At 40.4% G+C, this 72,089-nt stretch overlaps 1 pseudogene; it reads left to right on the top strand.

Moving 5' to 3' along the window:
* The first annotated feature begins 13,122 nt into the window (after nt 1-13,122).
* On the top strand, nt 13,123-58,410 carry LOC102917641 (MHC class I-like protein MILL1; annotated as a pseudogene).
* Nucleotides 58,411-72,089: the final 13,679 nt, after the last annotated feature.

Below are 72,089 nucleotides of genomic sequence, written 5' to 3'. Positions count from 1 at the left end.
TATAAATTTTATATCAAAATTTACAAGATTAATAAATACATATACATTTTAAACTTTGTTAAGATAGGAATGGTCATATAGAGTACTAACTAATTCTAGAAAAAAGGCTTCAATTAGCTGCATATATATGTCTTTGTGTTCGAGTCTCTTATCAGTTTTCTGCAGGAAATCACGGCCAGGCCTAACATCAACTGAAGTCTCCGGAAAGAAGATGGGGCCCCACAACAACAACAACAACAACAATTCCACGTGGACAATAATAATATCACTAAGCTGACAAACACCATCTACAGATCAGCTTTGAACTACAAGGTGCTCAGAACAATTTTGAGATGACTAGCTGAGATGATCCAGTCTCAAAGACTACTTGAATAAGGACTTGAGATAAACCCTGAACTTTGGCTTTATACACAGACTGGATAATAATGAAGGATATAGTTACCTTTCCTAGAATTTGACAATTAACCTAAATTTTTCTTTCAGGATAAAGATAACTTCGCCCATACCCAGCAGCAAGCAATTTTAAGAATACGACGCCCACATTCCCAAAGAGGTGGTGTGGGGCGGGTAGTTTTTTTGGTTCTTTTTAACGGGTTTTGGGTCTGGGATAATTTTCATTATTTAGGGGGGTAGGTTACAAGTTGTTGTCAAGGGTTAAGAAAAAGGCTAAGCAAAGGAGATTAGATTTAAGGTTTTTGTTTAAAAAAAAAAAAAAAAAAGAAAAGAAAAAGACAATTACTAGTTTTAAATACTTTACATTATTACCAACTATTAGGATATAAAGAAATGAAAGTTAGTAGTTAGATATTACAATAGAAATTGTAGTCATATTAGATATGTTTTAAAAATTGAGCAGATGTATTTTAGACAGGTCATCTTCAAACCCTTCAGAGATCTACAGAATATGGCATTTAAAATGTTTTAATAACTTAGAAATTTTTCTTTTTTGAGACATGTCGGCTCCTGGCAGTACCAATCTACTTCAGAGAAAATATGGGCATTGAAGAAACTGCATATGGAGTTAATTTTCATTGTGGCAAAAGTTAGCCACTGGACAACAAAGTATCCTCGTATCAACAAGAAAAAATGGACAGACAGAACGTGAAACAAAGGACTACCAATTCCTGCCAAAACAAGTGTGGTTATGGCTTTATCAAAAGGCATCTTCTGAGGCCAGGACAATATGGCACCATCCCTGAAGTGGCCTTCACAATCTGGAAAAGGTACAGTGCCCTTTTCTTTGAAGGCAGCTGAACAGGCAGTGGGCCGATGGCTTCTGTTGTGCAATGGAACAGCAACTGAAAGCTCATGCCTCTCAATAGTAGACTGGCATTTAATAGAGGGATGTGGAGAAGGGCATGCTTAGATGAAGCCATATATACACAGCCAAGAAGAATGGACAGCTGAATTCAAAAACCATCAACAATTTCCAGAATTTAAAATCCTGAATCATGACATGACACTAGTGGAATTCAGGTGTTTCTGATACATGGACTGCTCTCACCCAGTGTGAGGTTGAACTGTTGACCTTGTGTACAACCTACTTCACAAATGAGTCTGTCAGATACGCTAAGCCTATAGGCTGAAGATGATGCCCCAACACTGCGGAGAAACTTCAGGTGACTGCCCAGGCAGCTGGCTGTTTCTGTCAACTCACAAAAATTTTTTGGAAGTTGCTTGCATGCACTTCCTGTTTTTATTTTTGTTAGCTAATATTATTTCCTTCTTGGGTCTCTGAGGGAGTTGAAGATTAGTTAGTTATAGTTGAAGATTAATTAGGATAGAAAGTGAATTAGATACATTTTGGACTTACTAAAATAGGATAGATAAGGGAATTATTTTCTCTGATTTGTCAAATACAAATGGACTAGACATCGTTTAGGTATTTGTTACTTGTATATATTGTATATAGTTACTGTACTTTTGTATATAGTTTTTCTTTTGTTAGTTATAACCTTTTGCCTTTTTTCTTTTTATTAAAATAGAAAAGGGGAAATGTGGTGATATTTTATTTGTATTGAAATGTTATTTTAATTTTATGTTAATAAATAAAGTTGCCCTGGGGTCAGAGCTATTAGAGCCATAGTAAGAGCGTGGTGGTTAGAAGAGCTAGGTAGATTTCTGTGTGTTCAGGGATACAGCCAGTATTGGAGACATACGCCTTTAAGACCTGGAGGGCGGTACTTACAGGCAGTGATGAGGCAGTCATGTGGTTGGGTTTACAACCAATGAGAAGGCAGAACAGAAAGATTATTTAAACAGGGACACAGGAAGTACCTCCCTCTCTCGGGGAAGCTAGGAGCACTGCAGGAGGTAAGATTTTATCTCTGAGCTCTGACCTCTCGGCTTTTCTCTTTTACCTTGGCTCTGTGTTTCTTATTTTAATAATACGATTGGTTACATCTACATTTCCTCTCTCTGCTGATGGACTCTTTGTCTCAGGGAGCAGCTCTTAGTCCAATTTGCACTGGTGGGCTCTGTCTCAGGGAGTAGCTGCAGTCTCAGGGGGTGGGTTGGTTTGGGAGGGGTGGGGCTTGTGGGTTGCAGACTCTGGTGGGGTATGGTGGTAGTCCTACCTGTCTGCAGGAGGTCTGCCTACTGGCCTAAAATGGGGACTGTAATGGGTGGTAGTGTGAGGGGGCAGGGTTGTGTCTCTGGGCCCAAAGCCTAGAGGCTGGGGTATTTAGGTATGAGGACAAAGACTCTCTTTTTAGTCCAGTCAGTGCTGGCAGGCTCTATCTGCAGCTGGATATATTTTTAAAAATTGCTGTATGCTGTGTTAAGCCATGAAAAAGATGGCTCTGGAATTGGATTATGATCCTTCCTCTACAGACCTGAGTACACTTATTTAAAAGCTTCCTCCAAAATCTCTGTCCTAAGTCAAGTAGACCACCTGACTGTGAGAGGAAGAAGCAGAGAAAAGTAAAATCATCCCAGGAAAAAGCACTGTGTGCTTTAAAGCAGCTGAAAAGTAAGCTGTTCTCAGTAGGCACCACTATTGCTTATCTTGTGTTCCTCTTCTTGACTTTATTTAACCTTCTAAAAACTCTCCCCTCATATCTTTAAAACTTTTGCTAAAATATGAACTTTATCTCAAGATTTGTAAGACTGTTGTGTAAATTCTATCTCAGGATTTTAAAAGCTGTTGTGTGTGGTTTAAAAATCTGTAAAATATGTGACAAGTTAGCTTAAAACTTGAAACAAAATGTTGGTAGCTTTAAAAATCTATACATAGGTGTGGTGGCTTGAATGAGAATGGCCCCCCTAGGCTCATAGATTTGAATGGTTTGTCACCAGGAAATGACACTATTTGAAAGGATTAGGAAGTATGGCCTTACTGGAGGAAGTGTGTCACTGTAGGGTGGGCTTTGAGGTTTCAAAAGCTCAAGCCAGGCCCATTGACTCTCCCCCTTTCTACTGCCTGTGGGTCTGGATGTAGAACTCGCAACTTCTCCAGAACCATGTCAGCCTGATTCATGCCATGCTTCTCACTATGATGATAATGAACTAAACCTCTGAAACTGTAAGCAAGTCTCAATCAAATGCTTTCCTTTATAAGGGTTGTCATGGTCATGATGTCCTTCAGTGCAATAAATCACTGAATATGTCAGTATGTAATCATAATTTGCTTCCAGATGCTTGTATGTAACTAGTATTCAACTCTTGTTTTGGAAATAGATCTACTACAAGATACTATATGTGTAACTTGGATTCAACTTCTGTTTAGTATATGACTTTATGCTGTGCTGTATAACAGCTGAAAACTGATGACTTCTACTTCCAATAAAGCTAATGAGGTCACCATGGAGGAGCCTAGGGTAATTGTCTAGTTAGCAGGTTAGCCTCTGTCATTATAATTGATACAGAGTCCATTTGGATTCTACTTCCTGGTCAAATTTGTTCTTCTCAGATCTCTGATGCTGCTGATGACTAACTGTAGCTTTATTAGTCTAACAACAGCAAGCAGCCAGCTCCTCCCCAAAGGCTGCAGCTGCCTGGTCAGCCCATTTCAGATGTAAAAATTAGGCGTTATTTTTTTTCTAGAGCTACCAGGTCTCCCATCAAGAAAGGCAGACTCACAGAATTGCCTTGCTGAGGAGCTTCACATTGAAAGAGATAAACTCACAAAACAAGTTTCAATGTAAAATCAAACACAAACTATCATGCTACTGCTACTAACTAAAAGTTTACCTTTTCTTATTCCTCTATTTTAAAGAGCTTCTTTTCAATTACTGCTTTTGGTAGTCAACCCTTATGCCTCATAGTAAATGTTTGGATGGAAGTTTATATAGCTTGTGAGAGTCTATAAAAGTGATTTAAATTATGTGAAAAATGAGACTTAAAGATGTTGCATGATATGAAGACTTCAAAAGTTAATCAATAGAGTCCTTATAAGTTATTATTTAGCTAGGGTAAAGCACTGGCTACCATTATAGTAATAGGCTCAAAATTTTAAATTTCCTTTGGTTCCTTTCTAAATATAGAATTAAAAGTGCTTTTCATTGTGGTGAAAACATCTCAGACAGTAGTAGTGCAAATGCATCTATAATTTTTATCTCTTTTTTTGTACATTTTAAAAAATTCATGTAACAGCCAGGCAATAGTGGTGCATGCCTTTAATCCCAGCACTTGGGAGGCAGAGCCAGGCAGATCTCTGTGGGTTCAAGGCCAGCCTGGTCTACAGAGCAAGATCCAGGAAAGGCAACAAAACTACACAGAGAAACCCTGTCTTGAAAACCCAAGGCAAAAAAAGGAAAAAAGAAAAAAGAAATTCATGTAACTTCAGGGAGTCACAATGTGAACCCATCTATCACAGGTCAAAGGGACTCAGATACATACTCTTGTTAGTCAACAGGATAAGCTCTCCTGCCTACTGCTTATCCCTAAGGCTGGGTTCTCAACTTCCCCTGGTGTTGAAATTCATTCTACCTCCCCAACTATCAGGGCCATAGGTCTGGAAGTTTCAAAGGTACACCCAAGATACAGATTTTCCCTAAGCTGCTGAACTTACCCTTCTGTCCCAGCAGATGTCCACTCAGCTGGCAGACACAATCCACAAGGCACCCTGGAAGATAAACTGCTCCAAAACAGCCTTCAACATGCCAGCTTCAGGTGGTACTGCAAAACCAGTGAGCTCTGGACTTGCTAAAAGCCCATGTAAACCAGATGAAAGAATTCTTCTGATGTAATTTCCTCAGGTCTCCTACCATCATCTACTGGTTTGAGGCCCTGCTTTGGGCCAGCATTCCAGACTGCTCCAAAGTAGCCTCAACTTTGATATCCCCAGCTGATCCTGCAGATCCTGGGCAGCAAAGTAGATGTTCCCTGTCCCCCTTTAAGTCTTTGACTGGCATTCCAACTTTCCTGGACCCTGACAATGATGCCCTAGTTTCATCTGAGAAGCAATTACAGAAAAGATCATGTTGACCATTATCAGAGGGTGAGGAACCTGCCTGACTCCAATTTGAAGGCAGGCATCATTATGCTGTACTTAAAAAACAAACAAACAAACAAAAAAACAAAAAACAAAAACCCTTCTATTTACTGTTAAAGTTGAATTGCTCTGTTTCCTGAAATCTCACCTTCCCCAACTTGATTGTTTTTGATGATACATGACCCTCCCTGACCCTCCTAATCACATAGTGGGTGACCACATGATTTTTTTATGTTTTTTTATTTCCTTATTGCCCCATTGTCTCCCTTTTATAAAACCACTCATTATTTTACTTCTTAAAATCCAAGAAGTGGATTAAGGGCTGCTGTCTTGTGCAACGCAATAAAAATTAAGCTTTTTTCAAATTTAGCTCAAATTGTGGTGGTGGTCATATTCTCACTCTTGAGATTAACAAGGGGTGGAGAAAGAGTTACCACCCAAGTCTCTCTAAGGAATGCTATCAGCTCAATTTTAACTTTTACCTTGTATGAAAGTTATTGTTTATTAGGCTGTTTTGTTCTCTTTTTCCCTGTCATAGAGTCATGTGGTGATACACTGTGTCCCCCAGTATATTGTGCACCCTGCTGTGGGATGTTCTGTGTTGCTGGAGGGCTTCTCTCCAGGCTCCACCAAGCCCTGAAGTCCCACAATCCACGTATAAAATAATTACTCAGACACTTATATTACTGATAAACTGTGGCAGGCTTCTTGCTAACTGTTCTTATATCTTAAATTAACCCATTTTTATAAATCTATACCTTGCCACATGGCTGGTGGCTTACCGGTGTCTTTACATGCTGCTTGTCCTGGCGGTGGGTGGCTGCAGTGTCTCTCCCTCCTTCTTCCTGTTTCCCCAATTCTCTTCTCTCCTTGTCCTGCCTATACTTCCTGCCTGGTCACTGGCCATCAGTGTTTTATTTATATAGAGTGATATCCACAGCACTTCCCCTTTTCTTCTTTTTTTAAAAAGGAAGGTTTTAACTTTAACATAGTAAAATTACATATAACAAAACAATTATCAAGCAAGAATTATAGTTACAATATTAAAGAAGATGTCCTATCTCTCTTATATTTGTGAGTTTAAGGTTTTATAGCTAACTTATCTTTTACCATAACTGAGGAAATTACAACTATCTAGTCTTTAACCACATCAAAGACCTGAGAAGGAATATAATGGTACCTGAGAAATGGTAGATGGATGCAAGCAACTTTTGGGAATCTTGCAAAAGTAGACCAAGACAGCTGGCAGCCTGGACAGTCACCTAATGTTTCTCAGCATTGTTGGTGCATTCAAATTGGCTACAGGCCTAGAGTATCTGACAGACCATTTTCAGAGGCAGGAATTCTGAAAGACCCTCTTACCCTGTCTTGGCAGAGTACAATGGTCGCTTTCCTTGTGTCCTGCTTGTCCAGAAAGGACAGCATTGCATTTGTACTGTCAGCCATCAAGGCAAGGGCAGTTCTTTGCCCAGTAGGCCATTTTGTGTCAAAAAGACAAACTTCCAAATGGAAATTTCTTAGAAACCCAACATTCTCTCGGGATCAATTGTTGCAGCCAGGAGCAATTGTGTCTCATGTTAACAGAATTCAAAGTTATTTAAATGCCATATTCTCTAGGTCTATGAAGTGTTTGAAGATTACCTATCTATCTGAAATATATCTATGTATACCTAGAAGACTTAACTAACATGGCTACAGATATGATTATCATAGATGACTAATTATTAATCTATTTTTAATTAACCATTACAATTTTAAATGAGTTACATAAACATAATATCTCAAACAAGAATAGAAATATACATATATATATATATACAGTATAACAAAATTAACTTCAAGTTTGTATCAATAAACTAAAATTTATACCAATGTAAAACATTTTAATCATAAACTAAAATCTATACCAATGTAAAACATTTTAAACAAGTTGTTCTTTAAAAGTAGGTTCATTAATCTACCCTTTTATCTTATCATCTCTATATCCTCCTATATATCTATATCATATCCCCTTTTCTTTTTTAGAAAGAGATCACATTTATAATCAACCTGTTTTAAATAAAAATATTGGTTTTTCTCTGTCCTACACCAGAGGGCTCTTCTGATTTGGGACAGAAGAATCTCTTAACCATTTTTTTTAAAGAAATATGTCTGGGTTTAGAGGGGGAGTGAACCAATTCCACCTCTAAAGCCAGCTTGGTATATTTGGGAATTTGGGCGTAGCATCTCTTACTACTTCCTGCTGGAGGGGGCGCTGTATCTTATGGGGAGGCAAAGAAAGTTTTAGGCCTATGGGGTAGTCTTTGAGGCTGTATTGTGTGAACCAGTTGCCTTGAAACCATTCTGGATGTTGGATCATCTGGGCCATGGTGTCATCAGAGATCTTTCAGGGGGTCTTGGCTGGTGAAACCTGATGTATCTTAATCTGGAACAAATCCATAGCCTCTGGCTTTCTGTGGAAACAAAAGCAGAACCTCTTTTCCAAAGCAACATATCCTTAAATCCAAATTTTGAAGTTAAGGTACCTTTAAAATATACATATTGGTTTAATTGAACATCTTTTTCTATCAAATGTTTTCTGCAGTTAAAAATCCCAAAGACAACACAATCCAGATTGTCTGTGTAATATTCATCTTTACGTGTTTTTTTATATTAATTTATCTATTTTTTGCCTCTTTCAAGCCTACATATTGTGAATCTATTGCTTTAAACTGTAGTATTCTAAGATTGAAATGGTGCTGTGGCTGCTGGCTCCGCCCATTTCAGCTTCCCAACATGGCGGTGGTACATTTTCCGCCAGTTTTGTGTGTCATCAAGTCTCAGAAATAGTGGGTCTACGCTTTTATTAAAGCAGCGTGTAGCCCAGAAATCTTTTTTCTTTTTTCTTTAATACTAGTAAAGACTAAATCTACCACACAGCATAATGTGCCGCTGGCAGACAACTCATTCCCGCCATACTGCCGGTCAAACGCACATGCCAGGAACCTGCCAGTGTTCAAACCTGCATTTTGTGGCATCTAGCTGCCAGTATGAGACAAGAAGCAGGAACCTGGATTTGGCTCTGTTTAGAATTGGTTATTAAATATTCTCAGGTTTAAGGTGGAAACTTGAGCCGTTGGGTGCCATTTGTTGCTGGAGGGCTTCTCTCCAGGCTCCACCAAGCCCTGCAGTCTCACAATCCACGTATAAAATAATCACTCAGACACTTATATTACTGACAAACTGTATGGCCGTGGCAGGCTTCTTACTAACTGTTCTTATATCTTAAATTAACCCATTTTTATAAATCTATACCTTGCCACATGGCTGGTGGCTTACCGGTGTCTTTACATGCTGCTTATCCTGGTGGTGGGTGGCTGCAGTGTCTCTCCCTCCTTCTTGCTGTTTCCCCAATTCTCTTCTCTCTTTGTCCCGCCTATACTTCCTGTCTGGTCACTGGCCATCTGTGTTTTATTTATATAGAGTGATATCACCCAAGTCTCTCTAAGGAATGCTATCAGCTCTATTTTAACTTTTACCTTGTATGAAAGTTGTGGTGGTAATCTAATTGTACTGAATTATTATTTTGATTGTATGTTAATAAATAAAGTTGTCTGGGAGTCAGAGCTATTAGAGCCATAGCAAGAGTGTGGCGGTGGTGGCACACGCCTTTAATCCCATAAGATCTCTGTGTGTTCAGGGATACAGTCAGCATTGGAGACATATGCCTTTAAGACCTAGGGGGCTGTACATTCAGACAGTGACGAGGCAGTCATGTGTTTGGGTTTACAACCAATGAGAAGGCAGAACAACATACTATAAAAAAAACGAACCGACAGGAAGTAGGTCTCTTTTCGCGAAGCTGGGACAGCAGGAGGAAGGGTGAGATTTTAGCTCTGAGCTCTGACTTCTCGGCTCTCTCTTTTACATTGTTTCTGTGTTTCTTATTTAATAAGACGGTTGGTTACATCAACAGAAAGTTATTGTTTATTAGGCTGTTTTATTCTCTTTTTCCCTGTCAGAGTCATGTGGTGATACACTGTGTCCCCCAATATATTGTGCACCCTGCTGTGGGATGTTCTGTATGGCAAATGTGTTAATAAATAAAACACTGATTGGCCAGTAGCCAGACAGAAAGTATAGGTGGGACTAACAGAAAAGATAATTAAGGAAATAGAAAAGAAAGGGAGAGACTGCCTGCAGCTGCAGCTAGGGCAAGAAAGATGTAAGGTACCAGTAAGCCACAAGCCACGTGGCAAAATATAGGTTAATAAAAATGGACTAAATATAAGAGTAAGAGCTAGACAATGATAGGCCTGAGCTAATGGCCAAACAGTTTAAATAATATAAGCATCTGTATGTTTATTTTATAAGTGGACTGAGGAACTGCTGGGGATTGGTGGGACCCAGAGAGAAAACTCCAGCTACAGCACCCTAATAAAGTTTATCTGAGAATCAGAGGAAAAAGACAGCCACTATATTAATCATAGAAGTCAGGCAATGGTAGCACATGCATTTAATCCTAGCATTCGAGAGGCATCTCTGTGAGTTCAAGGCCACACTGGGGAACAGAGCCAGGCATAGTGACACAGGCCTTTAATCCCAACACTAACCATGGAGGTCTGGAAGTCTGTACAGACAGAAGGGAAGTGATGTAGCTGGGTGGAGAGATGAAGCGAGATGCAGAACAGAAAGGCATATAGGTATGGGTATACAAGAAGCATGTCTCTTTGGAAGCTGAGGAGTTGATGAGGTGGCTATGGCTTATCTTAGTCCTCTGATCTCTCAGTTTTTCACCTCAATATCTGACTCCGGGTTTTTTATTAATATGACTCTTTAGCAATTTGTCTTACAGAGCCAGAGGGCCTGTCAGGAAAGAGGTTAAGCACAGACCAACTAAAGGCGTGCTTGAATCTTAAGTGGGAGAGCCAAACCCCACACTTGGTGTCAGCATCTCAGCCCAAACTTAATCAAATCAAATCAAATCAAATAGGACAACCCGCCATGAAACAGCAGCCACTCTGTTTTCACATAGACGGGTCATTAGCCTAATTACTATCCAAGTTAGAGGTGATAAAACATGATGTGTGGAAAGTTACCTGTGTTAGCTTGAGATTTCAGGGCAGGGTGGAGGACCTGCACCAGGAGCCTGGAGTCTGCACAGCCACAGCTGCCATGTTTTGACTGAGTCCGTCGTTTTCTCCACTCTCCAATCACCTGCAGGCTTTTTTGTTCAAAATGCTTCATCCTGGGGCTCAAATAAAGGACAGAAATCTTTAACAGGATACTTAATGATCCTCTGTGTGATGAAAGCGGAGGGCCTCTTGGCTCCATTAGAGGAGTAGGAGCCATTTCAGGTGATTTTAAAATTGCATCATTAAAAGGAAACTTCCTCATCCTCTGAGGCACCATGAAGCAAAAATGGTTCAATAATTGACACTGCTTTCTTGTTCTCAAGACTTTTATTGTGATTATTTTTTATTTTTATCTTTTGTTCCTGTGTCTGTTTTGAAGTAAACCAACCATATTTACTACAATTTAATCAACTTTATGCCATAGGTCTAAGCAATCTCCTACTAAACTCCACAGGGCAAACATATTGATTTCAAACTAACATTATTCTTGTAGGCATTATTCTGTCTTTAAACTTTCACCTGCACCTTACCAGGTTTTTAAACTTATGGAACCTTCTTGAGTTGGTTTGAAAGAAAATCCTCCCCAAAGGGAGTGGCACTGTTATGAGGTGTGGCCTTATTGGAGGAAGTGTGTCACTGTGAGGGAGAGCTTTGAGGTCTCTTTTCTCAATCTTCATTCAGTGTGACAGTCAGTCAAGTTTCTGTTGCCTCTGAGTCAATATGTAGGGACTCTCAGCTTCAGCACCACATCTGCCTGCGTGCCGCAATGCTTTCTGCCATGATGATAATGGACTGAACCTCTGAAACTGTAAGTGAGCCACCCTAATTAAGCGCTTTCTTTATAAGAGTTGTCATGGTCATTGTGTCTCTTCATGGCAATAAAGAACCTCAGACGGGGGCCCCCAGCTGGATCAGGCCCTCAGAATAGGTGAGACAGTTGATTGGCTTGATCAGTTTGGGAGGCAACTAGGCAGTGGGACCAAGTCCTGTGCTCATTGCATGAGTTGGCTGTTTGAAACCTAGAGCTTATGCAGGGACACTTGGCTCAGTCTGGGAGGAAGGGACTGGATCTTCCTGGACTGAGTCTACCAGGTTGATCGCAGTCCTCAGGGGAGGATTTGCCCTGGAGGAGGTGGGAATGGGGGCTAAGCTGGGGGTAAGGGGAGGAGGTGGGAGGGGGAGAATAGGGGAACCCATGGCTGATATGTAGAACTGAATGATATTGTAAAATAAGATAAAGTAAAGAAAAAAAAAAGAACCTCAGACACTTCTTTGGGGAGCCAAGGGCAGATTTTTTTAAAGTGAAATTAAAGAACTTCTCTAAGCACTTTAGCAAAACAATAAAAAAAAACAAGATGCAGAAACAAACTGTTATGGAGTTTGAGACCATCAAGGGAAGACCATAGACTCAATAGAACTATAATTTAAAATATGTATTAATTAGCTTCTCCCAGGGCAACAATCTCTCAGCCAAATGAGGTTGCCATGAGAAAGGGGTGACAGGATTTTTAAAGGTGAAAACAGCAAGAAGACCTTGAGTAAAGCAAGCTAAGACTGCTCTACTCTGCCAAGATTAGGTAGTTAAGGCCACCTCAAGACAGTGCTTAAATGTAAGCAGGGAACAGAAGCCAAAAGAAGCTTGTCATAGCATAACAGGTAGATAGTCATGACTATACATTTCTGGGTGGGAATCACTGAGTCAGGGTTACTAGGAACATATCACCAGGGGTGGGATCAAGAGACAAATGGCTTGTGGACACAGCCTAGCACAAAATGGAGTATCTTTGGTGTGCTGGCTAGTGTTATGTTAACTTGACACAAGCTAGGGTTATCTAAAAGGAGGGAACACCAGATGGGAAAATGCCTCCATAAGATACAGCTGTAGGGAGTTTTCTTAACTAGTAGAGGGCCCAGCCCATTGTGAGTGGGACCATTTCAGAGCCAGTGCTCCAAGGTTCTATAAGAATGTAAGTCATGGGGATTAATTAATTTCTTTGACATTTTCATGTGGTCCCCCTGTTGCACTCTTTAATCTACACATTTATTGTGGCTCTACTCACTCTTGATGATATCACCCATACTCATGACCCACATCTGGACTCTACTTGAGCCAAACCTGCTGAAATAAGAGTCCCAAATGGCAAGGTTTCCAGTATGAGTACCTGAGATGAGAAATAGAGAAAATGCGATATAAATAAGACAAAAACAATAGCTGATGCCTTGTGCCAGTCAAGTTCCTTAAGAAGTACAGTGTCTTATACACTATTTGTAGGGTAAAAATGACAAAGGTTAGCAGAGAGCTAAGCCAGGAAATGTTGGAAAAAAGAACATGATACTGCAGACACAGCTGCCTTAGGACTGATAACCACTGCCCAGAGGGAAGAGTTGGGTCCCCAGAAACTGAAACCTTAACATCGAGGCACTGGTTCTAGGATCAGACCAGCCTTACCAAGCCCATTCCTGGACAAAGACACAGAACCTTAGTTCCCTTTGTCCTTTCATCAGGACCTCTAAGGAAGTCTTGGATCTATCTGGCTCTTCACAGTATTATAGTGGCCCTGTCTGTCTCCCACCATGGAGATGAAGGGGACTTATGGCAAGTGAAGGGACCAAGTGAATGGGGCAGTGTCGGGAGAGATGTGCACAGGAGAATCCAGGCAGGTGTAGGCAGAAGGCAGATGGAACTTAAGGGGGCAGCTGAATCATTCTGACGGGTCTTCCATGATCTGTGTTCTGCTAGAGTTTACATAAGATTGTTTAGATATTTGGAAAATTAAACGAATCAATACCAGAAACCAGTAAAGCACTTTTTAGTTGTCTCAGTGGCAAATTTTTGAGGTTTTACTTGAATGTCTCTGTCAATGTCTCATTCTGTGGAAGCCCTAGAGCCTGTCATCCTCCTGCTTCAGCCACTCAAGTACATGTACCACCACTCCCAACTGCAAGTTCATTTCTTTTAAATTTGTTAATGTATTTTTATGTGTCTGGATGCATTGTCTACATGCTTTTCTGTGTAACGCATACATGCAGTGCCCTCAGAGACCAGAAGAGGGTGTTGGAGTCCCTGGAACTGGATTTTTTTTTTAATTTTATTTTTCTTTATTAAGAAATTTTCTACTCACTACTCTTGCTATCCACAGACTCTCCTCCTCCTTCCTCCCACCCCCAGCCCTCTTTCCCAAGCCACCCCACATCCCCACATCCCCCAAATCGAGGTCTCCCATGGGAAGTCAGCAGAGCCCAGCTTACTGAGCCTAGGCAGGTCCAAGCCCCTTCCCACTGCACTAAGCCTGTGAAAGGCATCACACCACAGGCACTGGATTCCCAGAAGCCTGACCAAGCACCAGGGACAGATCCCGATCCCCCTGCCTGGGTGCCCCCCAAACAGTTCGAGCCAAACAACCATCTTCCGTGTCCAGAGGGCCTAGTCCAGTCCCATGGGGGCTCCACAGCCACCAGTCCACAGTTCATGGGCTTCCACGAGTGTGGCCAGTCATCTCTGCATGTCCTTCCATCATGATCTCGACGTCCCTTGCCTGCAGTATCTCTCCTCTCTCTCATCAATTAAATTCCCAGAACTCAGACTGGTGCCTGGCCATGGATCTCTGTATCTGCCTCCATCTGTCTCTTGATGGAACTGGAATTACAGATGGTTGTTAGCCATCATGTGGGTGCTGGGAACCAAATACCATTTCTCTTCTAGAGCTGTCAGTGTTCTTAACCACTGAGATATCTCTCCAGCCCTTTAATTAAAGACTTTAGAGATCTTGACAATTTTTTCAAGGGTGTGGCTAAGCTCATTGAACAATGGTGGTCCTTCCCTAACAGATACAAGAGCCTCACATTTTGGTGTGAGGATCGCAGGATGCACCCTATTGCCCTAATCCCCACTGGGAACTGAAGTCCAGGAACAAGAAGATGACAGGTTCCTATCTGATGTGGACCAGGCTTTCACACCCTCCAGGCAACCTTGGGCTGTGAGCTTCAGCGAAATTGGAGCAAAGGAGGTTTCTTGTACCTCAGCTGTAATGGACAGGATTCTCTCACCTTTGAACAGAAGACTGTCACATAGACTGGCTGTGACCCTCCATCCAGGAGATCAAGATCTTCTGGGAGACAAGTGCGGCCAGACTTGATCTAGTTAAAACTTTCTTGTAGGACATATGTTCTGTTCAGCTCCAGAGCCATCTGGCTTCCTTGAGGAACTTTCTGCTAGATACAGGTACTGAATGTCACCAGGGTTAGTTCCCAGCATCCAGGGTAACATTCCTGTGGCCAAGAGGCTCTTTCCATGGAATTTGTGGGGTCTTGGTCCTCCTTTGAGTGTACAATGGTGGTATAATCTAAGGTGACACCTGGAAGTTAGAGTATAGGGTCTCCTTTAGAGCCATTGCTGGATCTCTCAGATCGGAAAGGAGGGTTTTCTAGATGTTGCCTGGATCTCACACAAGGCCCCCACATGTAGAAGAAAGAGGCTTCCTCTTTCTATCAGCCCCCTTGTCTAAGGCAGAGGTTGGCTTGTAGGAGGAGAAAGAAGCAGGTGGGAATGGCTGGGTTCAGAGCCATCCTTATGGGAGCTAAAATAGAAGAGGATCCAAACCCAGAGCTGTGCTCCAGATTCTATTGCAACCTACCCAAGTCATATGACCTGCAAAAGGTCCTTTTACTGTTGCTCAGGTCTTACTTTTAGAAAGGTCAGGTTGGGGTCAGAGAGATGGCTCAGTGGGTAAGAGCACTGGTAGCTCTTGTAGAGGACACGGGTTGAATTCCCATACCCATGTGGCAGCTTAAAACCATTTTTAACTCCAGTTCTAGGGAATCCAATGTGCTCTGTTAACTTTTGTGAGCACTAGGTATATACATGGTAGAAATACATTCATGCAGGCAAAACAATACACATAAAATAAAGTATTTAATACATCTAAATATTAGAAAGGTCAAGCTTTCTATTTTTATTTGGCTTTCTCTTCTTTAAAAGCAGTCTCATAATGCCCCTTGCATCCACTCACCAACTTCCTGCCTCTACCTTCATAGCGCAATGATTATTGGCATGTATCACTTGCTTTGGGACCTGACACATAAAGTTTAAAACTTTGACTAAGTCTTGTGACAGACACAAATGGGTGTCCTGGGACATCTGTGGAGGAAGACACTTGTCATCAGTCTTGGGTCAACTCCAGGACTCCAAGAATAAGGGCCACAGTCAGCTGACTGTACTTGGAGAGTCCCTCACTTGTCCCCTAGAGACTGTGGAGCTGGCTTTGCCATAGGCACAGCCCACCCAGGTCGAATTTATAGCCCCTGTAACATTGAGTCTCTGTCCCCTTGGTGCCTGTTGTTCATTTATTCCCTGTGTTGGAAAGAGGAACTGCTGGCTTGTGACGGCAGGGACACCATGTCCTCTTATCATCAGCATGTAAATAAGGGATGGATCGTCAAGAGCATCAAGGGCCATTGGAGTTGAGCCCCAGCCTCCCACAGTCCTATAACCACTGGGAGTTGTGGCCACTAGGAAGGGGTGACTGGAGGTGAATAAGAACAGGGTGGTTCTGGACGACACTCCATGGGGAGATAGAGAGGTCCTCACTCTCACTGACTCTCCTCATCTTCTCCCAGGCCTCCAAGAGGTGAAGATGACCCACAGGAAGTACCCAGTAGACAGAATCACTCTGACATGTTGGGCTTTTAGTCTTTATCATTGTGTGGCCACCCTGGCCTGGCTTCAGGATGGGAGGCCAGTACAACAGCATAGCTTTGGGCCTGGGACCATCCTGCCCAGTGGGGATGGGACCTACCAGACCTGGGTGTCTATTTGGGTTCTTCCTGGATGAGAATCAGAGTTCACCTGCCGTCTGAGGCACCAAACCCACAACATTGAAGTCCCTGTTGTCCTTGGTGAGAAAACGGGACAACCATCCACCTCAGGGGGTAGAGTCAGAGAAAATGCTGGTGAAGTAGAATCACTACAGCTGTGGTTGTGGCCTCTAGGACAGCAAGTCAGGAAAACTGGTGGAAGCCACCAGTTCTGCTTCTGCCCTGGTGTCTTCTGCTTTTTCTGCCATGTTGGTATTTCCAGCCCATGCCTAGAGCAGCAAGGACACACAGGACAGCAAGAGACTAGGTGAGCATCCCCTGCAGGTTGTGGGAGAGGGTGGAAGGAATGATGGCAGGCCTTTTCTTCTCTTCTCTTTGTAAATTGTACAGCTGGAAAAGTAGTCACATAAGCACATTTGGCCCACTGGTGAATGGAAGAAGCCAAGGAGCCACCATCTGAGACCTGTTAATCTGCCTCACTGTTGGCAGGCAGCGCCCCCTGGTGGAAGTACAGTGCTGCTTCCTCTGTGTTCTTATATTATGAAACACAGGGACAGGAAAGCAGGCTGGACACTCACAGCCAAGTCCAGATTGTGGTAGACAACGTGTCCCCGTCTCTTCACCAAATCCACAGAAAACAAACAACCAAATAATAAAAGGGAGACTTGATAGCCCAAAAGATGATTAAGCATCCTTTTACCAGATGATGATGTCTATTCCAATATCATCTTGATTCAAACGTGGAAACTTCTCCTCAAAAGACATTCATGAATCATCTGGTTGAAGCAGTGTATGTGTACATAAATACAGACATTTAAAGATTTTGAAGGTATTTTAATCCCTGTGGTGTCTTTAAGTCCGTATTAATAATCAGATGGATCTTTGAAGATCCAATACAGGACTTCTGGTCTATCTTCTAGGTTGAACTACTCTCTTTCTCCCTTCAGCCATGCCAGCCTAAAACGATCATAGCAAAACCTGTTGAATGTTAATACTCCTTCACAATAAGTGAAGTGAACAGGTCCTCCCAACCGATTTTATTTTAAAAATAAAAAAGGGAGAGCTATCAATATTACTGTAATGAATTTTAAAATTAAAAATGTTACAAAGATAAAAAGATATAGTATTAAAATAATAGTGTTGTAAAAGATAATTATTTTAATAAATAAAAATTTATGTATAAAGGTTAAATGAATATACAGTTGCAGAATAAAAACTAAAAGGCTTTTGTAAGTTATGAATTTCTGAGTAATATATATATATATATATATATATATATATATATATATGGATAAGACTTAAAAATAAAATAATATATATGATATTAAAGTTTGTAAGGTCTAAAGTTAACAATTACAAAAAACTGACTAGAATGTAGGTCAAATCAGGGTTTATTTAAAAATATCTGGTTTTAAAAATACTACATGGTGGTTATAAGTATCAGAGTGAGGTAACTGGTATTCTTCAGTAGTTTTTCAGCCTACGGGTTGTGACTCCTTTGGGTTCACATACCAGACATCCTCCATATCAGATATTTATGTTAGGATATACATTAATAGCAGTAGCAAAATTATAATTATGATGTAGCAACAATATAATTTTCATCTGGGTGTCACCACAACATGAGAAACTGTATTAAATGGTTAAAGCATTAGGAAGGCTGAGAACCACTATTCTAGATGTTTCCCATATGGGGCCTGTACTGTTCCCTCTAATTATTGGATGTCATCCACAATTCCTGATTATAGTTGGTGGGTCATTATGGATGTGTCCTTCCAACCTGAGTGACCTGTTAGGCCTATGGCTTTGAGATCTACTAGGGGTTAGATATAGTGTTTCAGATATCAGTTCATTCGTCACTTGAGTTTTCCAATCTCTAATAATCCACAGGTTACTCCATTAGATAAACATTTCCCAGTATGCAGTGAGAGTCTGGTGACATGGTTTCAGAGTGGAATTCCCCCTTGGGTGGTGTGCTCCAGGATCTAAAGAACTCTGTGCCTCTGAGTGAACAATATGAGGCACTGGTCAACTGGTTGACTTGTCCTGAAAATCCTTATGGGATCTGGATGAAGACAACTTTCTAGGACCCCTGCATTGCCCACATCCTGTTATAGTGTCTCCTGAGGGAAAGGTTCAGCCAGAGCTCTGATTGTTAGCCACAGCCCCAGGCAGTGTGAGCGTTGATGGGATATATTGAGAAAATGAGAAATTATGACATGGACATCAATTGGAGTCACTGCCTGTGTTAACCTTTCATGTATGTTACTGACTGGGAATTTCTCTTTTTAAGAGTGTGATTGAACACTTCAAAATGAATTGCATGGAATTAAATGCATGCATCATCATACCTGTCCTTTTAATGTTATTTTAAAGTCAGCATGCAAAGGAACAGGTTTCATCATGGTATTTTCACATATGTATCATTGTAGACCGTTCTTCTTTGTTCCCTTCCCACTCCCCTCCCCTGTCTCTCCTGCACCTGCACTGATCCCCTCCCTTCTGTTATGCAGCCCTTCCATCTGCTTTCAGGTCACATGATTCCTTACAGCACTCCTTAGACCAGTGGTTCTCAGCCTTCCTAATGCTGCGACCCTTTAGTACAGTTCCTCATATTGCAGTGACCCCCAAAACCATAAAATTAGTTTTTGTTTCTACTTCATAACTGTAATTTTGCTACTGTTATGAACCATTATATAAATATTTGTTTTTTCTCATGGTCTTAGGTGACTCTTGTCAAAGTGTCCTTCAACCCCAAAAGGATTGCTACCCATAGGTTAAGAACCATTAATTTAGACATTAGCTCTTACCCTTTTCTCTCACGATCCCCTTTCTACTTTAAACACACACACACACACACACACACACACACACACACACACACACACACACACCATGCACATAAGTTTATATCTAGATATCTTAAATGAGAGGAAACATGCAGTTTTGTCTTTCTGAGATGGATTTTTGTGACATAATGGCCCAGAGCTTTCAGGAATACGGGTGTGTAACAGGGGACTGACAAAGTGCTTGACCATTTATAATCCAAAGTAGGCTCTTTGAATCCTCCAGAAAAAGCTGACATGTTCACCATAAGCCATGTTCTCTGGTCACATCATACACACTAAGAATCAGATAGAATGGATGTGTAGCAAAGGTTCTTTGTAAGCACATAAACATGAAACCACCACCCAAGTTATTTGGATATTACATTTTTAATACATCAAAAACATGCCTAGTGTGTGTGTGTGTGTGTGTGTGTGTGTGTGTGTGTGTGTTGTAATCACCAGTGTTCATACATGTGTGTACATGCACGTGGAGACCAAGGCCAACTTCAGGTGTTTCTGGGTTGCCTTCAACTTTATGTTTTGAGACTTTATCTTCCACTGAACTTAAAGATGTTCAAGTTGGCTAGACTGATGGGTAGTGACCCCCTCCAGGCTCTATCTACCTCTGCTTTCACCCTAGCACTGGAGTTACAGGCTCTTACTACTATGCCTAGCTTTTCCATGGATGATGGGGATCCAAACTCAGATCCTGTGTTTGTGCAGCAAACAAGTTACTTTCTGAGCCACATCCTCAGCCCCAAGATACTCCCAGTTCTTCAATGTAGATCCAAACTTACTATTTCAAACTGGCTGGCCTGCTCTACAGCCCCAAAGTGGATAACCTTTGAGTTGGATACTATGATGATTGTCATTATCAGAGTCTGTGTGACATTCTGTCAGGGATGGGAGAGCCCACATTATCATCACACTCTCCACTCGATCATAATCCAGGACAGGTCAGACTAGACTAGTAACCAAGAGCTTTCCCTCTTTAGTGTAGTTTGGGCTTCTGTGAAAACAGAGAACAGGACTTCCTTTAACAGAGCTGTGAGGGAAGAGGAGAGTACTGCTCCCCTGAGTAAGATTAAAAGCTCATAGTGTGTTATTATTGTTTGTGCAATCCAGATGGTGATATAATCTCGACTCTTCCTATGGTTGCAACCAATGATGACTAGTGATCTTAGGTATAAAGCTGGCTCTGAGACTCAGGCACTGCCTTCTGTTCTCACAGGTGGTTGATGCTGCTGATATCCTTGAACCTGAAGTTCCAGGCATGCTGGGTCCTGTGTTGGGGCATAGTTAAATGGAGACCAACACACCTTTCTGAAGTAGAGAAATGTGGCAATATGGGTGCATAGACAGGAAGTATGTATCTGGCCTCATCTAATAAGCCTCAAGCACAGAACAGGTGCTGTGCAGCAATTTGTCCTCCTTCTCTCCCCACAGTTTGAAAGAATCCTCTGTTCCACGCTTTAGAACACATGTCCTTGACACACTTGTTCAGGCTAGCTGTAAATTTTGGTGGTCCCTGAAGGAAGAAAAGTTAATTATCTAGATGCAATACCAATACTTCATAGATGATAGCATCCACTCAAGGAATAACCATTGATTTTATTTCTTCCCCCTAGGATTTGCCTGGTTGAAGCAGATGCACCCTACCTCCCAGTAGGACAAAGATCAGGGAATATAGTGGAAGAATGATAGCAATCTAAAAACAAAAGCCTGGACCAAGGACACTTTGGCTCTGGTTCCTCCATGGGTTGCAGAAAAGGGGTTATAAAGGTTAGAGATTCAGGGAATCTGCTATGAAACTGTGTCTTCTAGATATTTTAGTGAAGCTGCACCCATGAGAGTTTAACCATAGGGTCCCCAAACAAGACATGAACAAGGACCCCTCCAATGGACATTTTGACATGTGTGGAAAAAACTCACAGGGCCCAACCTGTAGAGGAAGAGCTATAAGCAATTGATGACTAGTGAGAGAGGGAGAATTAGCCTTTTCTCAGGGATGAGCCTCCTAGTTGGTTTTTCAATTCCAAGACATCAGCCATAGAAACACACAAGCAACACTAAACAGACCAAAACAGTTGTATTTATTTCTTTAAGTATATGTATGTATACAGAAATAGAGAGAATAATGGTAATGGAAAGGCTTAAGCAAAGGAGTAGAGAGATAAATAAGGGACCTGTGTGAGGTTAAGGAAGTACTAAAAAGCCATATGGTCAATCCACTAGGGGCTATATTTGTCAAGAATACTGACTCTCCCTCTCATAGCAACTCTGAATTGACAGTATCTTCTGAACTAGGGTGGGACTTCAAGCCTACCATCTATATGTTGGCATTTTGTCTGGCTGGAGCTTGTGCAGCTCTCATGCATGATGCCTTAACTGCTGTAAGTTTATTTGTGCAAGTGAACAGGCTGAGAACACAGGATCTTATAATTTATTAGTTTTAACCAATGCACCACTCAAATGGCCCATATCTCAAATGTCATCATAGAAAATCACCATATGAGCCAGGTGTGGTGATACATGATTACAATCAGGGTGCAGGAGAATTGCCACAAGTTTGAGGTTAGCCTGTGCTCCATAGGCAGAGTTGCCTCCACTATAAAACCACTTTGGAGCACTCCACCCTAACTGGGATGTTTCATCAAAATCCTCTCCCCAAGGCTTAGGGAGCCAAATGAAGAGGAGATGGAAAGATTGTAAGAGGCAGAAGTAGAAAATGATTCCAAGGAAACAGCAGCTTCCAAATACAACAGGGATGATAGCCATATGAACTGACAGACACCATGGCAGCATGCCGAAGACTTGAACAGGTTCAAGTCAGACAAAATCTTATTACTGAGAGAGTAAGTAGACAACAGTCCTGGCACTAATGAAGAAGGCATTTACAATTGATTCCCACTGGGAAAAGGAAAATCACTTTTCTTCAAAGGAGTGTTACCAACCATATCATTTACACCCCATAGTAGGCCCTATTCACAGAAGAGGTTGGCCAACAAAAAATGAACTCAATATTTTTGTGTATTAGTTTAGTTTGGTTTACTCTTGCTTTATCTTCTTTGGATTTTTTGAGATTTCCTTAATATTTTTATGTTGAATTATAATCTATTCTGAATTAAAAAAATCTATCTCAGAAAACACCCAATGGATATCAACCTTATTAGTAAAAACAATAAGCCATCCATGCCTAGCTATAATGTATTTACAATAAATTATTTTTATATACACTGACCAGATTATTACACAAACAAGGTAAAATACAGTATTTTACATACATTTAAAAAGAATAATATTTTCACATAAGTTTATAAAGCATGTAACCCAAAACCTGGCTTGATGTTGAATTCTGTTCTGGAAGAAACCTTAAGACATTTACAAACTAAAATTCACAGACCTGTTGATGTGTACTTCTTAAAGTATACCATTTGTATCAGACAGTACACAATCATTAACAAAAAAACAAAATCTGTGTTTGACATTGAAGAATACTGTATAGTCTCTATTCTGAGAACAGAGCAAGGGGAAGGAAATCCAAGATAAGCTATGAAAGGATTACCCACCGTCCCTACTAAGGTAGCATTGCACTGCACACTCCCAGTCTGTTAATAATGACACCCGAAGGTTCCAAAATTTCAGGTGAGCTAGACTATTCATCTTTAAAAGTCTTGAAAAGTTACAAAGGTATCAACACCTTCCCTCCTCTTCATCAATAAAAGTCAACAAGAAAACTAAGCTCAGTGCCAAATGTCTTATTGGCACTGACCTGTTTGGTGGCTTAAACTAAAGATGGAAGTGTGCCAGATTTGATCAGAATAAATAGAAGGTGAATATTCCAGTCTAAGTAATTATTCTCTAGATGGGTGCTAAAGGAGAAAACTACCTTGTCACCATTTATTGCTTTGAAACAGGCACACACACTTTCAATCCTGGCACAGATCTTTTGATTTCTAAATTGGAAAACACAGTGTCTGAGCCACTTGGAAGTCAATGAAGGTGTGCTCTTGATCACTAGGAGGGAACTGCTGAAACTCTCCCATCCACAATTCACATCCTTACAAGAGTCCTTAATTCCTCATTTGGTAAAACTATCCACGTCTGGGATGGCTGACAGCTCAGGGACACTGTGGTAGCTGTTGTGGAGGTTCTGCATTATGTGCCTTGAAACAACTTATTAGCTTCTTAAGATCAGATTTGTGACATCCCTGAGATGAATACTCAGTTAGGCATTTAGGAATGCATTGTCTCCAGCAAAGGTACTCAGTGTCATTGACCATCAAATGATTTTTTACAAGCAAGAGAACTTTGAACAATTCAACAGATTTTGTCTTTTCTATTTCCAAACTGAGAAAGCTTTGCCTTTGAAGAGCTTTTACCTGTTCCTTCCTGTATATCAAGACTCAATATTTTTATCCTTTCTGAAGTATGTCAAAATACAATATCATGGTACATGTTTCCATTTCACCTTCCTAAGAGCCAAGAATTTATTCAAAATATTGACAGCCAGAAGGAAAGTTCCACTGTAAGATGCAAAACAGTTAAACTTACATCTTTTACTGGCATTTCTCAACCTTGAACACAAACTCATCATTCTCTGGGGTAGCCTCGACCAATCAGCCATTTTTCACTAGGTTGGACTCTGTCCTTGATCCAAGAAGAAGTTCAAGGATCTGAGTAGCTGGACACCTTCACCACTTGCAGGATTTGGTACTGCAGCTGTGAGCGACCCATGCTTCCCAGAGATCAAGGACAAGTCTCTTCAGTGGTGCCTTGTACCTGCATCCAATCTCACTGCTACAGCTGTTCATCACAAAGACCATGCTGCATCATGCTCCTCGGTGGGGCCATCTCTAGCTCTACCTCAGTGTCCTCAGGTGACACTGTGGTAGCTTTGGTTTTTGCTTTTTTTTTTAACATTTGTTCATTTTTCTTTTTTTTATTAAGAAATTTTCTTTTCGTTTTACATACCAACCACAGATCTCCCTCCCCTCCTTCTTCCCATCCTTCTAGTTCTCCCCCCAGCCACTTCCTGTTGCCACCTTCTCCAAAGCAAGGTCTCTCATGGGGAGTCAGCAGAGCTCAACACACTCAGTTGGGGCTGGCCCAAGCCCCTCCCCCTGCATCAAGGCTGTAAAAGATGTTCTACCATTGGCAGTGGGTTCCAAAAAGCTCACTCATGCACCAGGGATGGATCCTGATGTAAGACGAATTGCTAAATGTATTATTAATAAAAAACCCAGAGCCAGATATTGGGGTGAAAACTGAGAAATCAGAGAGCAAGCTAGCCATGTCTTACCTGTAGGAATTCCTCAGCCCAAGAGAAAGCTACTTTCTGTATACTCACACCTATATCCCTTTTTGTTCCTGTCCTTATTTCCTCTCTCTGCCCAGCTACATCATTTTCCTCTTTCCTCCTAGCTCTATTACTTCCTGTCTCTCTGTACAGACCTCCAGACCTCTATGGTTAACTAGCACTGGGATTAAAGGCATGTGCCACCATGCCTGGCTCTGTTCCCAGTGTGGCCTTGAACTCACAGAGATCTGGACAAATCTCTGCCTCCCAAATGCTAGGATTAAAGGCATGCGCTACCACTGCCTGGCCTCTATGTTTAATATAGTGGCTGGAATTTTTTTGTTGTATCTCCATGCAAGTTTTATTTATTAGAACACAAATAAAATATTACCACATCCTGATCCCACTGCCAAGGAGTCCCTTAAGCAGATCATGCTACACAACTGTCTCATGTATGCAGAGGTCTTAGTCTAGTCCAGTCCTATGGAGGCTCCAGAGATATTGGTCCACAGTTCATGAATTCTTGCTAGTTTGGTCTGGTTGTCTCTGTACATTTCCCCATCATGATCTTGATGCCCCTTGCTCATATAATCCCTCTTGTCTCTCTCTGAATGGATTCCCAGAGCTCATCCTGGTGCTTGGCTGTGGATCTCTTCATCTGCTTCCATCAGTTACTGGATAAAGGCTCTATGATGACAGTTAGTGTATTCACCAATCTGATTACTGTGGTAGACCAGTTCAGGCAACCTTTCCACTATTTCTAGTATTCTAAGGTGGGGTCATCCTTAAGGATTCCTGGGAACTTCCCTAGCACCTGTTTTCTCTCTATCCTCACAATGTCTCCCTCTATCAAGGTATCTTTCATTGCTCTCCCACTCCATCTCTATTCCAGCTTGATAATTCCATTCCCTTATGTTCTCATACTCCATCCCCTACCCTCCATTGCACCTCCTTCCTTCCAGTTTACTCATGGAGATCTCATCTATTTCTATTCCCAGGGTGATCCGTGCATTCCTTTTATGGTTCTCCTTGATAGCTAGCTTCTCTGGAGCTGTAGGTTGTAGTATGGTTATCCTTTGCTTTTTATCTAGTATCCTCTTATGAGTACATACTTTGTCCTTCTGAGTCTGGGTTACCTCACTCAGGATGATATTTTGTAGTTCCATCCATTTGCCTGCAAATGTGATGATGTCATTGTTTTTCACTGCCTAGTTGTATTCCATTGTGTGTATGTGCCGTATTTTCTTTACCCATTCTTACGTTGAGGGACATCTAGGTTGTTTTCAGGTTCTGGCTATTACTAATAATGCTGCTATGAACATAATTGAACATGTGTTCTTGTGGTATGATTGAGTGTTCTTGGGTATATGCCCAAGAGTGCTATTGCTAGGTCTTTTGATAGATTGATTCCCAGTTTTCTGAGAAAACCCCATACTGATTTCCAAAGTGGCTGTACAAGTTTTCATTCCCACCAACAGTGGAGGAGGAGTGTCCCTCTTGATCCACATTCTCATTATTGGGGGCTGGTGATCCAAAGAATGTCTGACAAGGAAGCTTGCTACATTTGCCATCCAATGCTTAGCACGTAAATCCATATAAGGCCTGAAAAAGGTGAAAAAAAATTGAACACAGACTTAGACACAACTTCCTGGTGTGGTGTCTTGGGTAGGCCAAATGCTTGCTGCATATAAATGTATGGCTCTTCTAAAAGGCCCTGCTGTACAGCTGGGCACTTATAAAAACAGCATGCTACTCATGTGGAGGTATAAATGCCTGGCTAGCATGGACACAGAAGCTTTCCAGAGCTGGGATGATGAGGCATGGCTGGGACAGTTAGGCTCAGCTCCCTGTGGCTGCCTGTGGACCCAAAGTCAGTGGATCCAGCCATCAGTGAGCTATAAGCTAAGGCAGCTGCATCATGGCTTGCATGACAGTTTAAGGTTTGTCTTATGTGGTCAGAAAAATGCTACAGATGAACCGAAAATCAGGTTCAGACTGAGCAAACCTCTGAATAGATACAGTATGCTTAAAAATGTGCTTAGATGGTGAAGAATGAAAAGGAAATGGGTATAGACAGTCATAGAAAAATAAATAGTTTAAAAATAATAAAACAAAGTCTCTAAAGAGAGAGTAAAGTAACATAAGAGGAATAAGGCACATAAGATAAGAAAGACCATAACACAGGGCATGTGGATCATATATAGTTCTTTGTTAACTTTGAATTTTATAAATGCTAATGAGCAACAAACAACAATTGCTGAGATGCACTGGACTGTAGAAAAGACTGCTGAATTGCAACAATGTATATCTTTTAAGTCCTAACCTTAGAATGGAAGTCAGGAAATGTGTTATACTGGGTTGAGGTTTTGCCCTTGTTTCCACAGGAAACAAAAAGCTATGGAGTTCTTCAAAATTAACGAAGATCAGATTTGTTTGAGGGAGACCTCCAGAAAATTTTGGCTTATAGACATGAAGAAAATAACAAGAAAATCTACAAGATAGATGATTTATATATGCTGATCCTTCTACATGGGAATAGCTTTGAGACTGGATGAGACATGATAAATCTTAGTGGCTACAAAGTCCTCATAACTTATTATTACATACCGTGCTTTCATATGGAATGGATAGAGGTTTGGCTATACAGTCTAAACAGACTTACAAAATTAGAAGATGTCCTTTTCATGTTCAAATATAACAACAACAACAAAAACTTTAGCTGACTTGTGCACACTGTAATTCCATACTTGTATTAATTCAGATAAATTTTACCTTTAAAAGTTTGTGTGTTTTCAAAAAAAAACAAAAAAGACCAGGTTCCAATGAAAACATGTAACCCAGGTGATCCACCCTCTCAGAATGCCTCTGTTGTAGTTTCCCAAAAATTCTACATCAAGAACAATGTCAAAACTGCTAGTTGAGATAGTCTAGTCTCACGGACTGCTCCATCTAGGACTTCATATAAGCTCTACACTTTCCTGTTACACAGAGACTAAGCAAAGAACAATACAGCTAGCTCTCCCAGAACTAGACCATTATCTCCATTTTTTCAGGGTCCTCTAGAGATGCCCTCACCCCCAGACAACAGGAAGGAGTCTAGCAAACCTGACATCCACATTCCCAAGAGCTCGTTTGGGTGAATTTTTTTCATTGTTGAATGGATTATTGATGTTTATTATCATTTAGGGTGGTTGAATACAAATGGTTGGTCATAGAAAGAAAGCTGAACAAAGGATATTAGATCCAGGGATCTCTTTCTGAAAGGAAAAAAAATGGGAGATATAGTAGAGAATGAAGGGATAAAAGGGTGGATTAATGAGTCTACATTTGAACTAAAAAAAAACTAGTCTCAAATATTTTATACTGGTATGGAGTTTTGTATGTTGATACAAATTAAAGGTTATTTTTGTTATACATGTTTCTACTCTTGTTTAAGGTATTTACCTATGCATCTCCTTTAAAAATGTAATGTAATTTTCTAGTCTTTGAAAGTTATTATTGCGAACTATTTAGGATAATTAAGAAATACAGGCTAGCCGGGCGGTGGTGGCGCACGCCTTTAATCCCAGCACTCGGGAGGCAGAGCCAGGCAGATCTTTGTGAGTTCAAGGCCAGCCTGGGCTACCAAGTGAGTTCCAGGAAAGGCGCAAAGCTACACAGAGAAACCCTGTCTCAAAAAAAAAAAAAAAAAAAAAAAGAAATACAGGCTAATAGTCAGTCATCTAACAATCAAGTTTGTGGCCATGCTAGATATGTTTTCAAAGTCAAACTGAGATATATTTTAGATAGCTATATATTTTATTCACACACTTCATAGACATAATGAATATGGCATAAATATATTATAAGCATAAGGTTTTTTTTATGACAGTGATATATATATATATATATTTGCTCCTGGCAGCACTGATCTACATCAAAAAAGTGTGGTGGGCATTGGAGAACCTCCATATGGAGTTTGCTTTCAAGGTGGCAAAGCAAGACCTTTGGGCAAAAAACTGACAGTATGGTGTTCAAAGAGGACAAATAGGACACAAAAGAAGGCAACTGCTGAACTTTGCCAACACGAAGTAGGACAGTCCTTCAAAATTCCTGCTTCACAAAAAAGTCTGTTGGACATTCTAGGACTATAGGCTGAAGATGGATGTCCCAACATGGCAGGGGAACCTTGGATGACTGTCTAGGCAGCCAGATATTTTTGTCATTTCTATAGTTTTGAAAGTTGCTTGCTCTGCATTTCCTGTTTACTCAAATAATATATTCTTCTTGGGTCTCTATGGGGTTGAGGAATAGATAGTTGTAGTTTTACAGTTTTCTTTTCTTTTCTTTTTTTTTTTTTTTTACTAAATTTAGAAAAGAAACTTACATAAGAGATATAAAGTTTATGAGGTTGAGAAACATAAAAGCTTAATTTGTTTATCTAAGAATATGTTTTCAGGAGATTCAAGATGGCGGAGACAAGCAGACGCAGGTAGGCCTGTGGCAGCGCCCGCGGAGGTAGATGGGTCTGGCGGCAGTGGCCGACAGGGACATTTAGGCCCGGTGGCAGCTGGCGGAGACATTCAGGCCCAGCGGTGGCCCACAGAGGTGGACAGGCCCTGCTGCGGAGATAAGCAGACGGAGGTGGACAGGACCGGCGGCAGCGGCCGACAGAGACATTCAGACCCGGCGGCAGCCCACAGAGGTAGACAGGCCGCGCGGTGGAGACAGGCAGACGCAGGTCGGCGACTCGCGGAGGTGGAATGGCCCGGTGGCAGCGGCAGACAGGGACATACAGGCCCAGCGGCAACCAGCAGAGACATACAGGCCCGGTGGCAGCCCGCAGAGGTGAATAGGCCCGGCAGCAGTGACAGGCAGAGGTGGGTGGGCCCGCGGTGGCAGCCGACAGAGACATACAGGCCCGTTGGCCGCCCGCAGAGGCAGACAGGCCCAGCGGCAGCTGACAGGGACATACAGGCCCAGTGGTGGAGACAAGTGGACGCAGGTGGGCCTGTGGCGGCGGGCCACAGGGGTGGATAGGCCCGGGGACGGAGAGGGGCAGATGCAGCTTGGAACGGGGATGCCCCTAGCCCCAACACCTGGGGAAGAGGCTATCTCCGTGGGTCGGAACCAGGGCGAGTCTGGACACTCCATCTGGGGACAACCCAGGGCCCAACTGCTGATCCTGTGAAACCCAACAACTTGGAGGTGTTGGAGAGACTACCCCGCTCAGCTGAAACCCATCTGGGAGAGGATTCAGATGCCTACAGTTTGAAGTCTGAAGAAACAAGATCAGCTGAGGAGTTGACAAATGAACAAAACGTGACCTGGGAACACAGAAGAAGGCGCTACCCAGTCACCAAACCAGATCACCAGAATCATAAGTATATAATTCACCGACTGAAATCAGCTGTCCCTGAAGAAACAGCCCAATAGCACCAATTTAACCAAGAACCCCTGCTAAACCAAGACTAAAAATTAGAACAAGAGAGGCACTCTCAGACACAGACACCACCTGCACCGCACAGAGGAAAAGATAAGTAGACGCCAGTGCAAAAATACAGGCAAAAACATAAAGACCTATATGGCAATATCAGAACCTAGTGATTCTACACCTGCAAGACCTAAACATACCATGACAGAAGAAACAGAAGAGATCAACCATAAAAATGACTTTAAGAAGATGATAGAGGCCCTTAAAGAAGAAATAAAACATTCCCTCAATGAGGAAATAAAAACTTTCCTTAAAGAGGAAATGAAAAACTACCTTAAAGAGGAAATAAAAACTTTCCTTAAAGAGGAAATGAAAAACTCTCTTAAAGAGGAAATAAAAACTTCCCTTAAAGAGGAAATGAAAAACTCCATTAAAGAGGAAATAAAAAACTCCCTTAAAGAAATGGAAGAAAAAACGAACAAAAAATGGGAAGAAATAAAAGAAAGCCAAGAAAAAGCAATTAAACAGATGAAGGAACATTCCAAGATCTGAAAAATGAATTTGAGACAATAAAGAAAACACATGCTGAGGGAATGCTGGAAATAGAAATCCTGACTAAATGAACAGGAACTACAGAAACAAGCATAACCAACCGATTGCAAGAGATGGAACAGAGAATCTCTGACACTGAAGACATGATAGAGAAAATAGATTCGTCAGTCAAAGAAAACACTAAAGACAAAAAAGTCGTAACACAAAACGTCCAGGAAATTTGGGACACCATGAAAAGACCAAACCTAAGAATAATTGGGATAGAAGAAGGAGAAGAATACCAACTCAAAGGCACAGAAAATATATTCAACAAAATCATAGAAGAAAACTTTCCTAACTTAAAGAAAGAAATACATATGAAGATAGAAGAAGCTTACAGAACACCGAATAGGCTGGATCCAAAAAAAAGTCCCCTCGCCACATAATAATCAAAACACTAAACACACAGAACAAAGAAAAAATATTAAGAGCCGCAAAAGAAAAAGACCAAGTAACATATAAAAGTAAGCCCATCAGAATAACACCAGACTACTCAGTAGAGACTATGAAAGCTAGAAGATCATGGACAAATCTCATGCAGACACTAAGAGACCACGGATGCCAACCCAGACTATTATAACCAGCAAAACTCTTAATCACCATAGGTGGAGTAAACAAAATATTCCAGGATAAAACCAGATTTAATCAATACCTGTCTACAAACCCAGCCCTACAGAAAGCACTAGAAGGGAAAATTCAACCCAAAGAAGCTAAACACATCCATGAAAAATCAAGCAATAGATAATCCCACACCAACATACACCACAGAAGAAACAAGCTGGTGTAGCTATCCTAATATCCAGAGAAAAAGGATGTTTCAAAAGAGAAGAAGTCTTGTGGCAATGCCTCAGTGGTCCAGGTAACTACCAGAACTCGGAAAAGTTGGTTGAACTTGGGATTGACTGGGAGGCCAAAGATTTAAAAAGCAGAAGATTCTCTTCAAGACACAAGTTGTGTGATAATAGTGTGTTTTGTGTGTATGAATGAGAATTTGTAAATGTTAAATTCTAGGCTTCGACAATCATTGTCAGTGCAGATTAAGCTGCAAGTATTTATGCTTTAAAACTTAAATTATAAAGCTAGTTACGTCTTTCTAACAACTAGTTTTAATGTTTATGAGCATATTTTACCTACATTACCTTTTCAGGATGTTGAGAAAGATGCATCACAAGAGGCTGGGGGCTAGATGGTTTTGAGGAAGAGGTCTTGGTGGACTCTTTCATAGAGCAAAGGGAAGCAATGCCTTCTGGGAAATGAGCTAAGTTTTAATCTAGTCTTTAAGATTAGAAGTCAAAAACAAAAATATCAAGGAAAGGAAAACCTAATTGATCTTTGAAGTATTGTTATGTGGAATTGAGTGGGACTTTTGAGGCCTTTCTTTCAGAAAACAAGGACTTGGTTGTCAGGCCTATATTAGGCCTAAACCTTGGTGCCATGTAGTTGTACTTAAATCATTTCAATGGAAAGTGTCTTAGTGATTGGATCTTCTAGTGCAGTTTGGAGTTCTTCCATTTGAAAAATGTGATATTTGCATGGGATTGTTTGAATCTTGTTTTCTAGTCCCTCCCCATCACCACCCTCATAGTCTGAAGGTAGATTTTTCTCTTGATAAAGGAACAAAAAAGGTGAACATCTTGTTTGTAAATAGGTATCTAGTAACTAGTGGTAAACTTGAAATGATAGAATTCTTTAAAGCCTAATTCTAGATAGCCTTAAGAAAATGTATCTTAATTACTTTTGAACCTGTATTCACCTTGATTTTTTCAAATATCTTAAGTTATATTTTCTTTTTCAGAGCTGCTTCTTATTTGGGGCTACTTTTTTTTTAATTGAGGCGTAATTTATAAAAGGGTATATTGTTTTGATGAGACTTTTTACAACTGTGGCTGGATGTCTTTCTTTAGTCTTCCAAGAAGGGCCATTTTACTTTTTTAGAGTTACTTTTAAAAGTCATGAGGTCAACAACTTGGACTACTATGCATGTAAGTGCTAATGCAAATTAAAGCCCAAGTTGACCTCCAGCAGCAGTTCATTCTATGTTGACAGTGAGAGAACACTTTGCCTGTTAGGATACTGTTACTCGTGGACTGAAATGCTGAAGAAACCCCTCCCCCTATTTTGTTTTTTTGCAAAAATCAAGGTATATTCTAGGGTTTCCTGGTTCACCTCAACAGATAAACTGAGATGATAGTCTTAGTTAAGAAATGATCTGAATGTAGATTTACAGTCTATGTGTACAACTGGCTAAGTGAGATTGCTTTCACAGTTCTGCATGTATCCCATCGGCTTCCCATTAGTCACTGAACTCTTAAAACTTGTATTGTAACATTATCACAATGTTTTGCGCCAATTTTATAAACTTTACAGTGCAATACGTGTTCCTTTTCTGAGGCAAACCAAAGGTATATTTCTCAAGGTTCTGCTGCTATCAGCAGCGTTGATGGAGGATTTTTTATACATTTGTAATAGATAGAAATAAACCAGAAAAAAAGAAGAAAAAAAAGTGGTGGAGGAAAAGGTGAACACTGCAAGAATACTCAAAAGGGCTGAGAGTTGCAAATGCCAAGAATGGCTTTGCATAGTAAATGGAATAGAACAGCTCTGAACTATAGCTTACTTTTCCTGGTTTGGTCTGACAGAATGATTGAATGCTTTTGTACAAAAATCAGAGCCTTAAAAACAAGGATTTGGTGAGATTGTAAAATGGTGTGCCACTTTGGCAAAACAGTTTGGTGGTTGGTCAAAATGCAAAACATTGTTACTCTGTTACTCAACTATTCTACCCTTAGGAATATATCCTCAAACTACTGAAAATGTGCATCTATGAAACATGTACATGAAGGTTTACAGCAGTGTGTTGCTAATAGTAAAAAAGTTAAAACAACTCAAATAGCTATCAAATACTGGAGAGAAATAAAATGTGGCTTATTCATACAATAGAATATTATTAAGACATAAAAATGAATGAGAAACTGACAGATTAAATGACTTTGGTGAACCTTCATAATTTCATTTGTAGATCTTTCCATTTCTAATTTATAAATACTTTTGCGGTTATAAATTATAAATGTACTGCCTCCTGTCAACATTGTATACTTATATTTGATGATTTCTGTGTCAAACATTATATGGAAATGTTTCCAAGTATTTTCTGTATTAACTGTGAATGAATAGAAAAAAATAAATTGCCTGTGATGGAAAAAAAAAGAATATGTTTTCAGGTCTAAAAAGATGTTTTTAGGATGCAAGTAATGATAAAACTTTGGGTTTATCAAAATAGGATAATTAATAGGATAGATAATAGAGTATTTTCTCCAAATATGCTAAATACAAATGGACTGGACTGTAGAATGAATTTTAAAGAGTCTTATTAATAAAAACAAACCCAAGGACAGTTATTGGGGTGAATGCTGAAAGATTAGAGAAGCAGAACAAACCACATCCAACCTCATCTTGTCAACTTTTTAGTTGGTCTTGTTTTCTCAGACTGAAAGCCTCTGAGTCCTCAACCAAATGGATCTCAGCTATACTGCTGCTAAAAAGCCTTGAAGTTTAAAAGCTTCTAGTTCCTGGTCCTCATGTCTTATATACCTTTCTGCTTCCTGCCATCATTTCCTGGGATTAAAGGTGTGTGTCTTTCCCAAGAAATACATGAGATCTCAAGTGCTGGGATTAAAGGTGTGCATCACCATGCCTGGTTGTTTCCAGTGTGGCTTTGAATGCACAGAGATCCAGATAGATCTCTGCCTCCAGAAGGCTAGGATTAAAAGCATGTGCTACCATTGCCTGACTTCTATGTTTAATATAGTGGCTGGTCTGTTCTCTGACCCACAGAAAAGTTTATTGGGGTGCACAGTATTTCAACCACACTGGACATTGTAAGTTTAATTCTTTTTTTTTTTTTATTTTTCAGCACAATATTTTATTGATTCTTTGGGAATTTTACATCGTACAGCCCATCATACTTACTACCCAGTCCTTCTATGTCTGCTATGCACCTTTGTAAACCACCCTTCAACAACACCCACAACAAGAAGACTGATTTGTGTCATTTATATCCTCCCTGGAGCATGGAAAAATATGAATATTTAAAAAAATATTCTCTTCAAATTTTGCAAACAAATGTATCAGTCCTTCATGTTGTCATTTAGAACACAAAAGCAAGCAAACGAAAAGGAATCAGTGAGAAACCAAGTCGAAGATCAAAAAATGGAGGCTGCTTTATAAAACGTCTTCTACCATTTGAAGGATTCATTTTAAACAGAAATGAAAATTAAATTTGTCGGCTATGAGTACAAAGAATTAGCAGTATCATGCTATAGATACCCATGGTTGAATGGAGAGAGGTTAAAGGCAGGCACAGTGAGACTTGTGACTTTTACCTTTTTGAAAAGCCCTTTCTCACATGGATCTAAATCAAAAGTACAGTATTCACGAAAAGCTTTTTCATACTTTGAAGGGCTTCTTTGCTGTTTCTTTGGAAGCGATCATTCACCAGTTCACAATGATGTAACATGAGCTGTCACTCAAAGACTGACTTCAAATTGCTGTCACATGGGTGGAAAATCAGTGTGAGAAGAAAGTCCTTTTGTAAACTCAGAAAACATATTTTTAATGGAAAGGCTGATCATGTGGTAAATGCTTTTCTTATAATGTAAGAAGTTGTGTGTGTGTGTGTGTGTGTGTGTGTGTGTGTGTGTTTAACCTCGGGAAGCACACCCAAGCAGGCTGATCTTGAAGCTGTCCACTAGTGTCCTTTAGATCACACATATGCCTTCCCTTTCCTGGATTTCTTCATAGCACCCACATGCCTATCTCTCTTCATCTTCCTCTTCCTCTCCTTCCTTCCTTTCCTTGCTTTCTTTTATCTTTAAGGAAGAACAAATAAAATAATCAGTAATATAGAAAATAAGGCTGTAAATCAAGGTTGAAGGAGTTGAGTTATTTGACAGACAGTAGAGAAAGAATGTATCTTAAGTACTTTACTTAACCTCATTAAACATGTGTTTATTGTGCACTATTCACGCCCATAGCTTTGTGATGGATATCATAAATGATATAAAGAAGAAATAACAAATTTCTCTTCTAGGAGCATGTAGACCAATATGGTAAAGAATTGAAATAATTTGCAGTTTGTTGTAAATGTCTGGATGGATCTGAAGAATATTGTTAAATAATATCAGGAAAATTGAGGTCTGGGGATAGTGTGACTTTAAATTTTAGTTGTAATTAATATTAGTGAGGAGAAAGGATGGCAAACTACTAACAGAGTAAGTAGGTATTAAACGTAGACTAGCAACCTCTGCTAAGAAATCCAAATTATAATGAAAATTAAAGTTTTTACTGGCTTATGTTCATTGCACATAGTACTGGATTTCATAAAGGCATTTGCATACATGCATATAATAATCTTATACCATACTATTTCCTGACATGTTTTCCATAGTCTCCAACCTCCTCATCTTTCTTTTTTTTTATTATTATTATTTTACAACACCATTCAGTTCAACATAATAGCCACAGAATCCCCTGTTCTCCCCCTCTCGCCCACCCCTCCCCCTAGCCCACCCCCCATTCCCACCTCCTCCAGATCAAGGTCTCCCCCGAGGACCGGGGTTGACCTGGTAGACTCAGTCCAGGCAGGTCCATTCCCCCCTCCCAGACCGAGCCAAGTGTCCCTGCATAAGTCCCAGGATTCAAACAGCCAACTTATGCAACGAGCCCAGGACCTGGCACCAATGCACAGCTGCCTCCCAAACAGATCAAGCCAAATGACTGTCTCATCCGTTCAGGGGGCCTGATACAGTTGGGGGCCCCTCAGCCTTTGGTTCATAGATCCTGTGCTTCCATTCATTTGGTTATTTGTCCCGGTGCTTTATCCAACCTTGGTTTCAACAATTCTCGCTCATATAAACCCTCTTCTTACTCACTAATTAGACTCCCAGTGCTCCACCAGGGGCCCAGCCGTGGATGTCTGCCTTCAGATTCCTCAGTCCTTGGATGGGGTTTATGGCACCACTATCTGGGTGTCTGGCCATCCCATCACCAGAGTAGATCAGTTCCTGCCGTCTCGTGACCATTGCCAGCAGTCTTTTGAGGGGGTATCTTTGTGGATCTCCGTGGGCCTCCCTAGCTCTCTGCTTCCTCCCCTTCTCACCTTCTCATGTGGTCTTCATTTACCATGGTCTCCTATTCCTTGTTCTCCCTCTCTTTTCTTGATCCAGTTAGGATCTCCCACTCTTTCCCTCGACTGTCGCCCTTCATTGTTCCCACTCATGACCAGGCTATTCATGTAGATCTCGTCCATTTCTCCGTGTCTTTTTTTGGGGTCCCGTTTTCCAGGTAGCCTCACTGGTGATGTGAGTAGCAGTCTAGTCATCCTTGTTCCACATCTAGCATCTTCCTATGAGTGAGTACATACCATATTTGTCTTTCTGAGTCTGGGTTACCTCACTCAGGATGATTTTTTCTAGATCCATCCATTTGCCTGCAAACCGTGTGATGTCATTGTTTTTCTCTGCTGAGTAGTATTCCATTGTGTATATGTGCCACAATTTATTTATCCATTCTTCAGTTGAAGGGCATCTAGGTTGTTTCCAGGTATTGGCTATTACAAACAATGCTGATATGAACATAGCTGAGCAAGTGCTCTTGTGGTATGATTGAGCATTTCTTGGGTATATGCCCAGGAGTGGTATAGCTGGATCTTGGGGGAGATTGATTCCCAATTTTCTAAGAAAGCGCCATATTGATTTCCAGAGTGGTTGTACAAGCTTGCATTCCCACCAGCAGTGGAGGAGAGTTCCCCTAGTTCCACATCCTCTCCAGCATAAAGTGTCTTCAGTGTTTTTGATCTTAGCCACTCTGATAGGCGTAAGGTGGTATCTCAGAGTTGTCTTGATTTGCATTTCCCTGATGATTAGGGAAGTTGAGCAATTCCTTAAATGTCTTTCAGCCATTTGGGATTCCTCTGTTGAGAATTCTCTGTTTAGTTCTAAAGCCCATTTCTCAATTGGACTATTGGTCCTTTTGATGTCTAATTTCTTGAGTTCCTTATATATTCTGGATATCAGTCCTCTGTCAGATGTGGGGTTGGTGAAGATCTTTTCCCATTCTGTAGGCTGTCACTTTGCCTTGTTGACCGTATCCTTTGCTCTACAAAAGCTTCTCAGTTTCAAGAGATCCCATTGATTGATTGTTTGTCTCAGTGTCTGTGCTACTGGTGTTATATTTAGGAAGTGATCTCCTATGCCAAGGCGTTCAAGACTATTTCCTACTTTCTCTTCTAGCAGGTTCAGAGTAGCTGGATTTATGTTGAGGTCTTTGATCCACTTGGACTTAAGTTTTGTGCACGGTGACAGATATGGATCTATTTGCATCCTTCTACACGCTGATATCCAGTTATGCCAGCACCATTTGTTGAAGATGCTTTCTTTTTTCCATTGTATACTTTTGGCTTCTTTGTCAAAAATTATATGTCCATAGGTGTGTGGGTTAATGTCAGGGTCTTCAATTCGATTCCATTGGTCCACATGTCGGTTTTTATGCCAATACCAGGCTGTTTTTATTACTGTAGCTCTATAGTAGAGCTTGAAGTCGGGGATTGTGATGCCTCCAGAAGTTGTTTTATTGTACAGGTTTCTTTTAGCTATCCTGGGTTTTTTGTTTTTCCATATGAAGTTGAGTATTGTTCTTTCCAGATCTGTGAAGAATTGTGTTGGTATTTTGATGGGGATTGCATTGAATCTGTAAATTGCTTTTGGTAAGATTGCCATTTTTACTATGTTAACCCTGCCTATCCATGAGCATGGGAGATCTTTCCATTTTCTGAGATCTTCTTCAATTTCTTTTTTCAGGGACTTAAAGTTCTTGTCATATAGGTGCTTCACTTGCTTGGTTAGTGTTACCCCAAGGTATTTTATGTCATTTTTGGCTATTGTAAAGGGTGATGTATCTCTAATTGCCTTCTCAGCTTCTTTGTCCATTGTATATAGGAGGGCTACTGATTTTTTTGAGTTGATCTTGTATCCTGCTATGTTGCTGAAGGTGTTTATAAGCTTTTTCAATTCCTGGGTGGAATCTTTGGGGTCACTCAAGTATACTATCATGTCGTATGCAAATAGGGAAAGCTTGACTTCTTCCTTTCCAATTTGAATCCCCTTAATCTCCTTATGTTGTCTTATTGCTCTGGCTAGAACTTCAAGTACTATATTGAATAAGTATGGGGAGAGTGGACAGCCTTGTCTCGTTCCTGATTTGAGTGGAATTGCTTTGAGTTTCTCTCCATTTAATTTGATGTTGGCTGTTGGTTTGCTATATATTGCCTTTATTATGTTTAGGTATGTTCCCTGTATTCCTGATCGCTCCAAGACTTTTATCATGAAGGGGTGTTGGATTTTGTCAAATGCCTTTTCTGCATCTAGTGAGATGATCATGTGGTTTTTTTCTTTGAGTTTGTTTATATGGTGTATTACATTGATGGACTTTCGTATGTTGAACCACCCTTGCATCCCTGGGATGAAGCCTACTTGATCATGGTGGATAATTGTTCTGATGTGTTCTTGGAGTCTGTTTGCCAGTATTTTATTGAGTATTTTTGCATCAATGTTCATGAGGGAGATCGGTCTGTAGTTCTCTTTCTTTGTTGCATCCTTGTTTGGTTTAGGAATCAGGGTAATTGTAGCCTCATAGAAGGAGTTTGGTAATGTTCCTTCTGTTTCTATTATGTGGAACAATTTAGAGAGTATTGGTATTAACTCTTCTTTGAAGATCTGGTAGAATTCTGCGCTGAAACCATCTGGTCCTGGGCTTTTTTTGGTTGGGAGACCTTTAATGACTGTTTCTATTTCCTTAGGGGTTATTGGACTATTTAAATAGTTTATCTGGTCTTGATTGAACTTAGGTATGTGGTATCTATCCAGAAAAATGTCCATTTCTTTTAGGTTTTCCAGTTTTGTGGAGTAGAGGTTTTTGAAATATGACCTTATAATTCTCTGGATTTCTTCAATGTCTGTTGTTATGTCCCCCTTTTCATTTCTGATTTTGTTGATTTGGATTCTCTCTCTCTGTCTTTTGGTTAGTTTGGATAAGGGCTTGTCTATCTTGTTGATTTTCTCAAAGAACCAACTCTTTGTTTCATTAATTTTTTGTATTATTCTCTTAGTTTCTAATTTATTAATTTCACCTCTCACTTTGATAATTTCCTGGCGTCTATTCTTCCTGGGAGACTTTGCTTCTTCTTGTTCTAGAGCTTTCAGATGTGCTGTTAATTCACTAGTGTGTGATTTCTCCAACTTCTTTATGTGGGCATTTAGTGCTATGAATTTCCCTCTTAACACTGCTTTCATAGTGTCCCATAAGTTTGGGTATGTGGTGTCTTCATTTTCATTGATCTCTAGGAAGTCTTTAATTTCTTTCTTTATTTCTTCCTTAACCCATTGGTGATTCAGTTGAGCATTATTCAGTTTCCATGAGGTTGTAGGTTTTCTGTAGTTTTTCTTGTTGTTGAAATCTAGCTTTAAACCATGGTGATCTGATAGAACACAGGAGGTTATTCTGATTGTTTTGTATCTGTTGAGATTTGCTTTGTGGCCAAGTATATGGTCGATTTTAGAGAAAGTTCCATGGGGTGCTGAGAAGAAAGTATATTCTTTCTTGTTAGGATGGAATGTTCTGTAGATATCTATTAGGTCCAATTGGGTCATGACATCAGTTAAGTCCTTTATTTCTCTGTTAAGTTTCGATTTGGGAGATCTGTCCAGTGGTGAAAGTGGGGTGTTGAGATCTCCCACTATTAATGTGTGGGGTTTTATATGTGGTTTAAGCTTTAGTAATGTTTCTTTTACATATGTGGGTGCCCTTGTGTTTGGGGCATATATGTTCAGAATTGAAACTTCATCTTGGTCGATCTTTCCTGTGACGAGGATGTAATGTCCTTCTTGATCTCTTTTGATTGATTTTAGTTTGAAGTCTATTTTGTTGGATATCAGGATGGCTACCCCTGCATGTTTCTTAAGACCATTTGATTGAAAAGCCTTTTCCCAGCCTTTTATTCTTAGGTAGTGTCTATCTTTGAATTTGAGATGTGTTTCTTGTATGCAGCAGAAAGATGGGTCCTGCTTTCGTATCCATTCTGTAAGTCTATGTCTTTTTATAGGTGAATTAAGTCCGTTGATATTAAGGGATATTAATGACCAGTGATTCTTCATCCCTGTTATTTTTGGTGGTAGAGTGTGTGTACTTCTCTTCTTTGGGGTTTACTGTTGTGGCTTTATCTATTGCCTGTGTTTTCAAGTGTGTATCTGACTTCCCTCGGTTGGAATTTTCCTTCTAGTGCTTTCTGTAGGGCTGGGTTTGTGGATAGGTATTGTTTAAATCTGGCTTTGTCTTCGAATTTCTTCTTCCTTCCGTCTATGATGATTGAAAGTTTTGCTGGGTATATTAGTCTGGGCTGACATCCATGGTCTCTTAGTGTCTGCATTACATCTGTCCAGGTCCTTCTGGCTTTCAAAGTCTCCATTGAGAAATCGGGTGTTATTCTGATGGATTTGCCTTTATAGGTCACTTGGCCTTTTTCCTTGGCTGCTCTTAATATTCTTTCTTTATTCTGTACATTTAGTTGTTTAATTATTATGTGTCGAGGTGACTTTTTTGGGGGGTCTAGTCTGTTTGGTGTTCTATAGGCTTCTTGTATCTTCATAGGCATTTCCTTCTTTAAGTTGGGAAAGTTTTCTTCTATAATTTTGTTGAATATATTTTCTGTGCCTTTGAGTTGGTATTCTTCACCTTCTTCTATCCCTATAATTCGTAAGTTTGGTCTTTTTATGGTGTCCCAGATTTCTTGGACATTTTGGTTCATGACTTTGTTGGCTTTAGTGTTTCCTTCGACTGATGGAACTATTTCTTCTACTGTATCTTCAATGCCAGAAATCCTCTCTTCCATCTCTTGCATTCTGTTGGTTATACTTGCATCCGAAGTTCCTGATCTTTTACTCAGGTTTTCTATTTCCAGCATTCCCTCTGTTTGTGTCTTTTTTATTTTTTCAATTTCCCCTTTCAGTTCTTGGACTGTTTCCTTTGTTTGTTTCATTGCTTTTTCATGATTTTCTTTCAGTGCTTTATTGTTTTCTTCCAGGACTTTAATGTTTTCTTCCAGGACTTTATTGTTTTCTTGGAGGGCTTTATTGTTTTCTGTAGCTAGAGTTTTCCTGCCTTGCCCACAGTCAGGACAAATCTTTGTCACCCGCCAGTCCCACAGCTGCTCAGACCCAACCAAGTAAACACAGAGACTTATATTGCATATAAACTGTATGGCCGTGGCAGGCTTCTTGCTAACTGTTCTTATAGCTTAAATTAATCCATTTCCATAAATCTATACCTTGCCACGTGGCTGGTGGCTTACCGGCGTCTTCACATGCTGCTGGTCATAGCGGCAGCTGGCAGTGTCTCTCTGACTCAGCCTTCTGCTTCCCAGAATTCTCCTCTCTCCTTGTCCCACCTACTTCCTGCCTGGCCACTGGCCAATCAGTGTTTTATTTATTGACCAATCAGAGCAACAGATTTGACATACAGACCGTCCCACAGCACTTCCCCTTTCTTTTTTTTTAAAAGGAAGGTTTTAACTTTTACACATCTCCAAAGTCAGTTTGGTATATTTGGGAATTTGGGCGTAGCTTCTCTTACTACTTCCTGCTGGAGGGGGGCGCTGTATCTTATGGGGACACAAAGAAAATTTTAGGATCATGGAGTAGTCCATGAGACTGTATCATCTGAGCCAGTTGCCTTGAAATGATTCTGGATGTTGGATCATCTGGGCCTTGGTGTCATCGGAGACCTTTCAGGTGGTCTTGGCTGGTCAAACCTGATGTATCTTAATCTGGAACAAATCCATAGCCTCTGGCTTTCTGTAGAAACAAAAGCAGAGCCTCCTTTCCAAAGCAACATATCCTTACATCCAAATTTTGAAGTTAAGGTACCTTTAAAATACACATTTTGGCATAACTCAACAGCTTTTGCAATCAAATGTTTCTCTTCAGTTATGAATATCAAAGAGAACATAATCCAGATTCTCTGTGTGGTGGCCATCTTTATGTGGCTTATTTTTTATATTACCTTGAGCCTATTGCTTTAAACTGCAGCCTTTTAAGCCTGAAATGGCTCTGTGGCTGCTGGCTCCACCCCCTTCAGCTTCCCAACATGGCGGTGGTACATTTTCCACCAGCTCTGGGAGCCATCGTGGGTCTATGTTTTTATCCAAGCAGTGTGTAGCCCAGAAACCTCTTTTTTTGTTTTGTACTAGCAAAGGCTAAATCTATCACGCAGCTTAATGTGCCACTTGCAGAGGCCTCATTCCCGCCATACTGCAGGTTAAGCGCACACGCTAGGAACCCGCCAGTAACTCAAACCGGCAACTGCTGCTCATTTGAGAGAGACAATTAGGAAGCTGTTTTTAGTTCCGTTTTAGAATCTTTTCTCAGGTTTTAGGTAGAAACTCTTGCCAACACGTTGGGCGCCATTTGTAGCTAGAGTTTTCCTGCCTTGCCCACAGTCAGGACAAATCTTTGTCACCCGCCAGTCCCACAGCTGCTCAGACCCAACCAAGTAAACACAGAGACTTATATTGCATATAAACTGTATGGCCGTGGCAGGCTTCTTGCTAACTGTTCTTATAGCTTAAATTAATCCATTTCCATAAATCTATACCTTGCCACGTGGCTGGTGGCTTACCGGCGTCTTCACATGCTGCTGGTCATAGCGGCAGCTGGCAGTGTCTCTCTGACTCAGCCTTCTGCTTCCCAGAATTCTCCTCTCTCCTTGTCCCACCTACTTCCTGCCTGGCCACTGGCCAATCAGTGTTTTATTTATTGACCAATCAGAGCAACAGATTTGACATACAGACCGTCCCACAGCAGTTTTCTTCTAATGTGTTTGCCCTTTCCTCTAGTTGTTTACATCGTTCTTCCAATTTTCTTGTCTTTTCCTCTACACAAGCCTCTACCTTCTTCATGAAGTTACTCATAAGGCTACTTTCTTCTGCTTCTTCCAATTTTTGGTGTTCAGGTCTAGATGTTGGAGGCGAGCTAGGTTCTGGTGATGCTGTATTGCTCTTCATTTTGCTGTATGTAGTTCTGCCTTGACGTCTGCCCATCTCCTTGTGGTTCCTTCTTGGTCTTATCAGTGTACTTGTTTCACAAAGAGCTGACAGACTCAGGAAGACTCTCTTGTCCAAAAGGGAGTTCTCTTGTCCAACTCTTTGGTCCAGAAGGGAAGTCAGGGGCAAGCTCTGGTCCAGAATGGCAGTCGGGGACAGGCTGGGAGCTGGGGGCCGGTCTCTAAGTCTCAGGAAGTGGCTGGGGTCTTGGGCAGATGGGCGTGGGAGCAGGGCGTGGAGATTGCAGGGGCTTCCGTGGGGGCTGGAAAAGGGGATCCCTCCCAGTGGGGCTAGAAGGGGAGCTGCCCAGTGGCCAGAACCCGGCGCCAAGCTGTGCAGGCCTCCCCGCAGTGGCTGGTGCCCAGGGATGGGGTCCGGGCTGGACCCGGGTACTCACCTCTGGTCCAGAAGGGAAGTTGGGGGCAGGCTGGGAGTTGGGGGCCGGTCTCTAAGTCTCAGGAAGTGGCTGGGGTCTCGGGCAGATGGGCGTGGGGGCAGGGCGCGGAGACTGCAGGGGCTGCTGGGGGCTTGGAAAAGGGGATCCCTCCCGGTGGGGCTAGAAGGGGAGCTGCCCGGTGGCCAGAACCTGGCGCCAAGCTGTGCAGGCCTCCCTGGAGTGGCTGGTGCCCAGGGATGGGGTCCGGGTGGACCCGGGGACTCACCTCTGGTCCAGAAGGGAAGTCGGGGGCAGGCTGGGAGCTGGGGGCCGGTCTCTAAGTCTCAGGAAGTGGCTGGGGTCTCGGGCAGATGGGCGTGGGGGCAGGGCGCGGAGACTGCAGGGGCTGTCGGGGGGCTTGGAAAAGGGGATCCCTCCCGGTGGGGCTAGAAGGGGAGCTGTCCGGTGGCCAGAACCCAGCGCCAAGCTGTGCAGGCCTCCCTGCAGTGGCTGGTGCCCAGGGATGGGGTCCAGGCTTAAGTTTAATTCTTACTTCATAATTGTTCTTATTGTATATAGTTGTACTGTGTTAGAGTTAAAACCTTTCCTTTTTATTTAGACAAAGAGAGTGAAATGTTGTGGGACAAATGTTCTGTATACTGTGAAGATGTGTCTTTGTTAAGCGGCTTTCTGATTGGTTTAATGAAGACCTGACTGGCCAATAGATATGCAGGAAAGAATAGGTGGGATTTTCAGGGAGAGAGTGGAAGAAGAGGAGGAATCTAGGTGCATGGAATTCACCAACAAGGTGTGAAACAATTTGGACACCATACAGAGGAAAGTTAATTGAACCACATGGCAGAACAGATTAATGGAAGAATGTTAATTTGAGTTATAAGAGCTAGTTGGAACACAGCCTAAGCTAAGGTTAAGCTTATTATTATACATGATAAGAAGTCTCCATATTATTACTTGGGAGCTGGTGATCCAAAGATAGTCAGACAAAAAAGCTTGCTACAGGTGGCAATGCAGGCCATGGACATCAACATTTTCTGGGAGTAAGTGACTGATTTCGTTAACACTGTCTTTGAGCCTTGATACTTTCTTTTCTACCTTTTAAAAAGTTATTTTCCAATTGTATCACATCCCCCTCCCTTCCACTTTATCCAATTTGTTGGTGAGGCTTTCTTCTGAACATTTTATTTTACTTCCTGAGCTTTTCATTTTGATTTTTATTCCAGCTAGACTTTTCTTCAAAGATTCTGTCTGTATTAAATTCTATTTCTGTATCTGAAATTGTTTTTCTTATTTCATTCAGCTGTGTGTTTCTGTGGTCCTTCATTCCAGAATTTAGCCATATCCTCTGAGTCCCTTGAACGTATTTATAACAGCAATTCCGAAGTCCATGTCTTGTGTGTCAGCTAAGTTGCTTTTCTTGGAGAAGTAGAATTGCTGTTTTCTATGAGACATATTGTCTTGGCTATTCATGTTCTTGGTGGGTTTTTGTTTGAATGTTTTTAATGTTACATTAAAATCTAACCTGAATATAGGCTGTTAAAAATTATTTAGAAAAAATGAAAAATTCATTTGAATTTTTCAGATGTTCTTCCACATTATTCTCATTGAGGTCATTACCACATGATTAATAACTGAGAGGAGACAGGATATGCTAGTGTGTGTGTGTGTGTGTGTGTGTGTGTGTGTGTGTGTGTGTGTGTGCACACGCACTTTGCTTCTTTTTCCTCTGTGGGTCCTGTACATATGACTTAGTTTGTAGTTTACTTTTTCTGTTCAAATCACTTTTTTTTTTCAGTAGAGTTATGCACAATGTTTTGGAGTGGGATAAGCTGTAAAAGAGTTGAAATGCTTTCCTCTGTGGAATGGCATAGAGGGCTGCATTTTTTATGCTCTGTCTTCTTTTGATAATCTTCCACTATCCACAATAAAAGTCACCATCCAAAGGTATGACACTCCTTACTGGCCCAATTTTGCTCCACTTTCTGGGGTGGTTCTCTATTCTACCTTGAGTCAGTATTGGAAAACACAGGTTGTGGCATGGTAATTCTAAATAGCTACACCATGTAACCAGTTGCAAAAAAGAGATATATTTCTGTCAAATTTTAAGAATGCATTCATACAAATATTTGTGCTTTCTTTCTCAATTTTCTTACCATGTGATCTAATGTCAATTAACAGAAAATCTAAGGTTGTTGTATTTGTTTGAGATACTAAAAAATGTCCTCAAAGTACATTGCCACCTACTCTAAATTTATAATTTGTTTGTAATTGTACAGTGATAGATATATCATGTTTGTCACAACTATTATAACAGGGCCCCCAGACCTTCTTAAGTGCTCAGATCTTAGCATAATTGCCTCCATGATAGAAGTGTCATTCATACAGTAAAATTTACCTGCCACAATGAAAACAAGACCTAATCCACCAGAGTCCATAGTTTTTGTCCTTAAAGCTTCACCTTGAGAAAGGCTTGGTGCTACACTGGATAGAATCTGAGGCCCTCAGTGTAGTGGCTATCTAGCTAATGAAGACTTTCTATTGTCTTAAACTTATGTTTGAGTGATTTTCTCTGGCCAATACTCCACAACATTTTTGGAGGTCCCACTTGATCCTCAGAGATCAGGCCTGGAGACACTAGGGGTCTCAGAGTCCCTTGGACCTGGGAAGTGTGTGGTGATCTAGGAGCTTCTTTGTGGGTTACAATCTGAGTTTCAGGTCCCCAAGACTCCCTTTGATGAATCTCAGGCAAATGCTTTGGAGGAATCTGACACCTCCACCCCAAAAGACAAATTAGAATGCTGCCTGGTCTGCCATTTTTGGAGCTAAGTCTGGTTAAGGCACCTTATGTTTGGACACATAAGAGAGGTCATTTGTGGCAGATGATCCAGTGTCATGAATGTTTGTGAAATGTCACTGGATTCCCCTGTCTTTTCAGGTATATGAATGTGTGGTGGATACCCCTGGTTGCCTTCATTCTCTCTTTCTCCTCTCTCTCTTCCTGTCTTCCTGTCTCTCAGTCTGTCTCCCTGTCTGTCTGTCTCTGTCTCTGTCTCTGTCTGTGTGTGTGTGTGTGCGCGCGCGCGTGTGAGCACGTGTGCTATTTTGTGTATTTCTATCAGTTTTGTTTCCCTGTATTGATGAGTGTTTTTCTCTGTTGTGAGTCTATCCTAGCTTAAGACTTGTGCCCTCTTGTTTGGGATCCAAGTTCTTTTGGGTCTGATACAGAGCCCAGAGAAACAAACAAACAAACAAACAAAAAATACCCTGTCACACTCTCAGAGTGCTCACATTAGTTAGTCCCTTGTCTGTCGCTCAGTGTCAGGGTTGACCTGGGCCCCTGTGTGGAGGTGGTAAGTGTTAAGACTCTTGTCCAGAGACCCCTGCTGTCTAAGCAGAATCACACAGATAAGAAGAAATAGTTCCTTGAGGTTCTTATTCCTTCTGCTCCCCTGTATATGCTCTAAGCAGTCTCAGGGAAGGGGAGAAGAGGAAATTTTATTCCTTGCTCTTTCCTGTTTTTTCTTTTCTGCCAATGATCTGTATAATTGGAAAACCTAAAAACTACGTTTCTGTGAAAAAAGTAGGAAACTACCCCAAGGCCTGCAGGAGGAACAGGAGATGGGGATTTGGCTACTGAGAAATGCAGACTGGACAGAACAGATTTTACCTTGTCCAACATTGGCCAAAGAGACTTTAAACACTTTTCCCTAGGTCCTCTTATAGAACTAAAAGTGCTGTTAAAAGCAGATTTTTCATCAAGTTAGCCAAAGATATATATATATTTAGAAAAATTAGGCAGGCAGCAGTGGTGCACACCTTTAATCTGTGTGCTCAGGAGGCCAAGGCAGGTGGATGTCTGAGTTTGAGGCCAGGCTGATGTACAGAGTGAGTTCTTGGACAGCCAGGAATATGTAGAGAAACTCTCCCTCAAAAAAGTTAGAAAAATTTTAAAGTTTAAGTAGGTCTCAGCTGTGAGTAGCTAAAACTATGTTTAACAGTAGACAACTGATTGGGACAAGAACTTTTGTATAAACTGAAAGCCACCTTCACCTTCTTTGATGATGAGACTGATTTGGACTTACAGATATCTAGTAAAATTTTGGTATCTAATACTCTATCAAAAGAAAATCTCCTAGCTCAAAGTCCTTCCTCCAATCAAAAGTTACAGTTAGACTCTCTTGTAGATTGGTTGTTCTACTAACTAGTTCAGTTATTCCATCCAGATTAAACAATACCTAATGGCCCTGGAAACAAATACAGAAATTGCAGTTCATATTGTCTGGCTTACAGAGACAGGTATGCTGGCTCCCTGATTATCATGCTGAAATACACCTCTCCTGCCTATGAATAAACCTGAGACTGCTGATTCTCATGAGCTTGATCCCTCCAGAGAAATAGGTATATGGTGTCTTGGACCTGAAAGATGCATTCTTCAGCCTCTCTTTGGCAGAAGTGAGTCCATTCATCTTTGCTTTTATTTTTTAAATTTTTATGTGACTCTCCTGGTGAAGTTTATTTATTGAATATTTTCTTTTTTTCCATGTATTTTTTATTAATAGATTTTTCTATTCATTTTATATATGAACCACAGCTTCCCATGTCCTTCCTCCTCCTGCCCCCCCAGCCTTTCCCCCAACAACCCCATTCCCACTTCCTCCAAGGTAAGGTCTCCCATGGTGAGTCAGCAGAGCCTGGTACATTCAGTTGAGGCAGGTCCAAGCCCCTTCTCCCTGCACCAAGGCTATGCAAAGTGTCTCACCATAGGCACTAGGCTCAAGAAAGCCAGGTCATGCACTAGAGACAGGTCTCGATCCCATTGCTTGGGGTCCCCTAAACAGTTCAAGTTAAACAACTGTCTCACTTATCCAGAGGGCCTAGTCCAGTACCATGGGGGCTCCTCAGTTATTGGTCTGTAGTTCATGTATTTCCACAAGTTTGGCTACTTATCTCTGTACATTTTCCAATCATGGTCTCAATAACTCTTGCTTATAGAAATCCTCCTTTCTCTCATTGACTGGACTCCTGGAGCTGTTCTTGGGACCTGGCCATGGATTTCTGTATCTGCTTCCATCAGTCACTGGATGAGGGTTCTATCATGACAGTTAGGGTATTTAGCCATTCGATCACCAGAGTAGGCTAGTTCAGGCATGCTCTCAACTGTTACCAGCAGTCTATGGTGGAGTCATCCTTGTGTATTCCTGGGAACATCCCTAGCACTCTGCTTCTCCCTATTCCCATGGTATCTTCATTTATCATGGTATCTCTTTCCTTTTTCTCCTACTCTGTTTCCCCCCACTCCTCTAAGCTCTCATTCCCCTGTCCCTTGCCCTGCACTACCTCCCCACCCCAAGTTTGCTCATGTAGATCTCATCCATTTCTCCATCACTGGGCAATCCATGCGTCCTTCCTAGGGTCCTTCTTACTAGCTAGTCTCCTTGGAGCTGTGGGTAGCAGTCTAGTTATCCTTTGCTTTATATCTAGTATCCACTTATGAGTGAGTACATACCATGTTTGTCCTTCTGAGTCTGGCTTACCTCACTAAGGATGATATTTTCTAGTTACATCCATTTGCCTGAAAACCTCATGAGGTGTCATTGTTTTTCTCTGCTGAGTAGTACGCCATTGTGTATATGTACCACATTTTCTTTATCTGTTCTTCAGTTGAGGGGCATCTAGGTTGTTTTCACATTCTGGCTATTACAAATAATGCTGCTATGAACCTAGTTGAGCATGTGTCCTTGTGTTATGACTGAGCATTCCTTGGGTATATGTCCAAGAGTGGTACAGCAGTGTCTTGAGGAAGATTGATTCCCAATTTTCTGAGAAACTGCCATACTGATTTCCAAAGTGGCTGTACAAGTTTGCATTCCCACCAACAGTGAAGGAATGTTCCCCTTGCTCCACATTCTCTCCAACATAAGCTGTCTTCAGTGGTTTATTTTTAATTTATTTTACAACACCATTCAGTTCAACATAATAGCCACAGATTCCCCTGTTCTCCCCCTCTCGCCCCCCTCCCCCCTCCCCCAGCCCACCCCCCATTCCCATGTCCTCCAGATCAAGGTCTCCCCCGAGGACCGGGGTTGATCTGGTAGACTCAGTCCAGGCAGGTCCAGTCCCCCCCTCCCAGAACAAGCCAAGCGTCCCTGCATAAGTCCCAGGATTCAAACAGCCAACTCATGCAACGAGCCCAGGACCCGGCACCAACGCACAGCTGCCTCCCAAACAGATCAAGCCAAATGACTGTCTCACCCATTCAGGGGGCCTGATCCAGTTGGGGGCCCCTCAGCCTTTGGTTCATAGATCCTGTGCTTCCATTCATTTGGTTATTTGTCCCGGTGCTTTATCCAACCTTGGCTTCAACAATTCTCATATAAACCCTCTTCTTTCTCACTAATTAGACTCCCAATGCTCCACCAGGGGCCCAGCCGTGGATGTCTGCATCCAGATTCCTCAGTCCTTGGATGGGGTTTATGGCACAACTATCAGGGTGTCTGGCCATCCCATCACCAGAGTAGGTCAGTTCCTGCCGTCTCTCGACCATTGCCAGCAGACTTTTGTGGGGATATCTTTGTGGATCTCCATGGGCCTCCCTAGCTCTCTGCTTCCTCCCCTTCTCATGTGGTCTTCATTTACCATGGTCTCCTATTCCTTGTTCTCCCACTCTTTTCTTGATCCAGCTAGGATCACCCACTCTCTTTCCCTCGACCATTGCTCTTCATTGTTCACACTCATGACCAGGCTGTTCATGTAGATCTCATCCATTTCTGTGTGTCTTTTTTGGGGTCCCGTTTTCCAGGTAGCCTCACTGGTGATGTGGGTAGCAGTCCAGTCATCTTTGTTCCACATCTAGCATCTTCCTATGAGTGAGTACATACCATATTTGTCTTTCTGAGTCTGGGTTACCTCACTCAGGATGATTTTTTCTAGATCCATCCATTTGCCTGCAAACCGTATGATGTCATTGTTTTTCTCTGCTGAGTAGTATTCCATTGTGTAGATATGCCACAATTGATTTATCCATTCTTCAGTTGAAGGGCATCTAGGTTGTTTCCAGGTTTTGGCTATTACAAACAATGCTGATATGAACATAGCTGAGCAAGTGCTCTTGTGGTATGATTGAGCATTTCTTGGGTATATGCCCAGGAGTGGTATAGCTGGATCTTGGGGGAGATAGATTCATCGGTCAGAAAAAAAAAAAAAACACTAAAGCCAACAAAGTCATGAACCAAAATGTCCAAGAAGTTTGGGACACCATGAAAAGACCAAACCTACGAATTATAGGGATAGAAGAAGGTGAAGAATACCAACTCAAAGGCACAGAAAATATATTCAACAAAATTATAGAAGAAAACTTTCCCAACTTAAAGAAGGAAATGCCTATGAAGATACAAGAAGCTTATAGAACACCAAACAGACTAGACCCCCCAAAAAAGTCCCCTCGACACATAATAATTAAACAACTAAATGTACAGAATAAAGAAAGAATATTAAGAGCAGCCAAGGAAAAAGGCCAAGTGACCTATAAAGGCAAATCCATCAGAATAACACCCGATTTCTCAATGGAGACTTTGAAAGCCAGAAGGACCTGGACAGATGTAATGCAGACACTAAGAGACCATGGATGTCAGCCCAGACTAATATACCCAGCAAAACTTTCAATCATCATAGACGGAAGGAAGAAGAAATTCGAAGACAAAGCCAGATTTAAACAATACCTATCCACAAACCCAGCCCTACAGAAAGCACTAGAAGGAAAATTCCAACCGAAGGAAGTCAGATACAAACTCAAAAACACAGGCAATAGATAAAGCCCCAACAGTAAACCCCAAAGAAGGGAAGTACACACACACTACCACCAAAAATAACAGGGATAAAGAATCACTGGTCATTAATATCCCTTAATATCAACGGACTTAATTCACCTATAAAAAGACATAGACTTACAGAATCGATATGAAAGCAGGACCCATCTTTCTGCTGCATACAAGAAACACATCTCAAATTCAAAGACAGACACTACCTAAGAATAAAAGGCTGGGAAAAGACTTTCCAGTCAAATGGTCTTAAGAAACATGCAGGGGTAGCCATCCTGATATCCAAAAAAATAGACTTCAAACTAAAATCAATCAAAAGAGATCAAGAAGGACATTACATGTCTTCAGTGTTTTTGATCTTAGCCATTCTGACAGGTATATGATCGTATATCAGTTGTTTTGATTTGCATTTCCTTGACGACTAAGAATGTTGAGCAGTTCCTTAAATATCTTTCAGCCATTTGAGAGGCTTTAGTTGAGAATTCTCTGCTTAGCTCTATAGCTTGTTTATTAATTGGATTGTTAGCTATTTTGATGTCTAAATTCTTGAGTTCTTTATATATTCTGGAGATCATCCCTTTGTCAGATGTGGGGTAGGTGAAGATATTTTCCCATTCTGTAGGCTGTCATTTTGTCTTATTGACTGTGTCCTTTGCCCTACAAAAACTCGGTTTTAAGAGGTCCCATTGATTAATTGTTGCTCTCAGTATCTGCACTACTGGTGTTATATTTAGGAAGTGATCTCTGGTATCAATGTGTTCAAGACTACTTCCTACTTTCTCTTGTATCAGCTTTAGAGTAACTGGATTTATGTTGAGGTCTTTGACCCACTTGGACTTAAGTTTTGTGCATGGTGACAGATATGGATCTATTTGCAATATTCTACATGTTGACATCCAGTTATGCCAGCACCATTTGTTGAAGATACTTTTTCCCCCATTGTACAGTTTTGGCTTCTTTGTCAAAAATTGGGTGTTCATAGGTGTGTGGATTAATGTCAAGGTCTTCAATGCAATTTCCTTGGTCCACATGTCAGTAATGCCAATACCAAGCTGTTTTTATTACTACAGCTCTATAGTAGAGCTTGAAGTCAGGGATCATGATGCATCCAGAGGTTACTTTATTGTACAAGATTCTTTTAGCTATCCTAGGTTTTTTGCTTTTCCATATGAAGTTGTGTATTGCTCTTTCTAGGTCTGTGAAGAATTGTATTGGGATTTTGATGGAGATTGCATTGAATCTGTAGATTGCTTGTGGTAAAATTGCCATTTTTATTGTGTTTACCTTATCTATGCATGAGCATGGGAGATCTTTCCATTTTATGATATCTTCTTCAATTTCTTTTTTCAGAGACTTAAATTCTTGTCATACAGGTCCTTCACTTGCTTAGAGTTACCCCAAGGTGTTTTATATTATTTGTGGCTATTGTAAAGGGTGATGTTTCTCTGATTTCTTTCTCAGCCCTTTTATCATGTGTATATAGGAGGGACACTGATTTTTTTGAGTTAATCTTGTATCCTGCCACATTATTGAAGGAATATATCAACTGTAGGAGTTCTCTGGTAGAATTTTTGGGATCACTTATGTACACAGTATTATATTGTCTGCAAATAGGGAAAGTTTGACTTCTTTCTTTCCAATTTCTATACATTTGATCTCCTTTTCTTGTCTTATTGTTCTAGCTAGAACTTCAAGTACTATATTGAATAAATATGGGGAGAGTGGACAGCCTTGTCTTGTTCCTGATTTTAGTGGAATAGCTTTGAGTTTCTCTCCATTTAATTTGATGTTGGCTGTTGGCTTGCTGTGAATTACCTTTATTATGTTTAGGTATGTATTCCTTGTATTCCTGATCTCTCTAGACCTTTATCATGAATGGGTGTTGGTTTTGTTAAAGTCCTTTTCAGCATCTAATGAGATGATTATGTGTTTTTTTTTCTTTCAGTTTATTTATACGGTGTATTACATTGACAGATTTACATATGTTGAAACATTCTTGTATCCCTGGGATGAAGCTTACTTGATCATGGTGGATAATTTTTTTGATATGTTCTTGGATTCTGTTTGCCAGTATTTTGTTGAGTATTTTTGCATCAATGTTCATGAGGGAGATTGGTCTGTAATTCTCTTTCTTTGTTGCATCTTTGTGTGGTTTTGGTATTAGGGTAACTGTAGCTTCATAAAAAGAGTTTGGCAATGTTCCTTCTGTTTCTATTGTGTGGAACAATTTGAAGAGTTTTGGAATTAGCTCTTCTTTGAAATTCTGGTAGAATTCTGCTGTGAAGCCATCTGGTCCTGGGCTTTTTTTGTTGGGAGACTTTTAATTACTGTTTCTATTTCCTTAAGGGTTTTTGACCTATTTAAATAGTTTATCTGGTCTTGATTTAACTTTGGTATGTGGTATACAGAAAATTGTCCATTTCTTTCACATTTTCCAATTTTGTGGAGTACAGGTTTTTGAAGTATGACCTGATGATTCTCTGGATTTCCTCAATGTCTGTTGTTATGTCTCTCTTTTCATTTCTGATTTTGTTGATTTGGATGCTCTCTTTCTGACTTTCGGTTAGTTTGGATAAGGGCTTATCTATCGTGTTGATTTTCTCAAAGAACCAACTCTGTGTTTTGTTGATTCATTGTATTGTTTTCTTTGTTTCTATTTCATTTATTTTAGCCAATTTGATTATTTCCTTGCATAGATTCCTTCTGAGTGAGTTTGCTTCTTTTTGTTCTAGAGTTTTCAGGTGTGCTGTTAAATCACTATTGTGAGAGTTCTCCATCTTCTTTATGTGGGCATTTAGTGCTATGAATTTTCCTCTTAGCACTGCTTTCATAGTGTCCCATAAGTTTGGGTATGTTGTACTTTCATTTTCATTGAATTCTAGAAAATATTTAATTTCTTTCTTAATTTTTTCCTTGACCCATTGGTGATACATTTGGGCATTGTTCAATTTCCATGAGACTGTAGGCTTTCTGTAAATTTTGTTGTTGTTGAAATCTAACTTTAAGCCATGGTTGTCCAATAAAATACAGGAAGTTACTTTCCTTTTTAATCTGTTGAGATTTTTTTTGTGACCAAGCACGTGGTCAATGTTAGAGAAGGTTCCGTGGGTTGCTGAGAAGAAGATATATTCTTTCGTGTTAAGATGGAATGTTCTGTAGATATCTATTAAGTCCATTTGAGTCATAACTTCTATTAGGTCCCTTATGTCTCTTTTAAGTTTCAATCTGGCAGATCTATCCAGAAATGAGAATGATGTGTTGAAATGTCCCACTTCTAGTATCTGGGGTTTGATGTGTGATTTAAGCTTTAGTATGTTTCTTTTACAAATGTGAGTGCTCTTTTTTTTATGGTTACTATATTTCTTTTTTTTCCATCACAGGCAATTTATTTTGTTCTATTCATTCACAGTTAATACAGAAAATACTTGGAAACATTTCCATATAATATTTGACACAGAAATCATCAAACTACTGAAAATGTGCATCTATGAAACATGTACATGAAGGTTTACAGCAGTGTGTTGCTAATAGTAAAAAAGTTAAAACAACTCAAATAGCTATCAAATACTGGAGAGAAATAAAATGTGGCTTTTCATACAATAGAATATTATTAAGACATAAAAATGAATGAGAAACTGACAGATTAAATGACTTTGGTGAACCTTCATAATTTCATTTGTAGATCTTTCCATTTCTAATTTATAAATACATTTGGGGTTATAAATTATAAATGTACTACCTCCTGTCAATATTGTATACTTCTATTTGATGATTTCTGTGAGTGCTCTTTTATTTGAGGCAAAATCTTCAGAATTGTGACTTTATCTTGTCATTTTTTCCCCGTGATAAATATGTAATGTCCTTCCCAATCTCTTCCAATTAATTTTATTTTGAAGTCTATTTTATTAGATATTAGGATAGCTACACCAGCTTGCTTCTTAAATCCATTTGATTGGAAAGTCTTTTCCCAGCCTTGTACTCTGAGGTAGTGTCTGTCTACAAAGTTGAAGTGTGTTTCTTGTATGCAGCAGAAGGATGGATCCTGTTTTCTTATCCATTCTGCCAGCCTGTGTCTTTTTACAGGTGAATTGAGACTATTGGTATTGATGGATATTAATGACAAGTGATTGTTAATTCCTGTTATTTTTTGTTTGTAGTGTTGTGTTTCTCTTATTTGGTATTTTTTGGTGTGAGATTATCTATTGCCTGTAATTTCATGGTTGTATCTAACTTCCTTCTAGTGCTTTCTGTTGGGCTGGATTTGTGGATAGGTATTGTTTAAATTTTGTTTTATCATGGAATATTTTGTTTATCCCATCTATGGTGATTGACAGTTTTGTTGGATATAATAGTCTGGGTTGGCATCCATTATCTCTTAGTGTCTGCATAACATCTGTCCAGGACCTTTTTCTGGCTTTTAGAGTCTCCATTGAGAAGTCAGGTGTTATTCTGATGGGTCTGCCTTTAGATGTTACTTGGCCTTTTTCCTTTGCAGCTCTTTATATTTTTCTTTATTCTGTATGTATAAACATTTGATTATTATGTGGTGAGGGGCCTTTTTTTGGATCCAGTCTATTTGGTGTTCTATAAGCTTCTTGTACCTTCATAGACATTTTCTTCTTTATGTTGGGATAGTTTTCTTCTATAATTTTGTTGAATATATTTTCTGTGCCTTTGAGTTGGTAATTTTCTCCTTCTTCTATCCTGATTATTCTTAGGTTTGGTCTTTTCATGGTTTGGTCTTTTCATCCAGATTTCCTGGATGTTTTGTGTTATGACTTTTTCAGTGTTAGTGTTTTCTTTGACTGATGAATCTATTTCCTCTATTTTATCTTCAATGCTAGAGATTCTCTCTTCCATCTCTTGCATTCTTTGCTTATGCTTGCATCTGTAGTTCCTGTTTGTTTACTCAGAATTTCCATTTCCGGCAGTCCCTCAGTTTGTGTCTTCTTTATTGCCTCTATTACAATTTTCAAATGTTGGACTTTTTCAAACATTTGCTTAATTGCTTTTTCTTGGCTTTCTTTAAGGGAGTTATTGAATTCTTCCTATTTTTTTCTTTTCTTCAAATTCTTTAAGGGTAGTTTTCATTTCCTCTTTAAAAGCCTGTATTATCTTCTTAAGGTCATTTTAAAGGTCTATTTATTCTGATTCTCCTGCTTTGGGATGTTCAGGTCTTGGTGCCATATTAGTCTTCATTTTGTTGACTGTATTTTTGCACTGGTGTCTATCCATCTCTTTCTCCACTCCACGAAACTGCTGCCTATTTCTGAGGGAGCCTCTTTTGGTCCAGTTGATACTTTGGGTCTAATGGGAGCTCTTGGTCTAATCCAGGCTCTTGGTCCAGTCTGTGCTCTTCCCAATTGATTCAGGGTGTGCTTATGTCTTTGGTTTTCAATGGTGTCACGGGGGGGGGGGGGGAATGTTTTCTTAGTGAGGGGGCAAGGGAAGGGCTCATCTTTGCTTTTAAATGGACATTCTCAAAGGGTGGTTCAGTGGGCAACTTACATAGACCAGATTTCCCAAAATGTTTAAAAATTCCTTAAAGCTGTTTGATGAGACACTAAATGCTAACCTCTTGTCCGTTCACCAGATGTTTCCCAGGAAAATGGATTGTAAAAGGGCTATTGAGGAAGTGCTGCAAGAGTTACAGACCTTGGGTTACAGAGTGGCTAAAATTAATGATCTTTCAGGACACTGAAGACACACTCCCGGATAAAGCGAATCACCCTCGCATCTGTTTCTTTATAGACAAGGAGGCTGAGCCACACAAGTGGGGCCTTGTACACAAAGTACCTGAGCACATTTTAGCCCTGCGTCCACTGTAGATGTTTCTGTCTGCAGTTCAGTAAACGACTGGTGAGGAGCTAGGTATGTAGACTCTCAAGTGCTGGCCAACAAGGAGACTCCTTTTGTGAGATTGGGCTCTATATGGCCCACCTTTCAACACCACAGTGAGGGTGTGGCTTAGCGAAACGGACTTGCTCAGTGATGCACAATGGAGTCTCTGTACTCTGTGCTGGAGGGAACCAGACAGCAAATCAGTGACTGGAGCCCCAGAGACAAGATCCAGATATGTGAAAGATCTGGATAATCTCTCCAATGCAGCTGCCTGGCAGCAACAGCCCCTAAATAGTCAAGTCAAATGCAGTAGTCGACAATAAAGTTAACATCAGAAACTTGTCAATTCATGTCCAGGTTGTACACATGCTTACACTCTTGTAGTTGGCAATCTGCTTTCACTCCTTTCTGATCAGTGTTCTATTGCCATCTAGCGACAAATTTCTGGAATGCAGCTAAAAAAAAAAAAAGCCCTTTAGGCAGGGTGATTTGTCCTGTTTTGAGTGCGAAGGTTAAGTTTTCCTAGGAGCTTCAACAGTGACCATGGAGTTTATCATCTGTATTTGGATGGCATACTCTAAAGTGAACAGTTTGGACTCCACCTTCCCATGTTTTTAGCGCTGGGACACAGGAGGATGACAGGAGGCAGCCTGGCTCATTCCTCATGGATAAAGCTACTATTCGAATAGGACACTGCACAGTCACTCCCCGGTGAAGCGAACGACTCAAGGCCCTCGGCTTCACAAACACGGAAGCAGAGTCTCCCACGTGGAGCCATGCCTTACTGTCCCTGTGCACATTCTAGCCCGGTGTCCACTCTGGAACATTCCATCTGTAGCTCAGCTATTGGCTGATGAGGAGCAAAGCGGGTGGAGTCTCGAGTGCTAAGCAACAGTAGCCCAAGATGCAGGTGTGAAAGGGCTTTTGGTAGCACCCGCCTTCCTGCATCACAATGCTCAGTGATGCAGACTTGTTCAGTGATGGTGAGTGGTCTCAAGACTCCTTAATGGAGAGAACAGGACAGTAAAACCGCGAGTTGTGCCTCAGAGACAAAATCCAGATACACAAAGAACCATGAGCCACCTCCATCTCAGCTGCCCTGCAGCCACTGCCCCGAGATCGTCATGTCAAAACAAAATAATGTGGACAATGAGGCAACGCCAGATACTTGTTTGCTAATAGATGTCGAGGTTGTGTGCACTTTTGTAGTTGCCCATCTACTATCATTTCATTGTGGTTTGGTGTTCTATTGCCATCTAGCGTCAAGTTTCTGGAATGTGCTTAAAAACCCCTTTAGTTAGGGCGGTTGTCTTTTTGAGTGAAAAACAGTCCCTTGTTTTATGTGCATGGAAATGTGCCTTGAACCCCATGATCACATGGTATAAAACACTTGTTTAGAAAGATAATCCACAGACTAGGAAACCATAGACTCAATCTAATTATAATTGAATGATTTATTGATTAGCTGCTAGTAGGACAATAGCCTTAAAGCCAAATCTCACACCTGTCATGAAGGAAGGGTATGGGGAAGGGCTTTTTTTTTTTTTTTGGCAAAACCCACCAGATCTTCAATATCTATGCAAATGAGCATAAACTTGTGTGCTCTGCCAAGTTAAGTAGTTAAGGCAACTCAAAACAATTTTTGGGTATCTATTTAAACAAGTTACAGAAGCCAAAAAAGCAGTTAGTCATATCATAACAAGTAGATAGTCATGGCTGTACATAGTTCGGTGGAGGCCACTGAGTCAGTGTAACTGGAAACTTATCCTCCAGGGACTGCAGTCAGACAAATGGCTACTGGGTACCAAGTACCTAGATGGATGCCTAACATAAAATGGAGTTTCATTATCCATCACAAATGCAGAGGCTGGCCACCTCCTAATCTCAGCAGGCCAATTTCTGCTTGTTGGAGGCCAGCCTGGTCTAAATAGTGAGTTCCAGTCCACTACATAGTGAGTCCCTGTCTCAAAAATAAAAATCATATAAGTAATTAATGCCCAGAACATAGCTTCTAAAAATCAACAATAGAAGCCATCTAAAGTAAAATTAAAAGATTCAAATAGATATTAATACAATGAATATAGACAAGTAATCAATAACCTGAGAAAATATACCCAACCTACTGATCCCAAGGAAAGTAAAGCTCTAAGGACTTCACATTCAACTAGAATGGTTATGACAAAAAGAAAATCAATTGAAAAGAGTTGTTGAAATTGAAAGGTGTGTGCATTGCTACTGGGATGTAACAATGCTTAGCTGCTGCTGAAGGAAATGTGGCAATTCCTCAAAAAAGTTAAATGGAATTCTCATGTGACTCAGCAATTGCAATTGTGGACATATTGCCAATAAAATTGAAAATCGCAACTCAATAGATACTCAGGTATTTATGCCCATAATAGTATATAATAGTCCACAGTGGAAGAAACCCAAGTGTCTATCATTGGAAGAATGCAAAAGTGAAATGTGGTCAATCTGTATGTGGTATATTATCCATAAGAAGGAAAGACATTCTAGTTTTACTCCATAATAAATATTGAGGATATTATGCCAAACAAAATAAGCTAGATAGGTACTATAATTGCATTTATTTTTCATTTTATTAGTTCTTTAAGAATTCTATACAATGTATTTTGACCATATTCATCCCTTCCTCCAATTTTTCCTGGATCCAAGCCCCATCTGTACCCACCCAACTTTGTGTCCTTTTTATAATAAATCAGTTCCACTTTGTCTTGCTCCTGTGTTCTTGGATACATGGCATTCAAATAGAACATGGTCCCTGAGTGGGAATATAAGTCACTTGGATGAAGAGATGCAGGTCCCCAGTGCTCAGAGTGTGTTTGCAAAGACCCCAGATGCTGAGGTGGCCTGTGGATGTCCAGATCCTTAAAAGTCCCTTCATTGGCAGAACCCATGGTTGACCTAAGTTGTTTTTTAAAACAAGCTTACACTCTGGCTACACCAATGAGCTCGATAGGTAAAATGTGACCTTGGATCTTTCTCCAAAATGTTATGCGGAAGTTTGTAAGACTGAGTGTGAAGTTAGGGAGGGTGCTAGAGGTCAGTGAGGTGTCCTGGAGGCAGAAGTACCTGGTGACTTCCTTCCTAAGGAGACTCAGGATCTCTCTGACCAGAAGGGTAAAAGCAAACAAGATCTACATAAGCTCAAGTCAGATGAAATCTCAGTATGGAGAGGGAATGTGGGCATGATATCACACCCTGGCTGAGGAGCTATAGGCAATTGATAGCTGATGGGAGAGGGAGAGCCAGTTTCATTTAAAGGTCTATCTCCTGGTAAGTAAACCCCACTCAAGTGGATGGCCTCACATCCAAGAGTATATAAGCAGCACAAAATGCACTTGATGTCTTTTTAAAAACAGGACACAAAGTTGGGTAGGTAGGGATGTGGGATGGATCTCAGAGGAGTTTAGATATGAGGTGAGTATGATCAAAATATATGAGATACTCAAAACTTAATTTAAAAACAGAAGAATGTTAGGTAAAACTAAGTAAGCAACATGCACGGAATGCACATGATAAAATGTAATATGATAAACCACTGGAAGTGTGTCAAATTGTCACAGACATGGGTAAAAGTTAGAATTTTTGGAACATGTGTCTTTTGAGACATGATTGTTTAGAGCTAGCCAGGCACTAACCAAACCAGCAACCTCTAGTTTTGCTGAGTCTCATGATGCAGCCTGAGATGCATGGGCAACTGGGATGGACTATCCTGCATTTTCAGACAGGATGTCTAGATCATGGAATCCTGGGTGGGGCTGCTACTTTCAGCTGAGTTTGGAAAAAAAAACAAGAAAACAACAGAGATCCATTGTGGAAAAAATGAATTTTGGAGATGACTCAGAAGCCACTCACCTGCAAAATGAATGAAAATTTCCCTGGGATCCAGCCTCTATCTCTTGGTTTTTGACTCCATAGAGGGCTATTGATCTCACTTCTGTTCACCTTATATGATCTGGACCTTGTTCTGCTGCTTAGCCAGAAGTAGAGCTTCTCACTTTTTGTTCTCAGAATGAATGACCCATGATGACTTGTTGTATAAACATATTTTTGTAACTGAAGTTTTCCTGTGTTCCAACTGGCCCGTGGTCAGGACAAATCTCTCTCACCTGCCAGTCCTGCAGCTGCTTGAACCCAGGTAAACACACAGAGGGTCATATTAATTAAAACTGCTCAGTCATTAGCTCATACTTACTACGACTAGTTCTTACACTTAAATTAACCCATAATTCTTATTTATGTTTAGCCTTGTGGCTTGGTACCTTTTCTTAGTTCTGCCTTCACATCTTGTTTCCTCTGTGTCTGGCTGGTGATTCCTGACTCAACCTTCCTCTTTCCAGAATTCTCCTCTCTATATGTCCTGCCTATACTTCCTTCCAGGCTACTGGCTAATCAGCATTTTACTTATACAGAGTGATATCCACAGCACTTCTCCTTTTCTTTTTTTTTCAAAAAGCAAAGTTTTAACTTTAACATAGTAAAATTACATATAACAAAATAATTATCAAGCAAGAATTACAATTGCAATATCTAGTTTATTTATAATATCTAGTCTATTTGTATTTGGCAAAATTAAAGAATATATCCTATCCATCCTATATTTGTGAGTCTAATGTTTCATATATAACTTATCTTTTATCATAACTAAGGAAATTATAACTATCTAGTCTTCAACTGCATCAAAGACTTCAGAAGGATATAATATTACCTGAGAAATGGAAGAAGAACAAAAGCAACTTTTGGGAGTCTTACAAGAGTAGGCAGAGGCAGCTGGTAGACTGGACAGTCATCTGAAGTTCCTGTGTAAAGTTGGGGCATCTGTCTTCAGCCCACAGGCCTAGAGTCTCTCAGTCACTTCTCTCTGCTCCTGTAGAATGTCTGGCAGCTTCCTCTCTAAAGCAGGAACCTGAAGGACCATTTCACCAAGCAAATTTCAGTGGTCACCTTCCTATGGGTCCTGTATGTCCAGTTGATACATCATTTTGTCAAGCAGTCCAGGCAAGTACAGTTTCTTGCCCAAATGGCATTTTTGCCAAGAAGAAGATAAACTCCATATGGAGTGCCTTCAGTGCCCATCTTTCTCTCTGAAGTAAATCAGTGCTGCCAGGAGCAGACACGTCTCACTGTCCAGAAAGTCTAAATTTTAAAAACATTTTAAATGCCATTTTCTGTAGGTCTTTGAAGGATTTAAAGATTACCTACCTAATTGAATTATATCTATGTATACCTAGAAAACTTAACATGACCAAAAGTTTGACTGTCATAGGAGACTAATTATTAATCTGTATTTTTAATTATCCATTCCAATCTAAATGAGTTACATAAGCATAATACCTCAAACAAGAGTAGAAATATATATACAGTATAACAAAATTAAGTTTAAACTTGTATTAATAAACTAAAATCCATACCAATGTAAAACATTTCTAAACAAGTTGTTTCTCTTTAAAAGTAAGTTCATTAATCTACTCTTTCATCCTGTCATATCTATACTATCCCCTTTTCTTCTTTAGAAAGAGATCACATTTATAATCAACCTGTTTTAAATAAAAATATGGGTTTTCCTCTGTCACACACCAGAGAACTCTTCTGATATGGGACAGAAGAATCTCTCAACATTTTGTTTTAGCAGTATGCTTGGATTTAGAGAAGGAGTGAGTCAATTCCATCTCCAAAGCCAGCTTGATATATTTGGAAATTGGGCATAGCTTCTCATACTGCTTCCTGCTGGATGAAGGTGCTGTATTCTTATGGGGACACAAAGAAAATTTTAGGATTATGGAGTAGTCCATGAGGCTGTATTGTCTGAGCCAGTTGCCTTGAAACCATTCTAGATGTTGGATCATCTGGGCCATGGTGTCATCGGAGACCTTTCAAGGGGTCTTGGTTGGTCAAACCTGATGTATCTTAATCTAGAACAAATCCATAGCCTCTTGCTTTCTGTGGAAACAAAAGCAGAGCTTCCTTTCCAAAGCAACATATTCTTAGATCCAAATTTTGAAGTCAAGGTATCTTTAAAATATACATATTGGTTTAACTGAGCAGCCTTTACAATCAAATGTCTTTCTGCAGTTAAAAATCCCTAGGACAACACAATCCAGATTTTCTGTGTGATACCCATCTTTACGTGGCTTGTTTTTTATATTACTTTATTATTTCTTTACAGACTTCATTTTTAAAAAACTATCTATTTATTTATATAACTGCATATATTACTTTTTTAAAAAATATTTCAAGCCTATGTACATTTTTTACACACATTGTAAACTATTTATCTATTGCTTTAAACTGTAGCATTCTCTACCCACCTCAGCTTTCCAACATGGCGGTGGTGCATTACCTGCCAGCTCTGAGTCTGAAAGCCATGCATATCATCAACTCTCAGTAGCAGTGAGTCTATGCTTCTATCAAAGCAGCGTGTAGCCCAGAAACCTCTTTTCCCCCTGTCCTAGCAAAGGCTAAATCCACCATGCAGTGTAATGTGCAGCTTGCAGATGCCTCATTCCTGCTATGCTGTAGATCAAGCCCGAATGCCACAAACCCACCATGGAGTAGGTCAAGCATGCAGGCTGAGGCTAACTTGAGAGAGACAACTAGGGAGCTGGTTTTAGCTCCATTTTAGAATCTTTTTTAAAAAAGCTTTCTCAGGTTTTAGGTGGAAATTTATGCTCCATGTTCTGGTGCCATTTGTAGCTGAAGTTTTCCTGTGTCCCACCTGGCCCATGGTTAGGACAAATCTCTCTCACCTGCCAGTCAGTCCTACAGCTGCTCATATTAATCAAATGCTCAGCCATTAGCTCAGGCTAACTATTGACTAGCTCTTACACTTAAATTAACCCATAATTCTTATCTATGTTTAGCCTTGTGGCTTGGTACCTTTTCTCAGTTGTGCCTTCACATCTTGTTTCCTCTGTGTCTGGCTGGTGACTCCTGACTTAGCCTTCCTCTTCCCAGAATTCTCCTCTCTGCTTGTTCCATCTGTATATCCACAGCATATTTTTAATTTATTCTTTGGAAGTTCATACATATATATGTGTGTGTCTATAATGGATTCTGGGAATTGAATATGGGTCCTCTGTAAGAGTATCCAGTGCTCTTCAACTCTGAACTGGTTCTGCAGTCCTCATTTTCTTCATTTCAATTTTTACATTTAATCCCGATCCTTTAGCATGTTTCAAATTTTGCTGAGTGTGTGTGTGTGTGTGTGTGTGTGTGAGAGAGAGAGAGAGAGAGAGAGAGAGAGAGAGAGAGAGAGAGGGAGAGAGAGAGAGAGAGAGGGAGGGAGAGAGAGAGAGAGAGAGAGAGAGAGAGAGAGAGAGAGAGAGAGAGAGAGAATAGAAGGTTGCTAAAATTGTCTTTCTGGTGGGAGACAGCTATGTTTTTAAAGGTTGTCTGTCCATTAATGCACATTGTTCATTATTTTTATGCATTTTCTAAGAACATTCTAATAGAGTCTACAACAGTACTAGCTTTCCACCATTTTTCTTTCTTTATCTCTAATTAAATTGCCACCTAGTGCCTTTTCACTTTCTCCCTGAGGCTCTCCCTTTGATGTTTCTTGTATTATTACAAAATGTGGATTCTAAAGATCATGACAAAACTGATATCTTGTAGAGAAGTTTTCGGAAAACAAAGTTTATTCAGTACCTGAAGATTGGTGGTGAAGAAGCTGTGCTCACAGACTGAATTTTCAACCTTAAGGAGTTGAGAAGTAACTGACACAGGATGAGAATAAAGAGATAAAGGGGGAGACTAACAAAAGGGAGGGATAGACAATTGCTTCTTTAGAATAAATGGAGGTCTTCAAGGAACTCAGGCTCTGGTTCTTGAACTCTTCCAGTCTTGAGTGCTGGTAGGTATCTTTAGCCTCAAAGAGGAGTACAGAGACAGTAGAGAATCTAGTTCAGGCTAACTATGTAGTATAGTTTTGAGCAAAACATTTCTTAAATGCTGAGCATATCTACACATAAGTGTAGAAGTAGAATCTGAGCCAACTGTTGAGGTAGCAAAGGGTGCAGGCACACTGTGGAAGCAGACATACCAAGTGTGGTTGTTTAAATGAAAATGGTGGCTGTAAGCTCATGTATTTGAAAGCTTCATAACCCAGTAGGTGGAATGTTTTGGGAAAGAGTAGGTGGTATGAACCTATTGTGGGAGATGTCTCACTGGTTCAAAATCCAGCACCATTCTAAGATATCTCTCTCTCTGATTTGTGCCTGTAGACTAGGATGTGAGTTCTCACCTACTGTTTCCGTGCCATGACTACCTGCCACCATGCTCTGCTCTGTGATAATCATGGGCTCTAACTCTCTGAAACTGTAAGCAAGTCCCCAATAACCTCTTTTATAAATTTCCCTGGTCATGGTGTCTCTTCATAACAATAGAAAAGTAACTGAGACAGAAGTTGGTGCCAAAAATGGGGTATTGCTCTGATAGGCATGACCATGCTGGGTTTTGGAAGAATGTGGATGACTCTGAGACTTTGGACTAGAAAAGTGGTTGAACACAAGGTTTAATGGATCTTGGAATATGGTACTGCTGACAGCTATGTGGATTATGAAGGTGTGCACCATCTTTCCTAGCCTTGGAAAGATCTTAATTTCTCTGTTACTGAAACTACGTTTTTCTTCTGTTGCTTTAAGCACACTTATGTGTAGCTAGAGTTTTCCTGCCTTGCCCACAGTCAGGACAAATCTTTGTCACCTGCCAGTCCCACAGCCACTCAGACCCAACCAAGTAAACACAGAGACTTATATTGGTTACAAACTGTATGGGCATGGCAGGCTTCTTGCTAACTGTTCTTATAGTTAAATTAATCCATTTCCAGAAATCTATACCTTGCCACATGGCTTGTGGCTTACTGGCATCTTCACATGCTGCTTGTCTGGGCGGCAGCTGGCAGTGTCTCCTTCCGCCTTCCTGTTCTTTCTTTTCTCCTCTCTGTTAGTCCCGCTTATACTTCCTGCCTAGCCACTGGCCAATCAGTGTTTTATTTATTGACCAATCAGAGTAATTTGACACACAGACCATCCCACAGCACTTATGGATGACTGGGCCTCTATGATCTCTGACAGAAAACAGGCTGCCAGTAGTGATGGGTTGTAGGACCTGGTACTCACAATCCTACTTCTCACCTACTGCACTTTACTTTGGGAGTTGTATTTTCTGTGCTCTACTTTATTTGGGTTTGGGCTCCATTCAGTCTAGGTATGGCAGGGTAGGTGATTAAGAACCTGGTATTTCTGTTTCTGCAGGCCAGTCAGTGTGGATGGGAAAGAATGCAACTAGTTACTTAGACTAGGGAACTTGGATATAAGTGAGAAGTAGCACAATCAGGAATTTTTCCAGGGCTTCTTTTTACAACTGTTCATAGGAACTCATCATATTTTTATTTCTGGATCTCCTCACCTACAGAAATACCATTGTGGCAAGTCAAGACGGGATTTAGAGCTAAAAAACACGTTTCAAAAGTAAATCAGACTATTTATGATAAAGAGATGAGAGCCTAGACAAGTTGCAGAGATATTTTTTTTGGTCTAGATGACTATCTGCTTGATTTACATAGATTGGGAATTCAGATTTTGCCTGTTGTGAGTATGCAGTGGTAATAGGGATTGGTTCTTCCAGATGATATTAGGGTGGAGTTTGGTTTTCGCCTGAGTATAGCTACTATGTTTCACGCAACTTCTAGAACAGATTTTCGTGAAATATAATTGGATCTATTTCAGACAAAGAAACCACACTCCTCAAGGCTGACTGAGTGAGTATGTTAACATTTATTTGTGTGATTAATATGTGGGCCACAAATTCTGGGACACTGAATTGAGCAAGTGTGGTGTGTGTTGGAGGGGGTTACAACCACTCAGTTCTTTTCTAATTTCTGTTCCATAACTGGGTTAATTTATTCCTACAAGCTGTTTCTCTGTTTCTGATGGCACTTGGCTTTAGGCTTATTTCAGCAAAGTAAGGACTTAAGCAAAATTTTGGAATGTAGAAGAAAAAATGTATGTCTTGGTCAGCACATCTAGTAGCAGATGAAGCTCCATCTCCTCAGATCCAGACCACAGCAATCATCCCTTCTGTTCTAACCTTCATCAATGAGCATTCCCTGGGTTCTGAACACCCCTTCTTTCCCCCTTCTTTCCCTTTCCTTCCTTTCCCTTCCCTGTAAAGGAGTGGCTGTTACTCCTCATTGTTACCAATCTGTCTGTGAATCTTCCCAATCAACTATTTTAAATTAAATCTCTTCATTGTAAATACTTGATAATAAAATATAATATAACACTGAAAATACTTTTGTTAGAGTAACTCTGGGTAAAACAGGTATTTAAGGAGGGATATATTTTTAAAACTTTGTTGTGGCAGAAATTAGAATGGCATATATTTGTGGTGGTGGATGTTGGTCAGTGGTGGAACACTTGCCTAGGATGCATGAGATCATGAGTGTTATCCCTAGCATCACAGTGAAATAGAAAAGAATCATAGTCTTTTAGAAAAAAATAACCAAAATATTAACTCTTTAGAACCTTACTGGTCATTTCAAACCAGTACAATCAAAAGCAGGTGAGTTATACACACATATATTCACACACACACACACACTCACACACTCACACACACACACATGAAACCATAGATTTGTAGGATTTTAATTTACATATTTTATTGTGCAACATTAAGTTTCACGGCCAATGTGAAGACTTTCACAGGAATGTATCATGATTATACTGAATCACCATGGCTTGGTGAGGTCTTTCAATATTTTGCAGGGCTACATAACCATGGTGAAAACAGAGCATATCTAGAATTTAAAACTCTCAGAACTGTAGGTCTGAAATGGAGATTGAAGTGAAAAATCTTGATGTTATTTAAGAATAGCACAGAGAGCTCACCGGCCTGTTAGAACCTTGTGCTTCACCTCCTTCCTCTCCTGCCATGCTGTTGGATACAGACCATTATAAACCAGGGTGCCACTTAGTCTACACAGGACAGAATGTATCTGGAACTCCCCCAAGAACATTTCATTTAAGCACCCTATGCTAAATTTTATGTTTCAGGACATTTTTTCATAGCACAGGAATAAGGATTTATTCTGGGCTTACATTTAGGCCAATTCCACACATGCCTTTCCTAATACAGTTCAAGCACAAGAACACCTTTGGAGTCTTGCTGGGCTTATAGGATACCTTGGTATATGAAAGCAAGTAAACTTGTCTATTAGGGTGACAAGGAAGTGTACAAACAGAGCATTATATTGACTCACACATTATGTAAATAATGACTGCTGGTGTGTTGGTTAGTATGAGAAATGCCCAACTATAAAGGAAATTGATGTGGCATAACAGCATAGAGGTATGGAATCATTTCCTGGGAAAATTCAACAGCCTCTCATATGACAGCTTTCAACTAGTATAAGAACTCTGGGGCTCTATTTTTGTGGAGGAAATTAAAATTATAAGGATAGTAACCTTTTTTGCTTTCTTTTGAAAAGATACTTGAACTATAAAGTATTTGTGTGGGATAAGTTGCAGCCTGATTTATAGAGTTCTGTATCCAACAGCATGGCAGGAGAGGAAGGAGGTGAAGCACAAAGCTCTGTGGTCCTGAGGTAAACATCAATAGGTTAGTGATACAGGTATAAGGATGCTAAGGTCAGGAAGCATTTCCAACTTGTGTCCTGTCTGCTCAGCAGTTGACTTGTTGCTCTTAATGGAGAAGATGATATTAGCACAATAAAAATAAGTCATGTTTCCATTTGCTCTTAACTGAGTGGGTCTTCTGAGGCATGATTCAACCATTTAGTAAGACAATCTTGGGAAGTTATTTTTATTGGGAGTCTCTATTGGCAGTAACTATTAAATGTTCTTTGAAGTATAATACAGCTGTCACTGGAAGTCCTGTTTAGAGACTGTTCTTTTACATGAAAGAACTACTAAAAATGGATTAGGTAGGATACAGAGACACTTGTTTCCCACATTTTTTTTTGGCTATCAAACTACTGAAGCAATGGTTTCCCAGAAATTAGAATTTCTCCAGGGATCTTGTACTTGAAGAGGAAAAAAGATGGTGTCCTGGTACCAATTAGAGTGGTAAATTGCCTCCAGGAGAGATTTCACACAATTCAGCAACTTGTCAGATCACTACAAAGGAAAGACTGAAACCCTGACAATGGTGATGCTTGGGATCATACCTTGACCCAGGACAGCTCAGCAATGGACACTTGTGGCTCTCTATTTAAGCCTAAATTCTATTAAGACTCTGAAGACAGGCACACATATGCACATGTGATGATAGTTAGATAGATAGATAGATAGATAGATAGATAGATAGATAGATAGATAGATAGGCAGATAGATAGACAGATAGGAGAGAGACTGTTCTTTTCAATGCAATTGCATTGAACAAGCCTGATTTTCATCATTAATTGTGTCTTTAATTGGATTATTGAGAAAGGCTGGCTAAGCCTGACTTGTTAGGGTTATCAGAGCTGTCACTTTCTGACCCTAAAATCTCCAGTGTTGGTGTTCTGATTTATGTAGGATGATCAAAGAAAAAGGGACACTTCAGAATGTAAGCAGGCTCTGAGGCAACATGGAGGTCCAGTCTTGATGGATTGAACCTTAAACAGCCATAAGGATGTCTTTATTGATTTTTGTACACAAGTTGTTTTTTGAGTAAATCAAGTTTGATAACTACCAAAGCCCCTGATCTAATCTGTATGTTTCCTGAAGGAAACTGCAACTTTAGTCCTTATTGTGCACTGTTCACAGTACTCAGTAATGCAAAATGTTTCAGGCTTGCCAGGATTGTCCTGTGACTAAAGTCATACAAAGGCTGTAAAGTTCCTTCAGAAAAACAACTGTATAAATCACAGTAAACAATCACTGTTTTCCACAGTTTCTTCAAGGTCTAAGTACATTCAGGAAACAACTGTTTTATTCTGATATTTACCTTAGATACAATGACTCTACTATTTTTTCCTCTACATTTCCCTCTTTTAAGAGCTATTTTAATTATGTTGAAGATCATGCAGAGAAGACAGCCTTTTCCCTATCACATTGTCTCATAGTCTTACATAGATTAGCCAGAATACATTTCTAAACCAGTAAAGATACTACATCCAAAACAAGTGTAACAATCACTAGGATAAAAAACCTATTAAAATGATGTCTAGGATTAAATGAAGCTAAGGTATCTGCAAGGCTTTCCATGATGACCACCCCAGATACATCGGGCAACTCACTTGAAAAATTTCTTTAATTTCTTGTTGTAAATCGTAAATCATTTGAGAAGAACTTGGGTGACCCAACAAATGCATTTAGCCTTTTCCCAATCATACTTGCTTTCATTAAACCTTAAAGGTATAGTAAATAAGATGCAATATTCTAATCACATTTTAATTTGTTCTCTCAACATCTCTAGTTGATTTTCCATTAGTATTACAGCTTGTCTCAAGCCAGCTATTTCAGTGGTGATATACTGCTTATAATCTAAGAAATAAAAGCCTTCCTGAAGATTGGAGGACAGAACTAGCCACAGAGTTAGCCATAGAGGTCATGCAGTGGTGGCACACACCTTTCATCTTATCACTTGGGAGGCTGAGTCAGAGATCCGTCTAGATTTCTGTGAGTTCAAGGCTATGAGTCTAAAGGAGAAATAGAGCCAGGCAGTGGTAGCACACACCTTTAATCCCAGCACTTAAGATCACACACCTTTAATTCCAGCACCAGGAAGGTTGAGACAGGAAGTGATATGGCTGGGCAGAGAAAGGACTATAAGATGGAAGGAGACAGTAACTCAGGTTCTTCTAGGCTGAGAAGTTGGTGAGATAAGAGGTGGTGGCCGTGGCTGCTCTGCTTCTCTGATCTTTCAGCTTTTACCTTGATATCTTGCTCTGGGTTTTTATTATAAGACCATTTGGGATTCATGCAACAAACTATCTCATTATTTATTTTATTCTATTGAACCTAAAGTTCAGCAAAATGCTGGTGTCAGTTTCATATAAATTCAGCAGTCTGAATTTCCCCATGAAAGACCAATCCGACTGTTGCAGCAGTAGCAGTTAATGCAAGAATTCCCATAACTATAGCAATAATCATTCCAATCACCCAATGAGTTTTTAATATTCTTTCAGCAAGTTTCTGGACTAACTAGAATCATTACAGGTGAGTCTTGCCATGGCCTTGACAGCTTCACTGGCATCCAGAATGACTGCTAGTCTTGCTCTAAGAATATATAAAATTTTAGAAGTGACATCCAATGACATAGTAGCATTAATACAGATATGAAGAATACAGCATTTACAAGTGATACTGTAGCTATTTGGGTATCATCGAAAGGCACTTTCAGTAATACATAAGACTGTATTTAAGC

Source organism: Peromyscus maniculatus, chromosome 1, assembly GCF_049852395.1.
Source record: "Peromyscus maniculatus bairdii isolate BWxNUB_F1_BW_parent chromosome 1, HU_Pman_BW_mat_3.1, whole genome shotgun sequence".
NCBI lineage: Eukaryota > Metazoa > Chordata > Mammalia > Rodentia > Cricetidae > Peromyscus > Peromyscus maniculatus.
Note: the sequence above shows the minus strand (reverse complement) of the source record. Positions and strands in the feature narration are given on the sequence as shown.